Below are 51,732 nucleotides of genomic sequence, written 5' to 3'. Positions count from 1 at the left end.
CAACGGGGTGAGCTCCCGTTGCTTGGTTCCTGCTCCTGCCAACCTAGCAGTTCGAAAGCACGTCAAAAGTGCAAGTAGATGAATAGGTACCGCTCTGGCGGGAAGGTAAACGGCGTTTCCGTGTGCTGCTCTGGTTCGCCAGAAGCGGCTTAGTCATGCTGGCCACATGAACTGGAAGCTGTACGCCGGCTCCCTCGGCCAGTAAAGCGGGATGAACACCGCAACCCCAGAGTCGGTCACGACTGGACCTAATGGTCAGGGGTCCCTTTACATTATTATTAATAATAATAATAATAATAATAATAATAATAATAATAATAATAATAATAATAATAATTTACCCCCGTTTTGGGGGAGAAGGAAAGCTCTGGGGTTTTTTGGGTGAAAACAGCAGCACAGAGAAAGCTCTGCCTTCCCTTCCAGAGATCAAACAACAATGGAGGGGGGGCAAGGGGGTGGTGCAGGAGTCACTTTTAGCGATACTAAGGAAAGGGAGCCAGAGATCAACCGTGATCTACCAAAACCTCGCAGGGATCTACCAGTAGATCACGATCGACCTGTTGGACATCCCTGCCATAGCCAAATGAATTAAGCTAGGGTTGTTGTGGAGATTAAACGGGGGGGGGGGGGGAACCACTCATCCTACCCTGAGCTCCTCAGAGGAAAAAGGTGGGGTGTAGATTGAGTAAGTCGCTAAATGCATCGCTGAAGGCAGCAATTTCACCCCGAGAGAAAGGAGAGTTGTCGTGGATTGGCCACACCGGTGATCCCAGCCTATCAGGGATCACGCAGTGAAGGGGATCATGCCACCCTGCTAAGTAGCCAGTCTTCTTTGTGATGACAATCATTATAATTTACTATCTGCCCTTCACAGTAAGGTCGCAGGGCATTTTACAACAACTGAAACACAAACAGTTAAACAACTTGCAATCGGGGTAAATAATAATAACAGTAATAATAGCAATAAAGCAGTGCATCTTCAGAATTCTCCAAAAGCTGGGTAATAAAGTTGTCTGACGCACCTCTGTGGAGAGGAAGGCCCATAGCCTAGGGGCTGCCTCAGAGAAGGCCCTGTCCTGCCACCCCTCAACCATCTAAGGCAGGGGTCAGCAAACTTTTTCAGCAGGGGGCCAGTCTACTGTCCCTCAGACCTTGTGGTGGGCCAGACTATTTTTGGGGGGTGGGGTGGGGGGTGAAATGAACAAATTCCTATGCCCCACAAATAACCCAGAGATGCATTTTAAAGAAAAGCACACGTTCTACTCATGTAAAAACACGCTGATTCCTGGACTGTCCGCGGGCCGGATTGAGAAGGCGATTGGGCTGGATCTGGCCCCCGGGCCTTAGGTTGCCTACCCATGATCTAAGGGCAATGAAATAACTAGGAGGGCCTGGTTTTCAGCTATTTGGGTGCCGAGTTGATTAGGGACTTGATGTTGTTGAGGGCTGATGAAGTTGGAGGTTTGAAAATCCTACTCCTCGTCCCCCCAAAAAAGCTACTGTAAAATGTTATGGAAATGCAGAAATTCCAGCTGAGTAACTGGGTTTTGTTTTACACCAGCGGGCCTGCAGGGGGCAGCAAAGACTCCTTTTGTTCTCCTCTCCCTGGTCTCTCAATTTCTCCCTCTTATCTTTTCAAAGACTGTCTACGATCAATATTTCATCACGCTGTACAACATTGTCTACACCTCGCTGCCAGTGCTCGCCATGGGTGTCTTTGACCAGGTCAGTCATGTTAATTCCTCAGTGTGATATAGCGGTTAGAGGGCAGCAGATTGGCAAAGGCTGCTGTGAGCCAGATGGACCAGTGGCAGGGGCGGCGAACCCATGGCTGTCTCAGATGTGGGCCCCACATGTTTTCCCCACCCGTCATGTCCCAACCAATCAGGGATCCTAGAATTGTAGAGTTGGGAGGGACCACGAGGATCATCTTCTTGTCCAACATAATCTTTTGCCCATTGGTGGGCTCAAACCCACAACTCTGACATTAAAAGTCTCATGTTCTTCCTATTGAACTATCAAATTCAAATGTAATTACAGGGGGGGGGGGTAAGGTGGTGGTGGGGAACCCCATGGGCATTTAGATGTTGTCGGACTCCCAACTCCCGCCGGCCCCAATGGTCAGGGACGCTGCAAGTCCAGCAAGGGCCACAGGGTTAGATCGGTGGGTTAGATCCTTAGCTTGGGTCAGTGGTTCCCAAACTGTTCAAGCGACTGCCCCTGGTTCCATAGACCAATTCCCCAGTGCTCCCTACCCTATAAAAAGCATTACAGTGGTACCTTGGGTTACAGACGCTTCAGGTTACAGACTCCGCTAACCCAAAAAATAATACCTCGGGTTAAGAACTTTGCTTCAGGATGAGAACAGAAATCGTTCAGCGGCAGCAGGAGGCCCCATTAGCTAAAGTGGTGCTTCAGGTTAAGAACAGTTTCAGGTTAAGAACGGACCTCCGGAACGAATTAAGTTCTTAACCCGAGGTACCACTGTACTGAGAACTGCAGTTTGCATGACCTACCAGGGAAGATAAAAGTTGCATTATGGCACTTTTATTAAAAATCTAGTTAGAAGTATTTCGTTTAATTCAACACAATGAATGGGCTTGATCCAGCGATACCAGCTTTTCAAAGTCCTTTACACCTCCAACATCCCCATGCAGCCCCCTTGCCTCCTAACACCCTTCCCCAGGTAACCCCACTATCCCCCGTGTGGGGCAGTGTGGTGCAGTGGTTAAGAGCAGTGGACTCGTAATCTGGGGAACCGGGTTCGCTTCCCCGCTCCTCCACATGCAGCTGCTGGGTGACCTTGGGCCAGTCAGACTTCTCTGAAGTCTCTCAGCCCCACTCACCTCACAGAGTGTTTGTTGTGGGGGAGGAAGGGAAAGGAGAATGTTAGCCGCTTTGAGACTCCTTCGGGTAGTGATAAAGTGGGATATCAAATCCAAACTCTTCTTCTTCTTTCGGAACCCCTGGGCTAGATATTGACGGAGCAGTGCCTCCTTTGCCAGAATGGCCAACTTCTTCTTTTTTTTTAATATTTATTGCAAATTTTAAACAGAAAAAAAGAAAAAACACCAAACATATATAATACCATCACCAAAGTATAACAAACAAAGAGAAACCAAGAACAACAAAAAGTTAAACATAAAATAGAAAAAATACAACAAAAACAACTTTCCATATATCAAATTTCCATAACTTTTGGACTTCCTCACATCTCCCTTTCCTGCGTTCTTGATAATATAATTAATAACAGCAATTTATTACCTTATTTCAATTCTTATTTTGTAGTTCTCAAATATTATGTCCCAAACTTCAAATATTTTTCTAAATACTGAACTGCTTAATTTAGACATAATATTACTTCAAATTTCGTCAATTTCTAAACCATCACTTATTCTCATGTATCATTCATCTAAATTGCTGGTGCCATGTTGTTTTCTATCGTGCATTTTCTTAACATTCATACAATTTACAATGTTTTTGTAAATAGTCCTTAAACTTTTTCCAGTCCTCTTCCGCTGCCTCTTCTCCCAGGTCTCGGATTCTGCCAGTCATTTCTGCCAGTTCCATGTAGTCTTATCAGTTCTTCCAGGGTGGGCAAATCTTGGGCTGAATGGCCAACTTCTTCTGGTTTGTCTCTCTCTGTGCGTGTGTGTCTATCCCCTCTGGCGAGTCTGCTTTGAGTGTGTGACGCCCAATTTTTGTCCCTGTCCGTCCCTGGCCTGCTTGCCCCACTCGGGGTGGTCCAGCCCTCAGGCCTAACGGCTTAGCCCTGTCCCACTCCCTTTTCCTAGGATGTGCCTGAACATCGTAGTTTGGAGTACCCCAAGCTGTACGAACCGGGGCAGCTCAACCTGCTCTTCAACAAGCGGGAGTTCTTCATCTGCATCGCTCAAGGGATCTACACCTCCGTCTTCATGTTCTTCATCCCCTACGGGGTCTTCAGCGACAACTCCCACCTGGCCGACTACCAGTCCTTTGCCGTCACCGTGGCGACCTCCCTCGTCATCGTCGTCAGCGTGCAGGTAGGACAACAAACCCACCCACCCCAACAGCAACATATATATCTAGATATCTATATATATAGATATATTTATATATATATCTCCCACAAGTCCTGGCTTTCTAGTCCTTATCTGCTGCGAATAAAACAGCTGTTCCACCCAAGGTGTGTTTGCATCTGCATGAGCCCAGGGGGCCAAGGGTGGTGCATTCTGGGATATTTTTGCTAGGGGGCTAAAGGCAGTGCATTCTGGGAGATTCTTGCTCGGTGGCCAAGGGCAGTGCATTCTTTTTTCCCCCTTCAATTTTTTTTATTAATTTTCCAAAATTTGTAAACACACAAACAAACATAAATCCTAGCTGTATTTAATCCACTCTTAGTAACATTGTTAAGTGACTTCCTCAAATCCCCCTGGCTGAATATATATATATATATATACATGTATATATATATCTATATCATTGTAACAGTTTTCCAAAACAAATTTCTCATAAAATTTACTTAATCACCATCTTTCTTTCTTTTCATCTTTACTTCAAACATATTATTCTATAACTTCACATATTTAAATCCTAAGTCTATCTGTTATTTGCAAGTATTTCTATTTAAATTATCTTAGCATATTTAACTAAATAGTCTTTGAATTTCGTCCATCCCGCAAGGGCAATGCATTCTGGGAGATTTCTACTAGCCCTTGGCATTGGTGAAAGGGTATCATTGCAACGCATCCCCAATTATAATTATTGTGTTATTATGAGTTTACTGTATAATCTTGAAAGGAGGCTTGCAAGGGGGTGTCACTGTGAAAATCAGGAAGGGACCCTGCGCTTCTGAATTTGCCGCTGCACCGCTGGTGGTGGGAAAGCACTCCACATATGCTCAGTGGAACCTTTCTCCGCTGTGGGGTGGCAGGAAGCGCCTGTGCCGTCCCTCACCCCACAGGAAGCACCTGTGCCGACCTTCTCTTCCCCCCCTCTCAACAGATTGGCCTGGATACAGGATTCTGGACGGCTATCAACCATTTCTTCATCTGGGGCAGCCTGGCTGTTTACTTCGCCATCCTCTTCGCCATGCACAGCGACGGCCTCTTCCAGCTCTTCCCCAACCAGTTCCGTTTTGTGGGTGAGTCTGGAGACTGCTTCTCTGTTTGGGTCTACAACTTCCTCTCTCTCCGCCCTGCCCTCTCTCACACATGCCTCATTTTTTTGCCTCGTTGCAGAACTATTATTGACAAAGGTGGTGCATTCTGGGAGATTTCTACTGGGGCCCAAGGGCTGTGCATTCTGGGAGATTTCTGCTGCATGGCCAGCGGCCGTGCATTAATAATAACAATAACAATTAATTTTTATTTATACCCTGCCCTTCCTGGTTCAAAAACCGGGCTCAGGGCAGCTAACAACAAATTTAAAACACTTAACTGATGCAACAAAATACAGCATAAAATACCGTATAAAACGTGAATAACGATAAATTCAGAATTCAAAAATCAATTTAGGGGGGAAATCCATCCAATAAACATTAGGTGATCACCAGGGCTAGCTGGCTAAATTAGTCCTATTTGGGCCAGCATGGAGACCAGGGGAGAATTAGCTGTGGGATCCCAGAGCGGGTAATCTTCATAAAAAGGGGAGGGGGGTGGAAGGAAGGGGAATAAAAGATCAGGCTAAGTTGAAAGCCAGGCGGAATAGCTCAGCCCTGCGGAAGGAAGTTAAATCCTGCAGGGCCCTGGTCTCATGAGACAGAGCATTCCACCAGGTCGGAGCCATCACTGAGAAGGCCCTGGCCCTGGTGGAGGATAATCGAACTTCCTTAGGGCCCGGGACCTCTAAACTATGATTATTCATGGACCTTAAGGTCCTCTGCGGAGCATACCAGGAGAGGCGGTCCCATAAATACGAGGGCCCTAAGCCACAAAGGGGACATTTCTGCGAGGTGGCCAAGGTGCGTTATGGGAAAGTTCATTTACACTTTTGTACAGGGGAGGGGATGGGAGGGGGACCTGGTGTCCAGGCTGTCGTGAGCTCCCCTGTTTCCCAGATCAGAGGTGTCTCTGAATCTCTCCCTTTCTCCCTGACCTCTTGCTTTCCTTCCTCTGCCCAGGCAATGCGCAGAACACACTAGCCCAACCTGCCGTGTGGCTGACCATTGCCCTCACCACCGTCGTCTGCATTATGCCAGTGGTCGCCTTCCGGTTCCTCAAGCTGGACCTGAAGCCTGAGCTCTCGGATACGGTGAGTTTGGGTGCAGAGGGATCCCAAATGGAAGATGGGGGAAGAGGTCCTTCCTTCCTTCCTTCCTTCCTTCCTTCCTTCCTTCCTTCCTTCCTTCCTTCCTTCCTTCCTTCCTTTCCCCCGCAAGGTAGACACCTTGTCTGTCTGCCAGCCCCCCCACTCCCTGGCAAACTCAGGTTCTAAATTTCCATCTCTTTTTAATTACCGTATTTTTTCACTCTATAAGACGCACCAGACCATAAGACGCACCTAGTTTTTGGAGGAGGAAAACAGGGGAAAAAATACTCTGAATCCCAGAAGCCAGAACAGCAAGAGGGATCACTGTGCAGTGATGAAGAGGCTTCTTGTGGCTAAGCCAGAAGCTAGAACAGCGAGAGGGAGCGCTGCGCAATGATCCCTCTCACTGTTCTGGCTTCTGGGATAGCTGTGCAGCCTGCATTCACTCCATAAGACACACACCCATTTCCTCTTACTTTTTAGGAGGGAAAAAGTGTGTCTTATAGAGCGAAAAATACGGTACAGTGGTACCTCGCAAGACGAATGCCTCGCAAGACAAAAAACTCGCTAGACGAAAGGTTTTTCCGTTTTCGATTTGCCTCGCAAGACGAAATTTCCCTATGGGCTTGCTTCGCAAGACGAAAACGTCTCGCGGCTTTGTTTCCTTTGTCTAAAAACAAAGACATGTTTTGTTTATAAAGTTAATTTATTTTCCCTTCAATTTTTGAACTGCTCTTTACAGTATGTGTGACTTTAAAGAGCAGTTAATAAACTGTTGTTGTACCAAATTTGGCTTTGTTTGGACTTTTTTTGACCATAGGAACGCATTAATTGATTTTCAATGCATTCCTATGGGATTTCGTGATTCGCAAGACGAAAAATTCGCTAGACGACAAAAATTGCGGAACGAATTAATTTCGTCTTGCGGGGCACCACTGTATTATTTTTTTAAAAAATGAATATGTTTTGATGCAAGCAAAAAAAGAGAATGAGATGGTTCAGCAGGTAGAGCATGAGACTCTTAAATCTCAGGGTTGTGGGTTCGAGTCCCACGTTGGGCAAAATATCCTGCGTTGCAGGGGGGGTGGTCTGGATGACCCTCGTGGTCCCTTCCAACTCGATGTGATTCTCAGCACCTGTCGAGCATAACCAGAGCGCAGAGAGATTGGAATAAAACAAGAAGTGCCATTCTTGCGTTCGGTTGTTATCTATTATGTCGACAGTGGCTATTCAGGGTTTGTTTCGTACATCATCTCTCTGCGTATTAACACGGGACACTGACGTAAAGCAGGGCATCTGTAAGGTTTTGGATCCAACTCTTTTTGTGACCCGCCCTTGCCACTCCATCGTGGCACATCAAGGGCTCTGACGACACTCTTGCCCAGGTAGCTACATGCAGAAAATGCCCAGAGGCTCTTCCAACCAGACCATAAAGCATTCTGTAATCCCACATCAAAGCTTCTGCTTCTAGCAGGTCTCATCTGTCTGCCCTGAGAGGTGCCGGTTCACTTAAGTCCACAGCCCAAATCCTTGGGATATTGCTGGCAGCCATATTGGGCAAGGCCAGCCTCGGCCAACCGGATGCCCTCCATAAGTTTTGGACTACATCTCCCATCAACCTCCCTGATCGGCGTGGCTATTTTGGACTACAACTCCCATCAGCCCCAGCCGGCACGATCATTTCTGGACTACAACTCCCATGAGTTTCTAGCTGGCATGCCCATAGAGTTACAGACACAATGGCCTGGGGCTGATGGGAGATGTAGTCTGAAACAGTAAGTGGGATAGCTCAATCGATGGAGCAGAGATTCTGAATCTCAATCATCTAGCACTCTTCAGATCGCTGAATCATTGAACTGCAGATTTGGAGGGGACCACAGGGGTCATCTAGTCCAACCCCTGCAATGCAGGAATCTTTTTGCCCGACGTGGGGCTCAAACTCATAACTCCTGGGCAGTTGCCTCCTACTTCTTAAAAGAGTACAGACCACCCCAGCCTAGGCCTTTAACCTGGCGTAGTGGTTAAAAGTCTCAGACTAGAACCTGGGAGATCTGGGTTTGAATCCCCACTCCTCCCCAGGTGTGATGTTGGGGCCAGTCACTTTCTCTCGACCAGACGTGCCTCACAGGGTTGTTGTGAGGAACAGTGGCGTAGCGTGGGGGGTGCCAGGGGTGCCGGCCGCACCGGGCGCAACATCTGGGGGGGGCGCGCTCGCTGCCTCCGGAGTCGCCGAAGAGCCTCGGGCGCAGGCTGTAGCGGAGCCGCATGTCTCGCGGAACCGACGAGCTGTGCGCGCATCCGGGCTGAAGGCGCCCGGCAGGCAGCGGCTCTCAGCCCTCGCCGCGGAGGACGCGCCAGGCAGCCCCTCTTCACAGCCCCGCCTCCGCCGCTGCTGCTGCAGCTGCTGGGCCGTTGAATTTTCCTCGCCTCTCTGCCCCCCTCCTCCTCCGGGCAAGCGGCGTCGTTTGGGCGGCAGCGGGGGGCGCAAATTACTTGCCTTGCCCCGGGTTAGGGGGCGCAAATTACTTGCGTTGCCCCGGGTGCTTACAACTCACGCTACGCCGCTGGTGAGGAATATGGGGACGGGGAGACTGATGGGTGCCCCCACAAAGGGGGGGGGAAACAGATTTCCTTGCTGCCTCTGACTCTCCCCTCCTCCCCGCTTTCTCATTTACCCCCTCCCTCAGGTGCGCTACACCCAGCTGGTGAGGAAGAAGCAGAAAGCCCAGCACCGCTGCATGGGGAGGGTGGGCCGGGCGGGCTCCCGCCGCTCCGGCTACGCCTTCTCCCACCAGGAAGGCTTCGGAGAGCTCATCATGTCCGGCAAGAACATGCGCCTCAGTTCCCTCGCCCTCTCCAGCTTCAGCGGCCGCCCCAGCGCTAGCTGGATCGAGACTTTGCGCAAGAAGAAGGGCAGCGGTGGCGGCGGCGGCGACAGCAGCGTGGCCAGCAGCCCTAGTGGGGGTGGGCCCGACAAGACGCTGAAGGTGTGAGGAGGAAGGTCCCGGGACAGACAGAACGGACACACGCAACGGACGGAACTCCCTGCCTCAGGAGGGGCGGGGAGGGCTGCCCCACGGGCCAGAAATGCCCCCACCACCCCCCGGTAGCCGCAGAGATGCGGATCTTACCGGATGGATCGAGGAAGCCTAGGAGGCTTGCGGCCGTATAACCAAAAAGATGATGATGATAATAATCATAAGAATAACTGACTGCTGGCTTGCAGTGGCAAACAGGTCACTGGCTGGGGTAGGGGGTGCACAGGTGTAACCCCCAAACACACACACACACACACATCCCTCAGACTGATGTTACCCTGAACTGTTGTGCAAAAGGGAGTCTTTTTTTCTTCTTCCAAGAATGAAAAACCCAGTGACGTCTCCCTGAACCGCACATGAATGTATCTGGCTTGGAGGCGCAAGAAGGTTGGGGGCGCTTAAAGGTGCGTCGGAGGCTGGAGCCTCGCGTCAAGAGGCGGCGGGCGAAAGATTGGGGGAGCGGGGGCCCTGCACCCCGCTTTCGACCTCTCCTCCATGCCTTGTCCTCCTATCATCTAATCGTGTCTTTTTAAAATATATATATATATATATACAGATCTATATGAAAGAAAACGATCCACGTTTACAAAAAAAAAGGAGGAAAAAAAAGATTATTATTTTTTTCTATTCCACATTGGCATTGGAAGTTCTCTAGGGGTGCCTCCCTCGGGCACTGGGCAGCGGTGTTTAAAGGACAAGGTTGGACTGGCACGGCTTGGGAGATCCGTGGTGCCCGCTTCCGCAGGAGCTGTGCCACCCCAAGTGCGAGGGAGAAGAATTCGGGCACAAGAGGTTGCTAGCTTCCAGCAAGATGCCTGGAGCACGGATTGCCTTTTGGGGGGGGGAGAGGTTGTGGGGAGGAAAGCTTTGAAACACATCGGCTATTTTCTCTCGGCCCCCCCCTCGAAGAACCCGCTTGGTTTGCTATTTTTTGCCCTCTTGTCTGCACCCCAGAGAGTCTACACCCTTGGGTCTGCTATTCCCAAGGCAGGAAATAGTTTAAGAAAAAGAAAAAAAATATTTTTATATAACGTAGGACCTCGGCTTGCAAGCAGCTCCCTCCTCTTAAACACCCATCCAACCAACCACCTTTGCTGGTTCTCTGGTTTCCACCAGCAGAAGCCCACCCATCACAGCAGAGCTAACTGGATGGGGCAAATATTGAGCTGAGAACGGGAAGACAAGGGACTTCACCTGTTGTGGTGCTGGCCAAGGATGAGGAATCGGCTGGGCTGTTCTGGGGCCACAGCTTCCTCCATCCTGGCGCTCGGCTCGGGGCTTTGCTACTGCAGCCCGCAAAGGATGTGAGAGGGCGTCAAGCCCTTTGCACCCAGTTTCCTCACCACCCTCCCACAAAGCAACATATATTCTGGCAAACGTCCCGACGGCTTACTTGTCCTGCAAAAGTTCATTAAAAAAAAACAACAACCAGGCACTTGTGGCGAGTCGCTATGTGAGGACGTGCCTCGTGGAACTGTTCCAGATATATACTAGGAACCGGGGCGTTGTATGTAATGATAGCCTTACTCGGAGTAGACCTACTGAAGCGAATGTTTCCTTGGGCACATTTCAGTTGGTCTGACTCTGGAGTGGATACAAAGAGGATCACCACTGGCTTGCACTTCAATCCTAAATGGCAAATTTTAAAATACATACACCTCTATCGTGTCTATATAGACGCACACATACACAGTCTTGAGTTTGACCCAAACAACAGTCCCAACAGCCTCATAGGCCAAAATGTTGGGGCCTAGGAGGCCTCAAGTTTCCTTGCCACTGTCGGGATAAGGAAAAGCCAGTAAATTTAAGATTTCTCTGTGGGTGGGTTCCTCCCTTACTCTGCTGTGTGACTTTGGGCCACCCCCTACTCGGTTTTTGAAGTTTCCTGGCATATCCCCCAAATTTTATTCCCCCCCCCCATCTTAGAGGCACAGGCAGGGGCCTCTTTTTTGCAGCAGCAACATTTTAGCTCTGCCTCTCACCCGTCCCCCTTCTTGCCTAAAACCCGACTTCGATACCAAAGAGAAAAGTTCGTTAGGAACCGAGGGGGGGGGGGCGCGGATTGCCATGGACTACCTTATTTTTATTGTGTGTGGGTTTTTTTGGGGGGGGTGCAGGGTGAGAGGGGCTTTATAAGCAGGGCAGCCGTGCCATGCAAGGACCGAGGGACATTCCATATAATTTATTACATATTTCTATACTTGGCAGAATTGTATCATTTTATGGGTATAAAGAGAAATTGCATTTTCTTAAAAAAGACCAAAAAAAGCTATCGTCGTGTCTTTTTGTGTTTGTTGCTTAAAGGACAGGAAGTCCGGAAAAGGGGGCGAAAGGCACATCCGCCCTAAATCCCATGCGGTCACTCCTTCGACTGGCTGTTGGCATAAACTGGTGGGGGGTTAAGTCATTTGGCAGCCATTGGTTTTTGCTTAATGCTGTCAAGGGCACATTTCAGCCAGAAACCCAGAAGGAGAGTGAGATCAGTGGCGTAGCGTGGGGGGTGCAGGGGGGGCCGGCCGTACCGGGCACAACATCTGGGGGTTAGGGTTAGGGGGCGCAAATCCACGGGTTAGGGGGCGCAAATTACTTGCCTTGCCCCGGGTCTGACAACCCACGCTACGCCACTGAGTGAGATACTGGGTGGTGGAGGCCTCAGGAGAGTCCTGAGGGCCTGGTGGGGAGCTTTGGAGGGCCGGAGGTTCTCCAGGCCTGCTCTGGGTGCAATGCGATGTGCATGGCCCTGGCACCAAATTTTGTGGGTGCCAGGCACCTTCGTGGGGAATTTCGTGGGTGCTTGGAGCACCCAGGGAGCTGGCACCTATGTCCCAAGCAGACCCACACACAGACGGAAACCCTGAAGAACCATTGAATCTGGACATTGCGGTTTCAAGATTTCAACTGTGGGTAGGCTTCTTTCCCGGCTCTCTCGCCCACCCTCCCATCTCGTGGCTGCAAAGTAGGTTGGAGATTTATTACCGCACTGTTCCTGCATGTTGGGCTACTCGAGAGGAGGAGGAAGAAGCGCAAGGGAAACCCCCGCCAGGATCAGGCCAAGGAAAGGAGTGATGTTTATATCTCCATCTTTCCTCCAAGGAGGTCAAGCAGGTGTAAAGTGGTACCTCAGGTTACAGACTCCGCTAACCCAGAAATAGTACCTTGGGTTAAGAACTTTGCCTCAGGATGAGAACAGAAATCGTGCAGCGGCAGCGGGAGGCCCCATTAGCTAAAGTGGTACCTCAGGTTAAGAACAGTTTCAGGTTAAGAACGGACCTCCGGAACGAATTAAGTACTTAACCCGAGGTACCACTGTACTTAGTTCTCCCTCTCCATTTTACCTGCCCTGCCCAATATTTTATTCCAAGTTGGCACCCCGGCTCGCTTTTGGGAATTGTAGCTGTGAGGGGGAATAGGAGTCTCCTAACAACTCTCAGCGCCCTTAAACTACAATTCCCAGGATTCTCTGGGGAGGGGGAGCCGTGACTCTAGCAGCATCACAGTTGCAAATACCCCTTGCACGTCCACTCCCAGCCAATAAACCTGTGTGGAGGTACACTGCCACTGCCCAAGGAGGCTTCACATAGGGCAAACCTGTGCCTTTGGAAAGCAGGCAGCTCAGTTTTATTGTATGCAGCTGCCCTCGTATAGGGGGGGTCGAGTTCAGTTAATAGAGCAGGAAGCTCTTGAAAGTCTCCGGGTTTGAGCACCCTATATTGAGTGAAAGATTCTCTGCCTTGCAGGGGTTTGGACTAAACCATGAGTAGGCAAACTAAGACCCGAGTGCCGGATCCGGCCCAATCGCCTTCTAAATATGGCCCATGGACGTTCTGGCTATTGGCGTGTTTTTGCAAGAGTAGAATATGTCCTTTTATTTAAAATGCATCTCTGGGTTATTTGTGGGGCCTGCCTGGTGTTTTCACATGAGTAGAATGTGTGCTTTTATTTAAAATGCATCTCTGGGTTATTTGTAAAGGTAAAGGGATCCCTGACCATTAGGTCCAGTCGTGGCCGACTCTGGGGTTGCAGCGCTCATCTCGCTATATTGGCCGAGGGAGCCGGCGTACAGCTTCCGGGTCATGTGGCCAGCATGACTAAGCCGCTTCTGGCGAACCAGAGCAGCGCTCGGAAACTCCGTTTACCTTCCCGCCGGAGCAGTACCTACTTATCTACTTGCACTTTGATGTGCTTTCGAACTGCTAGGTTGGCAGGAGCAGGGACCGAACAACGGGAGCTCACCCCTTTGCGGGGATTCGAACCGCCAACCTTCTGATCGATAAGTCCTAGCCTCTGTGGTTTAACCCACAGCGCCACCCTATGGGTTATTTGTGGGGCATAGGAATTCGTTCATTTATTTATTTATTTCAAAATATAGTCCGGCCCCCCACAAGGTCTGAGGGACAGTGGACCGGCTCCCTGCTGAAAAAGTTTGCTGACCCCTGGACTAGACGGCCCTTCTTTCAAACTCTGCAATTCTATGGTTCTGGGCGGCAGGGCCTTTCCCAGATTTCCTCCATGAGATCTAGCGCCTCTCCTTTCAAATTTAAAAACAGAAGTTAAAAAGAAAACGCTGAGCCAAGGGCTTTGGGGCGGCCTCTCTTGCGGAGGGTTCTTCCCCACCCCATCGCTGTCACTCTGCCCCCCAGCCCTGCTTCCCCTTTCAGCTCCACCCCATTGCACAACCCACCTCCCCGCCCCGGCTTGCACAACCAACCAGAGCAACCCTGCCAGGCAAGGCAGCAGCAGCAGCAGCAGCCTCCCCTCGGGACAGTTCCTCAAACGCTTCGCTGCTTGAGCGAGGATGGTGCCAAGGCGAAGGTGGCACGGCAGCCCGGGGGGTCTGGCTAGAAGAAGCCTGGGGGGCGGCGGCCGCAGCTGGCACCTGCCTGGCACCATGTGGCTGCTCGGGGTCTCCTGGGTGGCGCAGCTGGTCGCGGCTGCAAGCGGCTTGGTAGACCAGGAGCAGCTGTGCCCGAAGCCGGGTGAGAAAAAGAGACTTCTTTCGCCCATTGCATGGCTGGGTTGGCACGGCTTAAATATTTGCGCGATGCTGTGGAAACGAGCCAGTCCTTTGCCCTGCAAAAATGCGCTTTTTTCAATGATTGCGCCCTGCGATCTGTCCCCTTTGAGCCTCACAACAGCCCCGTGAGGTAGGTTAGGCTGAGAGAATGAAAAATTAGGGGGGGGGTCTCCCTTTCTTATCCTGGGGGCACGTTTCAAACAACTCCTCCTGTAAGGAGGAAATGTATTAAATTTATTTATTAGATTTATTTCTCCTTTCATTTAATCCTCACAACAACCCCGTAGGTAGGTTAGGCTGAGAGAATGAAAAATTAGGGGGGGGTCTCCCTTTTTTATCCTGGGGGCACGTTTCGAACAAGAGGTGCCTGCTCTGTAAGGAGGAAATGTATTAAATTTATTTATTAGATTTATTTCTCATTTAATCCTCACAAAAGCCCTGTAGGTAGGTTAGGCTGAGAGAAAATGGCATTTTAGGGAAACGCGAACTGGGGGTATGTTTCTTCTTAAGAGCAAGAGATTGTCTGCCCTGTCAGGATGAACTTAATTAAATTTATTATGATCGATCTCTCTGTTGCTTCTCCCATCGTTTGACCCTCACAGCAAGAAAGTACGCAGGCTAAGCTGACAGAATGAATTTTTTAAGGAAGTGCCTCAGGACACTTTTACCCTGGGGTCAAGTTTCGTCTTAAGAACAGCCAGTTAAAAAGAGCCAAAAATCCAGAAATATTCAACAAATTGTTAAAACCAACGATAAGCTAAAAACAAGATTCAAACTCACGCATCAACGTTCTATGTTTCTAGACAGGCTTGACTAAAACAAAAATGTTCATAGCAGGTGCAGAAAAGAGTAAAACAAAAGGGTAACATCAATAGGCAGGGAGTTTCAAAGTTCAGATGCTGCGATGCTCAAATATTGATTTCTTACATATGAGTTGAGTTGCAGCCTGGGTATATATGGAAGGTGCCCCCAGCCCCCCCCCCCCATCGCTGCTCTAACCACTGTACCACGCTCCTTCAAAGGGCTTTCTGTCGGTGGAGATTTATTGGGATAATAAGGCAGTGAATGGAAAGGTGAAGCCTCCGCAATTTCAGTTTGGCACATTCAATCTGGCAAATTGCGCGCGCGCAAATTGTGTGTGCACCCACCCCTCAAAAGTTTGGAGAAACTGAATTGTTGGTTCTCTATTTTCTTTTTCTTCCCATAACTTGTCATTGCGCCTTGTGGAAGGGGCTGGCGTTTAGGGGTCTGGATGGAGGAGACGGCACAGATGTGGCACCTAGTGGTTAGTGCTTGAGAGCGGCAGGAAGTGGCACAGGGAGAGTGGAATGCAGTGGGTCAGGAATCCTGGCTCCCCTTCCCAGTTGTGGGAATGGAGTCTGGGTCTCACCTTTGGGAAGACCACACACCTCTGAGTTTTTGGTCTGTGAGAATAGGCTGGAGGGGAGAAGTGGTTTGAGATTCTTGAATGATCGCGCCGCCGGCTCCGAATGGTGGTTGCAGCAGGATAGAGGAAGATAAGGGCTATCTTATCTGTGGTTGCGGGCGCACCAAATATCTAAACCACATAGCATCCCCTGCAGAACCCCGGGAACCGTAGATTGCCTCTGACAATCCTACAATTCCCAGCGCCTTAAAACTACAGTTCTCCAGATTCTTTTCTTGGGGGAGATGTGTGTTGTACGCTGCCTTGCCTGCCTTATCTATAGAACAATGAAACTACATTAAGGACAGGCGGAAGCTGGCGGATCTCAGGACAATTTGCTGCAGAACCAGCAGCGGGTTTTCTGACTCCTAAGCCGTTCAGACAGCTGAACAACTTTCTCCAGCACTAATTACATTTGCCTGTTTAACTGACTCATCCATATTCCAGTCGTCAATGGAAAGTGACCTTCTCTGCTTCCAGAGATGACATGTGTTCAGACCTGCTGCTCTTGAGAATTATTTATTATTATTTATTCTCATTATTATATTGATATGAACCATTTTTTAAAAAATGATCAAATCATAGGTCCATGCAAAAAAGCCAATGCAATTCTGGGCTGCATCAATAGGAGTATAGCATCTAGATCAAGGGAAGTAATAGTGCCACTGTATTCTGCTCTGGTCAGACCTCACCTGGAGTACTGTGTCCAGTTCTGGGCACCACAGTTCAAGAAGGACACTGACAAACTGGAACGTGTCCAGAGGAGGGCAACCAAAATGGTCAAAGGCCTGGAAACGATGCCTTATGAGGAACGGCTAAGGGAGCTGGGCATGTTTAGCCTGGAGAAGAGGAGGTTAAGGGGTGATATGATAGCCATGTTCAAATATATAAAAGGATGTCACATAGAGGAGGGAGAAAGGTGGTTTTCTGCTGCTCCAGAGAAGCGGACACGGAGCAATGGATCCAAACTACAAGAAAGAAGATTCCACCTAAACATTAGGAAGAACTTCCTGACAGTAAGAGCTGTTCGTCAGTGGAATTTGCTGCCAAGGAGTGTGGTGGAGTCTCCTACTTTGGAGGTCTTTAAGCAGAGGCTTGACAACCATATGTCAGGAGTGCTCTGATGGTGTTTCCTGCTTGGCAGGGGGCTGGACTCGATGGCCCTTGTGGTCTCTTCCAACTCTATGATTCTATGATTCTATGATCTCTCTCCGTCTACATTGATTGGTAGCAGATCTCTAGGGTTTTAGAGGTATAGAATCATAGAATCATAGAATCATAGAGTTGGAAGAGACCACAAGGGCCACCGAGTCCAACCCCCTGCCAAGCAGGAAACACCATCAGAGCACTCCTGACATATGGTTGTCAAGCCTCTGCTTAAAGACCTCCAAAGTAGGAGACTCCACCACACTCCTTGGCAGCAAATTCCACTGTCGAACAGCTCTTACTGTCAGGAAGTTCTTCCTAATGTTTAGGTGGAATCTTCTTTCTTGTAGTTTGGATCCATTGCTCCGTGTCCGCTTCTCTGGAGCAGCAGAAAACAAAATGAAGGTCTTTCCCTAGTCCTACCTGGAAGTGTCAGGATTCGAACCATAGACCTCCTGCATGCAAACCAGATCTTTTAAGTTCTGAAGAAAGAAAACCAACAGCAGGAAGGAGGCAGGAGGCTCGATTTAGAAACCTTAAAAAAAAAAATCTTTCTGTGTGGCTCCTCTTCCTCCTATGTCGATAACGAAACCGCAGTTGTGTTGTCTTTCTGTAGCTAATATGCCATTCGGTATGCCAGGATCAAGCCCCAAATCATACTGTGGAAACTGTGCTGTTGTTGCTGCTTCTGCTGCTGTTATATTTATTCACATCCTTCCTTATATTATTATATATATATCCTTATATTTACTCAAGGCCGCTTACACAAATTAAAAACAACACGGATAAAAACATGTAGAAGATGTTCGTCTAAAAAGAATTAAGCCATAACAGAATTAAAACGAAATAAAACTAAATCTATTAAAATAAGAAGAGGGGTCCAAACAGTTCAGCACATCTTTAAAACCTTTTTCTTTTTTTGAAAAAAGGCTTTTGCTTTAAAAGAAGGCCAACATTGTTAATAGCAGGGGATGATGGGAGTTGTAGTTTAGGCACATCTGGAGGGGCAGAGCCTCCCCACACCTGTTTGATACTGATCATCATAGAATCATAAAGTTGGAAGGGACACTGAGGGTCATCTAGTCCAACCCCCTGCAAGGCAGTTGTCCCTTATGGGGATTGAACCTGCAACCTTGGCATTATCCGCGCCACTCTCTAGATATTTATTTATACACCGCCTTTCCCCCAGACTGGGACTCAAGGTGGCTTAGGCAAATTAAAAACAACACAGGTCAAAAACGAAAAAGCTACAAACATATAAAAGATCATCATCAAAGTGTAATAATAAAATTAAAGCAATTTTTTTTAAAAAAAACCCCCACCCAAATCTTATTAATATGTGGGCAGTGAAAACGGGACTGCACTGTTAAAAGCACATTCACGAGTCCTAGTGGAATAAAACAGCATTTGCTTGCTGGCAGGGAGACAGCAAGGAGGGAGCCAGTCTAGCTTCCTGAGGAAAGGAGTTCCACAGTTTGGGGGCAGCCACTGAGAAGGCCCTGTCCTACGTCCTCACCATTTGGGACTGTGGGGGTGATGGAACTGAGAGATCTCAGAGCCCTGGCAGATTGGTATGAGAGGATACGATCTTTCAGATAGTCTGGGCCTAAGCCTGGTTGTGGGCACCGTGTCCCTCTTCCCTGAATCCATGCGATGAAAGCTCCCGGATTAGCAGAGCGCCGTGATCTTTCCGTGGCCAAGTACCGGCTGTTCTTGGCAGAGGACCAGGAAGGGCCAAGAGGCCAGCCCAGGGAGGTGAACGGACTGTTTGCTTTGGGCTGTTGACATTTCGTTGCGTCCTGGGTTTCGGCAACGCAGCAGGGAAAGGCAGAGGGGGTGCGGGCCGTGTTGCCCACTCAGCGATAGATACACCCCCCCCAAAATGACCTTTCCCCCAAGATGCTAATCACTCCCCCCCCCCCACAGCCCAGCTGGGTTCCCAAAAGCAGATTAATTCAGCTCAAGAGCAACGGGAGGAGAGACAGCAAGAAAGGGCAAGGAACCCGCAGGCCTCCGACCGAGAGGAGAGGCCTGTCCACACTATACATTTAAAGCAGTATCATACCACTTTAAGTAGGCATGGTTCTCCACCCCCACCCCCCTGGCCGAAGAATCCTGAGAGCTGTCATTTGGTTAAGGGAGTTGTTAGGCTCCTTCCATTCCCTTCACAGAGCGGCAATTGAATGCTGGGAGGGTCAGGACAAATGGAAGTGCAACACATTGTTAAACTGTGGAACTCACTTCCACAAGGCCTCGGTCCAGTATACCTGAAGGAGCGTCTTCACCCCCATCGTTCTGCCCAGACGCTGAGGTCCAGTGCTGAAGGCCTTCTGGCGGTTCCCTCGCTGTGAGAAGCGAAGCTACAGGGAACCAGGCAGAGGGCCTTCTCGGCAGTGGCGCCCGCCCTGTGGAACGCCCTCCCATCAGATGTCAAAGAGATAAACAACTACCTGACATTTAGAAGACATCTGAAGGCAGCCCTGTTTAGGGAAGCTTTTAATGGTTAATAGGTTATTGTATTTTCAATCTTTGTTGGAAGCTGCCCAGCGTGGCTGGGGAAACCCAGCCAGATGGGCGGGGTACAAATTATTATTATTATTATTATTATTATTATTATTATTATTATTATTATTATTATTATTATTATTCCAGGCCGCTCTTTCTCTCACATAACTGCCTTTAGTGATTCAGTCACATATGGCAACAACAACAACAACAACATGAGACAATATTTCAGGTATCCTTGTTCCGAGCTTCATAGGGCTTTATCCGCCAAGACTGGCACCTACTGTAGAACTTACCTCGATAGCTGATTGGCAGCTGCTGCAATTTTTCCAGCGATAGTCTGCTGTTTGTTAATGGGCTGGGAGGTGTAGCTCTGTGCAGAGTAAACTTTGATGTTGTTTAGTCGTTTAGTGGTGTCCAACTCTTCGTGACCCCCTGGACCAGAGCACGCCAGGCACTCCTGTCTTCCACTGCCTCCCGCAGTTTGGTCAAACTCATGCTGGTAGCTTCGAGAACACTGTCCAACCATCTCGTCCTCCGTCGTCCCCTTCTCCTTGTGCCCTCCATCTTTCCCAACATCAGGGTCTTTTCCAGGGAGTCTTCTCTTCTCATGAGGTGGCCAAAGTCTGGGCACCTCAGCTTCACGATCTGTCCTTCCAGTGAGCACTCAGGGCTGATTTCCTTCAGAATGGAGAGGTTTGATCTTCTTGCAGTCCATGGGACTCTCAAGAGTCTCCTCCAGCACCATAATTCAAAAGCATCAATTCTTCGGCACAGGTAGGCAGCCGTGTTGGTCTGCCATAGTCAAAATAAAAAAATTCCTTCCAGTAGCACCTTAAAGACCAACTAAGTTAGTTCTTGGTATGAGCTTTCGTGTGCATGCACACTTCTTCAGATACACTGAAACAGAAGTTGCCAGATCCTTCTATATAGTGAGAAGGTGGGGAGGGGTATTACTCAGTAGGGTGGTGGGAATGGGAGATTGGCAGATAGCTGAGATGAGCCTGTTCTTCGGCTCATCTGTTCTTCGGCAGTCAGCCTTCTTTATGGTCCAGCTCTCACTTCCCTACAGCACTACTGGGAAAACCATAGCTTTAGCTATACGGAGTACATGCAGAGTTAACTACATTTCCCAAAATCCCTTTGGGGAAGCTATGTGCGTGAAATATGCTTGGACTGTATGCTGTGGATGAGGGCCTCTGATGTAACCTGGGTACCACTCATGCTAAGTGGTGGATTTCGCCACTGGAGGGGCTCCATAGAGCAAGGTGGGGGGGTGCTTTCCCCCTGCACAGCGTGTCCTTTCCTGTTGCTAGGATACCACTCCTGGAAAGGTGAAGGTAGCTTTTGTCAATATTTACTGGGTGGGCAAAGCAGTGCGGAGGTGACTGTGCCCCCCCTTCCCCCCCCCCGACACACAAACAGGTTACCAATCAGCCAGAATGAATTAATCTGCCTGGCTTGTTTATGTAAACTGTGTGGGAAAGTGGGGTTTGCAACAAAATGTTGCAGCATATCCTCCTGGGAGACCTTCTGCTTTCGGACGCCAGATGGCTGCTAGCCTTGCCCCTTTCTCCAGCTTAGAAATAGGAAGAAGAGCTTGCAGGATCAGGCCAGCAGCCCATCCGAGGCCCCTGTCCTGTTCTCACAGTGGCCAACCTGATGTCTACAGATGTAAACAGGAAACAAGCGCAACAACACTTTCCCTACTCGTTTTTTTTTCTAATATAATTTTTTATTAGTTTTTAACATACCATTTTCAACAGTAATTAAACATACTTTTACATCTTATTCAATTTTTTGACTTCCATCAGTCCTGTCTGAAAATTTTCCAATCTAATCTCTTAGTATGCATTTCTTATCTTCCCTATTACATTTCAAACTCATAAGCAATTATCTCTATCTTTTTCTACTTTGTAACACTTCGTATATTCCTCCTTACCAAACATCTTGTAGTCCTACTAGCGTAATTTGTTGATTACAGTTGCTCTTCAAGTAATTCATATACTTCCAATCTTCTGTAAATCTCTGGTCCGGAAGGTTTTGAATCCTTCCTCTCATTTTAGCTAATTCTGCATAGTCCATTAATTTCGTCTGCCATTCTTCTTTTGTCGGAATTTCTTCTTGCTTCCATTTCTGGGCTAACAATATTCTTGCTGCTATTGTTGCATATAAGAACAATTTAACATCTTGCCTATTAACATCTTGCCTATTAATATTAATATTAATATCAATATCAATATCATATTGCCTATTAATATCCTATTGCCTATTAATATATTGCCTATTAATATCCAGGCCTATAGCACTTTTAACGCTGTACTGTTTTTAACACTTGATTGGGAGCCACCCAGAGTGGCTGGGGAAACTTAGCCAGACGGGCAGGGTATAAGTAATAAATTGTTATTATTATATTATTATTTCCCCACTCGTGGTTCCAAGGAGCTGAGGTTCAGAGCCCTGATGGGTTGGACTTAATAAAGGCCCAATCAGTCCAGCATCTTTCTCTCACAGCGGCCAACCGGATGCCTCAACAGGGAACCTTCAAACAGGACCTGAGCACACTGGCAACTCTCCATCAGTGGCTCTTGTGGCAGAGAGTTCCATAGTTCAGCCATGCGCTGTGAGCAGTCATCCCTTCTGCCTGCCCTGACTGTCCCAACCTTCAGCTTCGCTGAATGACCCTTCTTGGTTCCACTATTCGGGGGAAATGGTCTCTCTCTGTCCACTTTCACTACACCACCCAGAATTTGATACACCTCTACTTTACTTTTTTGAAACTTATTTCTACAAAATGCAGCATGTGCTCCGTAAAGCTCAAATAATGTAGATCCAAATTGATATATAATGTTTTTAATGTTGTATTTTAAATGGTTGGGACCTGCCCTTGACCTTATGGGGAAAGGCAGGTTAAATAATAATAATACTACAGTGGAGCCTCGGTTGTCGAACATAATCCGTTCTGGAAGATGGTTCGACTTCTGAAACATTCAACAACCGAGGCGCCACGGGCAGTTGGAAAATTCAATTGAGAAAATTGAGAAACGCACCTCAGAAGCCATTCGACTTCTGAGGCATGTTTGAAAACGGAAGCGATTACATCTGGGTTTTCGACGTCCGAAAACCGAAACATTTGGCTTTTGAGAGGCTCGAAAACCAAAGTTCCGCTGTACATTTGTACACGCGTGACATCCTTAATCTCTTACTCTACTAACCATAACTACTTGCCATAATGCAAATCCTTCATCATACTAAATATCTAATATATCGTATTTTATATATATTGTATTCTTAAATTTTGTCTCTCTCCCTGTATCTTTCCTAAGATTTCGACCCTGTCCTCCAAGCTTAGAAGCCTCCAAGCCCCGCAACCCAGGAATGGAGTTGTGGCCCCCCAGACTTTTCCCTCTGGCCCTTGACACTGTCCCCAAGCCACAGCCCCTCTCCCCAAGCCTGGCCTCGCCTTGCCTGCTGAACATTTCCTTCCTGATTGGGATGGCATCCTTGAACTCTGATCGTGCCTCTGCCTTGCTCAGATGGAGGACAGACAGAAGGGGACCTGCGAGGGAGGGTGTCAAAACTAATCTACTGTACAAAGGGGAAAATGTACATTTACTGCTCCACAAACTTTCCCCTCCGGCCCTGAGCACTGCTGGCATGTGGCCCTCGGACGCTGGCTCAGAGGGGACTGAAAAAGATTCCCCACCAGGGGATTTCCTACATGCGGGAGTTGCTCCAGGGCCGTTTGATCGTTTTGTTCCCCCCCTCCCATATCATTTATTTAATTTCTGATCTACAGTGGTGCCTCGCAAGACGAAAAGAATCCGTTCCGTGAGTCTCTTCGCCTTGCGGTTTTTTCGTCTTGCGAAGCAAGCCCATTGGCGGCTTAGCGGATTAGCGCTATTGGCGGCTTAGCGGGCTTAGCGGATCAGCTGATAAGCGGTTTAGTGGCTTAGCGGATCAGCTGATTAGCGGCTTAGCGGATCAGCTGATAAGCGGCTTAGCGGCTTGGGGAAAGGGGGGGGGGAACCCCGCAGGAACTCGCAAGACATTTTCGTCTTGCGAAGCAAGCCCATAGGGAAATTCGTTTTGCGAAGCACCTCCAAAATGGAAAACCCTTTCGTCTAGCGGGTTTTCCGTCTTGCGAGGCATTTGTCTTGCGAGGCACCACTGTATCTATCTATCTAATCTATCTATCTATCTTAATGTGTTGAAGTCAGCCTGGATAGCTCAGTTGGTTACAGTGTGGTGCTGATAACACCAAGGTTGCAGGTTCATAGAATCCTAGAGTTGGGACCCCAAGGGTCATCCAGTCTAACCCCCTGCAATGCAGGAATCTCAGCTAAAGCGTCCATGACTACTGCAATGCGCTCCCACGTGGGGCTACCTTTGAAGGTGACCTGGAAACTGCAATTAATCCAGAATGCGGCAGCTAGACTGGTGACTGGGACTGGCCGCCAGGACCACATTGGCTCCCAGTACGTTTCCAAGCACAATTCAAAGTGTTGGTGCTGACCTTGAAAGCCCTAAACGGCCTTGGTCCAGTATACCTGAAGGAGCGTCTCCACCCCCATCATTCAGCCCGGGCACTGAGATCCAGCGCTGAGAGCCTTCTAGCTGTTCCCTTGCTGTGAGAAGTGAGGTTACAAGGAACCAGACATAGGGCCTTCTCGGTAGTGGCCCCCCTGTGGAACACCCTCCCTGGAGGGTGAAGGAAATAAGCAGCTATCCTATCTTTAACAGACATCTGAAGGCAGCCCTGTTCAGGGAAGTTTTTAATATTTAATGCTGTACATTTGATTGGGAGCTGCCCAGAGTGGCTGGGGAAACTCAGCCAGATGGGTGGGACATAAATAATAAATGATTATATTATTATTATTATGACAAGGAAGGAGAGTCCACCACCTCTTGTGGGAACCTGTTCCACTGCCGAAAAGCTCTTGCTGTCAGAAAGTTTTTTCAAATGTTTAGTCGGAATCTCCTTTCTTGAAACTTGAAGCCAAGGGTTCGAGTCCTACATTCCAGAGCAGGAGAAAACAAGCATGCTCCCTCCTCCATGGGAGAGCCCTTGAGATATTTGAAGATGGCTATCATATCTCCTCTCAGTCTCCTCTTTTCCAGGCTAAACATACCCAGCTTCTTCAAATGCTCCTCTTAAGGCTTAGTTTCCAGACCCTTGATCATCTTGGTCACCCTCCTTTGTGCACCTTCCAGCTTGTCAACATCCATCTTAAATTGTGGTGCCCAGAATTGGACACAGGACTCCAGGTGTGGTCTGACCAAGGCAGAATAGAGTGGTACTATGAGTCCCGTGGACTGCAAGAAGATCAAACCTCTCCATTCTGATGGAAATCAGCCCTGCGTGCTCACTGGAAGGACAGATCCTGAAGCTGAGGCTCCAAGACTTTGGCCACCTCATGAGAAGAGAAGACTCCCTGGAAAAGACCCTGATGTTGGGAAAGATGGAGGGCACAAGGAGAAGGGGACGAGAGAGGACGAGATGGTTGGACAGTGTTCTGAAAGCTACCAGCATGAGTCTGACCAAACTGTGGGAGGCGGTGGAAGACAGGAGGGCCTGGCGTTCTCTGGTCCAGGGGGTCACGAAGAGTCGAACACGACTAAACGACTAAACAACAACAACATGACTTCCCTTGATCTGGACACTTGACTTCTGTTGATGCAGCCTAGAATAGCATTAGCCTTTTTGGGGGCTGCTGTTGACTCATGCTAAGCTTGTGGCCCACCAAGAACCCAAGATCCTGTTCACATTTACGGCTAGTAATCCAGGTGTTCCCCCATCCTATATTTGTGCACATGGTTCTTCCTGCTGAAGTGCAGAATCTGAACATTTGTCCCTATTGAAATTCATTTTGCTAGCTTGCGCCCGGTTCTCCATCCCTGTGTGTGACAGCTGCATATTCATGAACTAGACCAGGGGTCTGCAACCCGCGGCTCCGGAGCCGCATGTGGCTCTTTTACACCTTTGCCATGGCTCCGGGATGGATACTAGCGAGGGGAGGAGGCGCATTGTGCGCCCCGACACTCCCCACTGTGGCGGGCGCTGTACTGGCTGTGACGTCGCATGGGGGCGGTGCATGCGTTAGTCACGCACCGTCCCGACGTCACCTTCCTGCCCGCCCGCCCGCTACATTGTAAGGGGCATGTACACTGGTCACTGCATTGAAAGGGGGCATGTGCGCTGGTCACTGTTTTGAAGGGGAGTGAAGAACACACACACCAAAAAAAGGTAACTTGTTAATTTAACGTTTATTTCTATGAGGAGGAGTAATTCTGAGGGGTCAAACAAAGAAATAATAAAAAAGTGACAAAAAAGTTATTTTTATAATGACGAGTTTTGCGGCTCCCAGTTGTTTTTTTCTTCGGAAACGGGTCCAAGTGGCTATTTTTGTCTTGAAGGTTGCAGACCCCTGAACTAGACCATCCTCAGGGTCCCTTCTAGCCCTACGATTCTATGATTTCTGTATACAGTGGACGCTTGGGTTGAGAACGTGATTCGTGTGGGATGCACATTCGCAACCCGCAGCGTTCGCAACCCACAGCAGTGCGTCTGCGCACGCGCGGCTTGCGATTCGGCACTTCTGCACATGCGCAAAGTGCGATTTAGTGCTTCTGCACATGCGCGGCTGCCGAAACCCGGAAGTAACCTGTTCCAGTACTTCCAGGTTTCGGCGGCCCGTAACCCGAAAACACGCAACCTGAAGCGTCTGTAACCCGAGGTATTACTCTATTTGGTTCAGCTTGGGGAAGAGAGGATAAACGACTCTGGGGAAATCACCTGACAACCATTTTTTTCCTCTTCTTTCCTCATTATTTCCACCCCCAGCTGTGTCTCCCAATACGATTCTGGTTCAGCCAGGGATGAACGTCACCCTGCCCTGCCTGGAGGGGGAGCTAGAGAACATCACTCAGGTGCACTGGATGTTCAATGGAAGGAACCTGAGTGCATCCACCGGCAGGCAGGTGATCCCCGGACCCAGCCTCTTCCTGCCGTCGGTGTATTTCAGTGACTCCGGCCGCTACGCTTGCTACACCGACAGCCGCCGACTCCTTTGCTCCCTGCGCCTGATGGTAGAAGGTGAGGGAGACACTTTTACTGCCCTCCCTCTTCCTTGGAATGGATTTCCCAGGGCTTGAGCCAGGACAGGGGGATCTCAGGCCCAATGTGGCCCACCAAACCTCTCCACCTGGCCCTCGGGATTCCTCGTGACCACGCCCCCTCTCTCCAGAGCACGCCCCCTCCTCCGCCCCGCCCCCCATTGCACCCTCCTCGGGCAACGGTATAATCACTTGTTATTCGTGTTCTGTTCGCCTGGGAAGGATGGGAGATGCTTCCTGGTGTGGCTCGGATGCTTTAGGGGATATATGATTTGTTAACTAATAATAACGATAATAATGATAATAATAAATAGCGCAACATAACAAAGAGAAATAAAATAAGAACCAGACATTTAAACCGTAAAACGCCACAGCCTGGAAAGAGAATTACAGAGATACAGCATAGCTCCAAAGGGATAAGAAAGAGAGTGTGTGTGTGTGTGTGTGTGTGTGTGTGTGTGTGTGTGTGTGTGTGTGTAATTTACAGATAAATTGCAAACAGAAAGAAACATTGGCAGGATTATTGCAATAACCTGCAGTTTCATAAGAGTGGATCATTTAATTCAAAGTAGGTAATTAAACGAGCAAATTAAATGAATTTGGATATGCAGAAGATAGTTTAAAAATAAATTTAAGGAACTGCAGAAAGAAGGGGAAGGAGGTCAAACACTGCAATGTTAAAATGATTGTAAAATTAATGAAATGTATAAATTTGAAAAGTATAAATAAAAGCTTGTTTTTTAAAAAAATCATGGACTCTTCCAAAGATTCCATTTCCATATAATAATTATATATTATATTATATATAAACAAATAAGAAAATATGTATTATGCTTTTATATTTGTTGGAAGCTGTCCAGAGTGGCTGGGGCAACCCAGTTGGATGGGCAGGGTAATAATAATAATAATAATAATAATAATAATAATAATAATAATAATAATAATAATAATAATTTAAAATGTGTTCTCTACCTGTGAGTTTCATCATTATAGAGAATAAAGCTTCTATATAGACAAATTGGGACCCCAGCTGCAGAGGCTGAGGCTGCTGAACACACTCTTGGGCTAGGGTATTATAGAATCGTAAAATTGCAGAATCGAAAGGGACCCTGAGGGTCATCTAGACCCACCCGGTGCGGCTAAAGCATCCCTGACGGGTGGCCATCCAACCTCTGCTTAAAAAATCTCTGATGAAGGAGAATCTGCAGCCGCTTTTGACCGTTCCCCCCCCTTTTATTGATACACTTTATTCCATGTCTTTATCTTGGATCTTACTGTAATTCATGTGCAAATTGTTGGGCTGCACACTTTTTGATGTTTGGTTTGTTCTTTAGGAATGCTTTTGTAATTTTGTAAAAATAAAAAATAAATCCCATAGGGTAAGCAGCCTTGCGCATGGTTTTAGCTTTGAGAAGATGGCACATGCAAGTGAAATGAGGAACGAAACAAGCCAGACCTTTGCATATACAGAGGGAATCTGGTGAACTTTGTTTTTTTATATAAGATATTTAAGTTTCCAATTTTATACAAACAAAAAAGAAAAAACAAACATAAAAATATGAAAAAATACATAAATTTCACAGCCTATTTTCTTATAGCTTATTTCCCCGACCTCCTCATACCTCCCCTTCTTTTATCCCCAGATTAAGTTGTTTATACAGCAAATCCTTATCTCAACATCTTAATTTATTATAACTTCAAATTCTTACTTAAAGAAAAAGAAAACCATTTTATCATAGTTACAGCTTGAAACCACTTAATTCCAATCCAACATCATTCAACATTCCTTAATTTTGCGATATTTTTGTAAATAGTCCTTAAATTTTTTCCAATCGTCTTCTGCCGACTCTTCTCCCTGGTCACGGATTCTGCCAGTCATTTCTGCCAATCCCATACAGTCAATCAGCTTTATCTGCCATTCTTCCAAAGTGGGTAGGTCTTGTGTCTTCCAGTACTTTGCGATCAGTATTCTTGCTGCTGTTGTGGCGTACATAAAAAAAGTTCTATCCTTCTTTAACACCAATTGGCCGACCATGCCCAGGAGAAAGGCCTCTGGTTTCTTCAGGAAGGTATATTTAAATACCTTTTCCAGTTCATTATATATCATCTCCCAGAAAGCCTTAATCCTTGGGCACGTCCACCAAAGGTGAAAGAATGTACCTTCAGTTTCTTTACATTTCCAACATTTATTATCGGGCAAATGGTAGATTTTTGCAAGCTTGACTGGGGTCATGTACCACCTATATATCATTTTCATAATATTTTCTCTTAAGGCATTACATGCCGTAAATTTCACTCCGGTGGTCCACAACTGTTCCCAGTCAGCAAACATAATATTATGTCCAACATCTTGTGCCCATTTAATCATGACCGATTTAACCGTTTCATCCTGAGTATTCCATTTCAACAGCAAGTTATACATTTTTGACAAGATCTTAACTTTAGGTTCTAACAGTTCTATTTCCAATTTAGATTTTTCCAATCTGGTGAACTTTGTTAAACTGAACTAACTAGCCAGCGCTGGAGTTCCTGAGCATATGCGGAAGGCTGCCTATCCTGCCCCCATGTAACAGTCTCTTCCCCCTTTTCAGAACCGCCAGAGGCGCCAAACTTCACTTGCTTCCGAAAGAGCTTAGCCAAGGACATTTTCTGTGAGTGGAAGACGCCTCGTGGGATGTCTACCCACACCAAAGCCAGGATGTGGGTGCAGAAAAAGTGAGTGGAGGCTGGGGAAACATTTAAACCGTGGGAGCGGATATGATATGAGGGATGTCGGGGTTGTTGGGTTAGCAATGGGCAACCCTGTCATTCCCATCCCGATCGTGAGTTCGCTTTTCTATATTTCCACATCGGTTTGCGCTGATAAAGTAAATCCTGATGGGAATTTTTCGGTATTCCAATGCTAATTTACCCTACTAGATATCAGCAGAGAGACTGTGTGATGTTAACATATGAGAGTGCTGGAGGTGAAATAGTTAAACAGGTTACCCAATCAGAACCCAGGGGGGTGGAGTCAGAGGGACTATAAAACCAGCTCAGGGAGGCGTTTGTTGGGAGTTGGGTGGTTGGTTGGAGTGGGAGCGAATTGGGATAGTCTGTGGGTAGGTTGAGTTAGTGTAGCGAAATAAGCTGAGTCAGGAACAGTTAGGGGCTAGGAAGACAAGCAAATATCTGAGAGGTGGTTTAGTGAGTGAGAGCAGGTAGCGGAAGTTATAGGTCTGGATAGGCACCCCATGATTGTAATGGACCGATACCGTTTATGAAACCACACGCTTGTTAAACTGCAATACATAAACAGAAGTTTATGTTCCATTTTAACCCTGACTGGACTCAGTATTGTCCCAGGTAGGGCCTGGGTGGTGGCAGCGAGAAATAAAGTGGTGGCACAGGGATCAATAGACGGTGGAACGTCCGGGGACCCTGTGTGATCGCCACAGACTGCCTCATCTATCACCTAGAAGATAGAATCATAGAATTTGTTAAAAGAAAAAACTGCTCCTTTTTCCTTATGGGCTATCCAAGAGCCCGTATAGAGTCTTTAAGTGGGTTCCCTATCGGTAGGAGAAAATAACAGAGGCTGACCAGAGAGTATTGAGAAGCAAAGCGGCTAGTAAGCCTGATCTTTATTCAACTGTTGCAACAGGGTCCCCACTCACCAAACTCAGGAGGGAGGAGAACCCTGAACAATGGTGCGCAAGCTCTTATACAGACTTATGAAATTGCCCACCCTGTAGCTGAAGACCACCCCCCCAAAAAAATCATACATACCGTATTTTGCGCCCCATAGGACGCTCCGGCCCATAGGACGCACCTAGTGTTTTGGGGGGGAAATAAAGGGGGAAAAAATTATTTCCCCCCCAGGTGCGGGGCTGGAAGAACCAGGTCGGGGAACAGTGGGAAGGCACGCTCTGCCTCCCCGCTGTCCCCCGAGCTTGTGGGGCTGGCGATGGGGAGAAGTGCGCTGTTCCCGGGACTGCAGGCAGCTCTGCACCGCCATCCAGAGCGGGGCGGGGCTTCGCCCCCGGCACCCGGTGGCCGCGCAGAGCTGCGCTGATCCCAGGACGGCAGGCAGCTCTGCGCGGCCATCTGGAGCGGGGCGGGACTTCGCGCCCGGCTCCCGGTGGCCACGTAGAGCTGCGCTGATCCCGGGACTGCAGGCAGCTCTGCGCAACCCTTGGAGCCGGTCTCCCGAGGGTTGCGCAGAGCTTCCTGAAGCCTAGAGAGCGAGAGGGGTCGGTGCGCACCGACCCCTTTCCCTCTCCAGGCTTCAGCGAAAGCCTGCATTCGCCCCGTAGGACGCACACACATTTCCCCTTCATTTTTGGAGGGGGGAAAGTGTGTCCTATAGGGCGAAAAATACAGTACATCACAGAAGGAGGTGGTCTACAGCAGAAATCCTATTTGCGAGGATATCTAATAATGGTCACTGGCTGCATTACCTGGGCAGCCTGGCCACTCTTTTATGATGGTTAATTCTTTAGTTCCTGAATCCAGGTCACAGGCTCACCCTATTCATATACAAATGTGTCCTTAACACAGGATTTGCAAGCAAAAAGACAATGGGAAGGCTTTCCCCATATGCCTCCCTTACTGCATCTGAGGTCATTGGGAGAGTTAAAATGGCTTCAGGGTTACTCTCCTATACTATTTCAGACACATGGTTAATATACTTATGTATATGTTTGCATTGTACATTTATGAACATTTAATTTATATTTGAGACCTTAGCATTCTTATAACAATTTGGAAGAGACCACAAGGATCATCTAGGCTTGAACCCACAACCCTGAAATCATGCTCTACTGACTAAGTTATTGATTGCCGTGAATCTTCGGGGAAGGAGAGTCAGAACATTTTTGTTCTGTTAGGCTTTCCCAGCTAGATCAATGAGTCTTGAATCACAAGGGCCGTTTATTAGGGTTTCCGTCTTGTTTGAAATGTATCCGTTTGAAATGCATCAGTTGTTTTGTGCTTTTAACTATTTTTAATTTATCTGATGTGTGAATCGCCTTGAGACGGTAGCTTAGAAGGCGATTAATATGCCCAGTATAGTGAAATTACACAGTTTGTAATTTTCCTTAATAGGCACATTTTATTTTATTTTTGAGCGCACAAAGGAACGATTTCGCATGACGATTTCGCCAGTGTGTGCATTTTTTTACCCACGCCTTATTGAAGTACAGTATATGTGTTTTTTTGTTCCTGTTGCAAAATTTGGAGACATGCAAGTTTCAAAAGCATGGCTGTGTTTCAATCGGCACATTGTTTTGGGAAGTGCAGATTAGGTGGGTCTGCTGTTAAGTGCAAGATGAATAGAAAACACACACACACACACATGTGCTTTAAATGCACAGTGCATACCAGCCTTGATTACCCGCAGAGAAGATCCGTTGCAATCAACCGGCCTTCCGCCAGCTGCGCCCATTAATTTCAAGGCAGGGTCTGCTGATTGGCCGCTGTCATGCGCTGTAGCTGGCGAGGCATGGCATTTCCATGCCAGCTATGCTCAATCGCGGCAAGATCCAGTGTCTTCCCTTCCTCTGGCTGAGCATTCCATGTGCTTTTGTTGTAAATAAAAATTGCCCTTTTTTCCTTATGGGGTATCCAAGAGCCCATATAGAGTCCTTACGTAGGTTCCCTATTGGTAGGAGAGAATAACAGAGGCCAACCAGAGAATATTGAGAAGCAAAGCAGCTTGTAAGCTTGATCTTTATTCATCTGTTGCAACAGGGTGCTCCGCTCACCCGCAGGAGAGAGGAGGGACCCAGAAAAATGCTGTGCAAGGCCTTATAAAGACTTTTGAAATTGCCACCTTGTAGATCAAGACCACCCCCAGTAACATCATACATACGGTACATCACAGAAGGGGTGTAACCTAAGACCACCCCTCAGATACATCACACCTACATCACAGAAAAGGCGGTCTTAAAACAAAAATTTGAATGTTGTTTTTCTCCTGTCCTTGTTTATCTCCTGTCTGGAAGGTTACTTGATTGGATTGCCTGGGGAGCCCGGCCATTCTTTTGTAGTGATAAATACTTACCATATTTTTCGCTCTATAAGACGCACCAGACCACAAGATGCACCTAGTTTTTGGAGGAGGAAAACAAGAAAAAAAATATTCTGAATCTCAGAAGCCAGAACAGCAAGAGGGATCACTGTGCAATGAAAGCAGCAACCCCTCTTGCTGTTCTGGCTTCTGGGATAGCTGTGCAGCCTGCATTCGTTCCATAAGACGCACACACATTTCCCCTTACTTTTTAGGAGGGAAAAAGTGAGTCTTATAGAGCAAAAAATACGGTAGTTCCTGGGCCAGGTCACAGGCTCACACCCTATTCAAACACAGTCATACCCTTAAGACAGGATTTGTGAAGGAAAAGACAATGGGGAGGCTTTTCCAGTTTGACCATGCATAGAAAACATTTGCTCAGTTTAGGAATCAAAATGGCTTCAGGTCGGTCTTCCTGTGCTGATCTATGTACGTGCGGTTATGAAGATTGCCATATATCTAAGACCTCAAAATTCCTATCACACTTTCCCCCCGTGTCCCCTAGTTTCGTCGGGGTGAACCGCGTCGAGCAGCCCTGCCGCTATTACACCAAGTCCCAGAAGTTCTCTTGCCGCATCGAAGGAATCGCCGACGACGTGCACATCCTGAAGTTGTCCGTCTGCATCTTCAACCTGGCGGGAGCCCTGAGCAGCCACAGTTTCATCAGCACCGAAAATCTGTGTGAGTAGCAGCACCTTTACTCTGAATGAGGGCTGGTATGCCATGTGCCAGGGCGCATGTTGTGCTGGAGCTGGAGCGAATCTGCCTGCCCCCGACTCTCCTCCCTGCACATTTTTGATGCTTGCAAATTCTCCCAAATATTCCTGGACGTATGAGACTCTTGATCTCAGGGCTGTGTTTTTGAGCCCCACATGGGGCAAAAATTGGTGCTTTCCACCAATTCCATAATTCTATAAAGTGTAGAATCAGGACTGGGGGAGCATCAGTCTGCGGCCCCCCAGATCTCTCCATTTGGCCCTCGGAATCCTTCCCGAGCCCTGGTCATTCCCCTCATGTGCCGTGAATGGTTTGACACGGCTGGGAAGCGACCGTGAACTCTTATCACCTTCCTTCCAAGGATGGTCGACAGAGAGAGGTTTTTCTCACTCTCTCATAACATCTGAATTTGTGAGCATCTAATGAAGCTGAGGGACGCGGGTGGGGCTGTGGGTTAAACCACAGAGCCTAGGGCTTGCCAATCAGAAGGTCGGCAGTTCGAATCCCCACGACGGGGTGAGCTCCCGTTGCTCGGTCCCTGCTCCTGCCAACCTAGCAGTTCGAAAGCACATCAAAGTGCAAGTAGATAAATAGGTACTGCTCCGGCGGGAAGGTAAACGGCGTTTTCGTGCACTGCTCTGGTTCTCCAGAAGCGGCTTAGTCATGCTGGCCACATGACCTGGAAGCTGTACGCCGGCTCCCTTGGCCAATAAAGCGAGATGAGCGCCACAACCCCAGAGTCGACCACGAGTGGACCTAATGGTCAGGGGTCCCTTTACCTTTTTAATGAAGCTGAAGGTCAGGAGATTCGGGAAAGGTAAAAGAGAGTCCTTCTTCACGCAGTGCATAGTTACACTGCGGAACTCCCAGCTGCAGGGGACGATAGCTACCAACCCAGATGGTTTTAAAAGAGGATGAGACAAAGTCATGCAGGAGGCGGCTGTCTTGCGCATGAGTGTGTGTAGAGTCTAGCCTATGGGACAGAAGTAAAATTTACATATCGCTCCTCCCATTTTGCTTCTGGCCCTGTGCATCACAGGCATGCGGCCCTTGGAAGCTTGCCAGGAGGGACTGTGGCCCTCAGAATTCAAAGAAACCATTGCTTAAAATGCTTGCTGAAAGATCCCTTCGGGTTGTATGTTTTGTTTTTATTTTAAACGAGAAGTTTATTTAAACAACAAGACGCTTTACTTGAAGGGAAAACTATCCAAGATCAAATTTTTGTTTTGAGTAATTTACCCCTACTTAAAGAAAGATTGCTCTGCATGTAACAGCTACATACAGAAAAGTTATAAAATCATCCTTGGTTGTGCAGCGATAAAAGAAAACCATTGAAATTATCGAATCAAATAAGGTATGCAAGGTTTTTGTTTTTCTACAATGAGAGCAAAATAACTTACTGGACTCTAAAGATAAAAGTTAGAGGAGCATGCCATGGAGGAAAGGGGCATTTTCACAGACCAGTTTGTTTTTACAACCCCATCTCCATATGATGTTGATCAAAATATACCATTGGCCATTTAGTTTAAAAAATATATGCATGTCTGTGCACATACACCAGTTATGTTATGTACAATAGAAGGAATAGGAAAAGAAATCAAAGAGAGAAAGCTATACTGCAGTAGTCAAGATGTGAATGAACCAAGTCTCGTTTTTCTAATTATGAATGTGTTGTCTGTGGGAAAGGGAGTTTGGTTCTCTTTGGATACTCTGGCCCAGCATGAATCCAGCACAAATGCTCCATTATTGCATCGATGACATGTTGCAGAAAACAGTCGAGAGAGTGAGTGTGTGTGTGTGTGTGTGTGTGTGTGAGAGAGAGAGAGAGAGAGAGAGAGAGAGAGAGACTTTCCTTTCTCCTTTTTTAAACCTGATTATCATCATCAATCTTTATTAGGGTCCAGAGACCCAACAAATCATTACAAAGCAATATACAATTCATACAGCCTACCTCCAGGTTAAACAAGCATTTTGTTCAGAATATAGGGATTATTTGTTCTTGCAACCACCGATAAAACCTTTGCTACTGCTAATGTTCTAGCATTTGTCCGGTCTTCCAATAGGAACCTGACATAGTGAGCCTCTGATTTTCCTGGGAAAGGTACCAGCAAGGGTAGTATCAGTTTTTTTAAACCTTTCTGGCTGATCTCTCCCCCCCCCCCCAGTGAAGCCAGACCCACCAGTCGACGTGGAGGTGAGGAACGTGGAGCTGCACCCCCGCAAACTGTTTGTGACCTGGCGCAAACCCCCCTCTTGGGGTTCCTCCTTCTTCCGCCTGCAGTTCGAGATCCGCTACCGGGTGGAAGCCTCAACAGCGTACAACAAGGTCTGCCCTTACTTTTGATTTTGGGATTAGGGGAGGGCAGGCATTCTCTGAACCTGTACAAGTTGCAGTCCTCGATTTCAGGATGCAGGAATAATTGGGGTCCCCACCTTACTTCCTGTATGCCTCTTGGCTGCATCTTTCGTTAGACCAGAGGCGGGGAAACCTGTGGTCCGCTGGGCGTTGTTGGGACTACAGTTCCCATCATCCCCAGCCAGCATGGCCAATGATTGGATTTGTAGTCCAGCGACATCTGGAGGGTCGCAGGCTCCCCATCCCTGTCCTGGACACATATCCCAACCAATCAGGGACCACATATTTAATGCACTTTAATGGAGCGACGCTGGGGAGCCTGTGACCCTTCAGATGTTGTCAGACTACAACTCCCATCAGCCCCAGCCAACCAGGCCACTGGTTAGAGATGATGGGAGTTGTGGCATCTGGAAGGCCACAGGTTCTCCACTAGGCTATGCTGATTTGCAGTGGCAAACCCCCGGGGTTCGAAGAACTATCCCCAGCTCTCCCTCGAGAGCCTGTTGCATGCAGCACACCTGCTGTACAACTGAGCTCTGGTCCTTCCCCTACATGTCAAGTTTCCAGTCCTCATGCTACCATATTGAAGATCTGGCTTTCGCTGACTCTGGGTCCGCCTAGCTCAGCATTGCCTACACGGACTGGCAGCAGCTCTCCAGGGTTTTGGGAAAGACGTCTCTCCCAGACTCACCTGGCGGTGCTGCCGCAGATTAAACCTGGCACTTTTTGCATGCCAGGCCACTGAGCTGTGCCCCTTTCCCTTTCTCTCGGCTACAGATTCACCTTCAGGACGAATACACTGCCTACACCATCTCTGACGTGATGCCAGGTGCCCGCCATGTCATCCAGGTGCGGGCCCGGGAAGAATTCAACCAAGGGATCTGGAGCGAATGGAGCCGGGAGAGCTTTGGGGTGCCCTGGACAGGTTGGCAGTGCCCTTTCCGTTGCCCCTCCTGTGCCCTTCCTTATATGGCAGGTTTGTGGGAATGTTGTGGATAGTAGGAGAGGATATACAGTCATACCTCATGTTACGTTTGCTTCAGGTTGCGCGTTTTCAGGTTGTGTCCCGCAGCGACCCAGAAGTACCAGAAAGGATTACTTCTGGGATTCACCGCTCGCACATGCGCAGACGCGCAAAACGACGTCACACGCATGTGCAGAAGCGGCAAATCGCCACCCGCACGTGCACAGACGCAGGTTGCATTCTTTTCAGGTTACGAACGGGCCTCCGGAACAGATCCCATTCGCAACCAGAGATACCACTGTATTGACTAAGTACAGTGGTGCCCCGCAAGACGAATGCCTTGCAAGACGGAAAACTCGCTAGACAAAAGAGTTTTCCGTTTTGGAGGTGCTTCGCAAAACGAATTTCCTATGGGCTTGCTTCACAAGATGACAATGTCTTGCGAGTTCCTGCTGGTTTTTTCCCCTTCCCCCCCTTTTTCTAAGCCGCTTATCAGCTGATCCGATCAGCAGATAAGCCGCTAAAAGCCGCTAATACCGCTAATCCGCTAATCCTTCAATGGGCTTGCTTCGCAAGACGAAAAAACCGCTAGACGAAGAGAATCACAGAACGGATTCTTTTCGTCTTGCGAGGCACCACTGTATTGTTCTTCCTCACTCACGCTAGTGAGCTGGTAGCAGAGTATATTCCCCTGTATATTGCAGGAAGCTAGTTGGTAGATTCGTTTGAATCTCTTGAGTTAAGCAATCCAGTCTGGCTTGTCCAGAATCCAGACTGGATTTGTTCCTGGTAAATCCCCTTTGTTCCCTCTTAAAAAAAATAAAGACGCAACAGTCTTCTATTAAGAAAACAGGAAGTTTACTTACATTCAGTTCACAGTATGATCCTGAAGACAGGCTTTAGCTTGTAGTTGCAGAAGAGAGTGTGGGTTCATCCCGATACGATACGATATCTTTATTGTCATCGTCCCATACAGAACAATGAAATTGAAAAATCCACATAAGACATTCAAAAACCCCTAAAAACTCTGAAACCCCATTTTAAAATACAATATACTATAGAGACTCCTTATACTGTGTTTAGAACCAGAATTGCATTGGGGTAGAAACTGTTTCTCAGGCGGCTAGTCCTGGTCTTTATAACCCTGTGCCTTCTTCCAGAAGGCAGAAGCTGAAAGAGATATTTCCGGGGTACGTACTATCCTGCGCTATCTCTGCCGCTTTCTTATGGCACCTGACAGCATAGATTTGATCCAAGGTGGGAAGAGTGCACCCAATTATTCTCTCTGCAGTCTTTACAACCCTGGACAGCATTGTTTTCCCCCTGACTGTTCAGCTCCCAAACCACACACACAGACCATAAGTTAATACACTCTCCACAGTACAATGGTAAAATGCCATCAACCATATGGGACTGAGCCCATGTGCTGCTGGCTAAGAGCTAGCAGACAGCAAAAACATCAAGATGGAACGAGGCGGAAAGGCGAAAGGAGAAGGGAAGATGGCTGCATGACTAGGCCTTTATAGGGTCTCCCAGGGTCACGCCCATCTACCTGGTCACACGCAGGGGGAGGATGCTCCAAACAGGTGTGACAGGAAGTCCTCCTGGCTGCAGTAACATCCCCCTGTGTGTCCACTCTGGGCAAACAGGAAATATTGTACTTGACTGCTTTCTGTGATGTTACATCCCACAAGGGTCGCCATTTTGCAACCTGCCAAGGAGCAGAACGAGGGGTTAGCTAGGTCAGGACTGGCTCGGCTGTAGTCTGTAGGGCTCCTAACAGTCCTCTAATTCAGCCGCAGAACATCAGCTTTGCATGCCAAAGCTCCAAAGAGCCACTGCGGGTCAGTGTAGGCAATACTAGGCTAGAAGAAACAATGGTCTAATGGAAGTTGGAGTCTGTTTGGAGGGCCACGGGCTCCCCTTCCCTGCTTTACCCCTCTGTTAAGTGCATTTAACATGTGATCCCTGATTGTTTGGGACATGCGTCTAATATCAGTTGTGTGGAAGCTGGCTGTAGTTCCTGAGGAGTTGAGGGAAATGTATTTTGGGCCTGCAAAGTGGTACTCTTGTAAAATATATATATATATGGGGTGAGCAGAACACATACACAAGCCTGAGTCACTGATGCCTAGGCTCTGAGGAGATAGACTTGTGGGTCTAGCTTCAAGATAGATTTTTGTCCCTGCAGCCGAACAAAGCAGCTCTCTCTCTCTCTCTCTCTCTCTCTCTCTCTCTCTCTCTCTCTCTCTCTCTCTCCGTGCCTCGCCCCCAGATCTATTTTTTATTCAATCCCTTCTTTTTCTCCTTGGCATTTCAGAAACCAAGGACGGCGACTCAGAAACCACGCTGGTCCCCTCAGAGGTAAATAATTCCCACGAGAAGCAGGGCCTTTTGGGTGGTGGCTCCAGAGCGCTGGAACATCCTCCCTGCAAGCGGTCCATATATACCCCGCTCCAGTCTCTGATGTAGTTTCAAAAACAAGCAAAGAGTTCCTGCGCTTCCACTGTCTGTTGGGGGCGGTTCGTAAAATCCTAACATTGGAGGGAGGGGACTTCTAGATCACTTACCATCCATGTGTTTTCCCTACAATTCAACCCAAATCTACCCACCTGTCACTGAAGTTCAGGTGTGGCCCTCCAGATGTGGGTGGACAAGGAGCTCTCACCAACCCCAGTCAGTGGGGTCAGGGTTGGGGGGAGAATGGATAATCTGTTCATTTTGGTTTCTCAGTTTTCCAAAGTTAGGCCCTGTAGCAGTACCACACCACTTGAAGCAGTTATGGCTTCCACCCAAAGAATTCTGGGAGCTGTAGTTCATTAGGGGTGCAGAGAGTTGTTAGGAAACCCCCACACTATTCCCCTCCTAGGGCTACAATTTATTTTATTTATTCTTTTATTTTAAATGGAGAGATACAGCTATTCAGAGTTGGCTGCACTCAGCCTGTTATGTACTGAGTTGAATAGGATCCAAAAGGCAGCAGTCTGATTGGTCCTAGAACAATAGGATTCAGAATGCAGCAGTATGGACCACAGGAGCCACCCAATCCCGCTCCAGGTGGAAGTGAATCCGCAATCTGATTGGCCTACAGGTGAATCCCGGAATTAGCCAATCACGTGGGGCCCATTGTGTAAATAATGTATATAAAGCAGACATTCTGGGGGAACTTCCATTCTTCCTCACCTCTATGAGCTGAAGAAAGAGCATGAAATCCACTCTCGACTCTGAGTATATTTCACAGCCCTTTTCTTTTTTGCTCTCTCTTGCAGGTTGATCCTTTTGCCACCACCGTTAAGCCCAAGTACACTTCTGAGCATCCTGTTGTCATGAGCAAGCCGACAGGTAAGTGTGCCTCCTCTTGCTTGCAGAAAGATGGCTTTTTATACATGCCAAGGGCTGCAAAAAATACGGGGACATTGCCCGGGCGAAAGGCTGGGGGTGATGGGAGCAAGGATCTTTGGCAGGTAGTCTTCCCTAGTGGTGATGGCAGGCGATAGCCGTGCTCCCTATTTGTGGGTGACCTTGGGCCAGACACTGTCTCTCAGCTTAGCCTAACTCACAGGGTCGTTGTGAGGATTAAAGGAAGAGGGGGAGAGTTATGTACGCCACCTTGAACTCCTTGGAGAAAAAGCTAGGGCACAAATGCAAATTCGATTCCATTTTGATTTCCCACAATGCCCCACGGCAGGCTCTTTTGGACTGAGGGCCGAATTCCCTGCTGGGCAACCTGGCCAAGGGCCAGATGGAGAGCCGCATTTGGACCCTGGACTTGAGGGTCCCTGCCTTTGCCCCAGAGAGGTGCAAAGCTGGAGGCATTGTGGGAAATGAAGAGGGTGGCCTGACCTAACTGTGTTCCCTGATTGTTTGTCCCTTCTAGTGGAAAATGCTGCCTCTACGCCTCTGTACTTGTTCCTCATCATGGCTGTAAGCGTGACTGGAATTGTTGGCATCTTGGTCATTGGAGTCATTCTCCGGTGAGGAAGACCACCTAATTTTCGGGAGTTGGGGGGAGGGATGTTGATTACTGGGAGCCGTGAATCCACAAAACCTTGGTCTTGGAAGATGTTTAGTAGGGCCAGTTCTGGGGTGATTTCTAATACCTGCTTAGTTATTTTACATATTTCTCGTACGGCTGTTGTCCAGAATAGTTGGATTTTGGGGCATTCCCACCACATGTGGAGGTATGTGCCTGTGGAGGTGCACCCTCTCCAGCATTTTGGTGAGGTTCCTGGGCGTATTTGCACTAATTTCCTTGGTGTTAGGTACCACCTGTAGGTGAGTTTCAGAGTGAGTTATTTCCTTTTCATTGATATGGATTTTAAAGGGGGGGTGTTAGACCACATTTTGGTCCACCGAGTGGGGTTAATCTCATAGTTTATGTGAGCCCGGTCTTGGCCGGGGAGGGCGGGGTATAAATATATTATTATTATTATTATTATTATTATTATTATTATTATTATTATTATTATTATTATTATTATTATTATATTATTATTATTATTATTATTATATTATTATTATTATTATTATTATTATTATTATTATTATTATTATTATTATTATTTATTTTATTTATTACTCCCCCCCAAAAAAACCCACCAATGTCCTTTCTGTTGGGGATAATTCAGACTGAAATTCCCAGGTGTCAAAAACGGTTGTTTATGTCTGCCACTACTGCAGCCCATATTTTGTTAGCCCCCAAATGGAAAACGAGCGAGGTCCCAACCAAAGAAGAATGGCAACTTAAACTGAAGGAATATGCGCAGCTTGCGGACTTAACATATAGAATAAGAGAACAAGAAGAACATAGGTTTAAAGAAGATTGGAAAACGTTTATTGAATATATGGGGGGAAATTGTGTAGACTTGAAAATGTTGGCAGCATTAAGATAAATTCAACAGTGTAAATGAGTTTTGATGGATGCCATAATCAATGGAATACTGAATGGTTTAGTTTATGTAAAAGATGCCGGGATTTATGATATGCAGAAATGAACCATGGAAAGAGAAGAAGGGAAGTCATTGAGGGTGTATAAATGCATTTAAATGTATAAGTCTTAAGGGTCTTAAATGTATAAGTCTTAAGGGTGTATAAATGCATTTAAAGCCATCCAGGCCTCCCATGGATGTGATGGAAAAATGTGATCTCAAAGCCTGCCATTTTTTTTTTGGTTGTTCCAGGTATGGGAAAAAATGGGGGACGTCACCTTGCGGAGAAGAGAAACCCAGCACCGCCCCACCACACTCCCTGACCCTCATGGCTCCTGAGCCTCCTCTGAGTTCATCTCCTCTCCTCTCCCCTCCCGCCTCGCCCTTCAGCGAAAGCTCTGTCGACACCCCGAGCATCCCGGAAAACAGCCCCTACGATGTTTCAAACGCGGACTATTTCCTGATGCCGTAGTAGCCGACAGATGTTGGATTTAGGGAGGTTATTGGGTGCCGCAGCGTCCCCAGATGTGGGCACCGTACGTACCTGAAGGATGTGGAGCGTCAGGAACACAGCCAAGGAACCTGGGACATCGTTGAGAGTCCCTTGGGTCATCAGGTAGCGCTGACGTCAACACCCACGCTGCTGAGATCTAGGGAAGGTGTCTGCTCTTCTGTCTGGAGTCAGGCCGCTCCGAAGATGCTCACCGAAGATTTTGTTCGCCGCTCAAGCTCATCAGGAAGAGCTCAAGTGTCCTTGAAGCCAAAGATGGTATTGCAGATATGCCAAGTCCCTGCTTGGGTTCTATGATGGGGATGCGCACGGCCGCAAGGTTTCTTCCGGCCCACTGCTGGAGAAAACAGTTGGAGGCACCGACAACAAATTGTCCCTACATTTTGGAAGTTCTTTCCAGGAAGCGTCTTTCCTCCTGGATTCATTAAGTCAGGGAGGTAACTGTCTGTTGTCGTCGGAGCTGTCAGCCCCGAAGCGGCAGATGATGGAGGAAGTGGCTTTGGGTACCACTTTGAGCAATCGTTGGCCCTTTTCTACATGCCAAGGAAGGGCATCCGGGCCAGATTCCAGGGCTGGCCCAGGACGTTTTGTGACCTGGTTCAAAGGCGAGCCAGACTGCTGCTCCATCTGGCTCAGTATTGTCTACACTGACTGGCAGCAGCTCTCCAGGGTTTCAGACAGGGAGTCTCTCCAAGCCTGGGGAAGCAAAGGACTGGGCCAGGGGGCTTTTGTACGCAAAGCTGAGCCACGGGACAGAGTGCCGTTTCGTGGTCTTCCCTGATTTCACGCAAAGGAACTGATCTGTCTGGCAACTCTTTCCTGGTTGAAGGGGGCAGAAGACAGGTAGTCCTCTGGGGATTTGGTGCTGCTTCTTGCCCACCAGGAAACTCACCCCCAAGGCAGCCACCTAACCCTACCTTATGGCTGGGCCGGTGCAGTCAGAGTCCTATGATGTATTGGAAAGAGCAGGTGCAAAACTGCCTTTTAGCTGAGCTAGACTGTCGGTCCCAGAATTGTCCTTCTCACTGCCCTACCATGGGAAAGGTTTCGGACTGAACAACAGGAGCTCCCCCAAGGCCGAGTCCAGCATCTTGTTCTGTCAAAAGCCAGCCAACTGTGCCAATGGGAAGCCTGAAAAAGGACCTGGGCACAACAGCAAACTTCCTCCATCACAGAAAGCATGTGTGCGGTCCCTGAGTCGTGGGTGCAACGCACAAGGCTGTGCCACTGGTCCTGCAGAGGAAAAAACATGGCCCCAATCTGGCTGGGGGCAACAAAGATTTGGCCTTTCGAAATCGAGGGGCTTTGTTAGCCACAGTCCCTGCCGTGCATCAAAAGAGGGAAGGGAGGACTCTTTCCGCAGTGTAAACAAGTCTCCAACTCATTGCCTCCAACGGGGAACTTTGCTGCTCTGGGATGTTACAAAACACAGCGTTACTCTGTCTTTTTTTTTCTTTTCCTGCCGCAGAACAACAGAACTGATATTTACTTTTTTCTTCTAAAGTTCACAGCGTCAGACTATTTTTTTGCTATTAGCTGCTTTCTCTGCTTGCTTGGGTGAAAGGTGTCCCTGTGTCTCAGATGTCGCCCACGTAGGAGACTGTGATGAATCTAGGGGTTATGGGGGGAGGCAAAACGCCGGAGGTGATTCTGGCCAAGGAAGGCTCTGCCAAAGAGCCGTTAAGATTCGTTCATGTTCGTTTCCCCAACATCCTGCCCCCCAGGCAGATTTTTTGGCCTGAGGAGAGAGGGAATGGTTTGCAAAACAGCAATCTTACCCCCTTCCCGCCCAGGGGAAAAAGAAAAGATATCCAGGTAGCCCCACAAGTTTAAATTTGTTGCATTTCTCCTCCGTGAGTGTATGCTGCCTGGACACATTTTCCTTACATATTTCCGCAAACGAAAGGGACTAGCAACTTTGGTTTTTTTGCTTAAATTAAAGCTGCCAATTCAGGAGAGGGCCTAATGGAGCTTAAGAGGTTGTTTTGAGTATGCCTGGCATAAGTTCTTCTTTCGCTTCTCTTTTTGGTGTACCCTGGGCAGATGGCATAGTGGCTGCTTAACTCTCCCACCCCACCCTGAAATTATGTTTTGCAATAAGGAGCAATCCCTCCCTTTCTTTTTCTGCCTGCTCCCTGCAAACAGTGCCTTGCTTGTTTTCCGAACCTGAACCTTCCCTGGGCGAACAGCCCGGAAATCACTGCTTTTTAAGCAATCGGCGTGACGTTCAGGTACCAGCTCAGCAAAGCGTCTGGTTCGATGCCACCAAGGTAAACAGATTTCTCATAACCCTGTGCCTAGCAAAAAACTTCAAAGGCCAGTGAGTGCCAGCCCTAGGAAACTGCTGCCCTCAGCAAGTTCGATGCTACTCATTTTGGACTCTGTCTGAATCAAGGTTTTCTTTCCACATAAATGCACTACATGCATTGAATCAGCAGGGGAAAGCTAGGACGATGGCACGGCTGCCAATTTGTTCCTGTCTTAACCACTCCTGTGCGTAGCTTGTGTACATTTGTGTAGACACATGGCAGTATTGTGCCACTTGAGCCTTTGAACCCCACACTTGTTTACAAATTCTCTCTACTGCTGGTGCATGAGGAGCTGTATCCAATATATGAAAATAGCAAGCTCCTTCTCTTAAGCGTGGGTCTGTAAATAGGCACTCAGAAGTGCAAAGCATTCGCAAGCTTGCAGGAGCCCCAGGGTTTGTAGAAATCTGAAAATTATTTGGGGGGATTGACCCCAAGGGGGTGAAATCCCCAAATACAACAAGGGTGTTCTCACGCTACACTGACTGATAACCGCCCTTTCTGGGCTCCACAAAGGGCTTGGTATACAGTGGTGCCCCGCAAGACGAAATTAATTCGTTCCGCAAGTTTTGTCGTCTAGCGAATTTTTCGTCTTGCGAATCACGAAATCCCATAGGAATGCATTGAAAATCAATTAATGCGTTCCTATGGTCAAAAAAAGTCCAAACAAAGCTAAATTTGGTACAACAACAGTTTATTAACTGCTCTTTAAAGTCACACATACTGTAAAGAGCAGTTCAAAAATTGAAGGGAAAATAAATTAACTTTATAAATAAAACATGTCTTTGTTTTTAGACAAAGGAAACAAAGTCGCGAGACGTTTTCGTCTTGCGAAGCAAGCCCATAGGGAAATTCGTCTTGCGAGGCAAATCGAAAACGGAAAAACCTTTCGTCTAGCGAGTTTTTTGTCTTGCGAGGCATTCGTCTTGCGAGGTACCACTGTATTCAATAGGCATGGCATGCTAACTGTTGAGAGGGTCAGGTGGAGGGGGGGGGAAAACAAGGCGAAGGAACGTAATGGAGTATTTGTAAAAGGGCATGGCCGGCACACACTGAACATGAGCCCTGCCATTTGCATCATCTGCCAATTTAGGCATCTGCTGATGTTAAGTTTTAATCCGAAAAAGCTTGTGCCACCATAAAACTGTTTATACTTTTAAAGGGCTGCAAAAGTCTCCATTTTGAAGGTTAATTTTATTCCCGTCTGCTGCTTTGGTAGCCCTTCAGGCCGCAAAGACATTTATAAATGTGTTAAATGGATTCCATGAATAAAATTAACAGGCTAGCATAACAGCCTCCCAGGGGGAAATGAAAGGAAAGACTTTTTTTTAAGGCTTAGCTTATTGATTTTCAGAATGAGTGACTTTTTGAGACACTCCAGGAATATTTGAGCTGCACCCTTGCCGTTGCATGTTGATTTCTTGATGCCCCGCTCCCTGCACAGAAGTGGTACGGTCACCCTTCTAAATCAGGACTCTGCCAATTCATCCTGTCATCGCAGGAAGAGAGTGAGGCCGCAGTGCAGAAGGAAAGGGGTGTTTGGTGACGATAACGCTTGCAGTCTAGGAGCGTTTCCGGGTAGTCTAAGAAACCAAAAACACTCTGCAGTTTTGAAACCGGCGGTGAAAATCAGGGCCATTTTGAAATTGGTGGCTAAAATCAGGATCCATTTCAATGGCTCAGTCGGCCATCAAACTGGTGTCCAGAATTCTATCCAAACATGGGGGGTTGCTCCTTGGTTTCGGGAACCGTTGTGCCAAATGCGGTTATGATATCTTGGGTGGTGTCTCATAAAGAAGCCACGTTCCAAAATTATATAGGTAAAGGTAAAGGGACCCCTGACCATTAGGTCCAGCCGCGAACAACTCTGGGGTTGTGGCGCTCATCTCGCTTTATTGGCCGAGGGAGCCGGCGTACAGCTTCCAGGTCATGCGGCCAGCATGACTAAGCCGCTTCTGGCAAACCAGAGCAGCACACGGAAATGCCGTTTACCTTCCTGCCGGAGTGGTACCTATTTATCTACTTGCACTTTGACATGCTTTCAAACTGCTAGCGGACTGATAATTGCATCCCCTGGTAAAATATGGCCTTTTCAAATGTGTGCGTTGTTTGGGGCCCAGCTTTCCTTTTGTCTCTCTCTTCCTGGGGTAGCCTGGCTGTGCTGGCCCGTGAGAAAGAAAGAAAGAGGAAGAAAAAAGTTGAGCAATCTTGAGGGAAGAGGGGGGCCTGTGGCAGGTTCGCAGCGCAGGAGAAGGAGGGCTGGTGGTGAAACCCCCGGTCCAGGCAGCTGCTTCCCTCCATCTTCCAGTTCTCCTTTTCGGTCCCTCCTCACCGATAAACAGCTCCAGAGGAAGTTCGTGCCCCGCTAAGGGACAGAGGAAGTGAAATCCCATGGGGCGTTTGAATGCCCCCTTTTCTGCTCTCGCGGCCAACTGCCTTGTCTCCTCATGTTACACCCGCCCCATGAATTTGCAGACCCTCCAAGTGTCCCTATTTTCCAGGGATGTCCCTGATTTGGAGAAGCCATCCCAGTTTCTGACTTGATCCCAGAATGTCCTGCTTTTATTATGTTTTTATAGACAGTGGTAAGGGACGCGGGTGGCGCTGTGGGTTAAACCACAGAGCCTAGGACTTGCTGATCAGAAGGTGGGCGGTTCGAATCCCCGCAATGGGGTGAGCTCCCGTTGCTCGGTCCCTGCTCCTGCCCACCTAGCAGTTTGAAAGCACGTCAAAGTGCAAGTAGATAAATAGGTACCACTCTGGCGGGAAAGTAAACGGCGTTTCCGTGTGCTGCTCTGGTTCGCAAGAAGCGGCTTAGTCATGCTGGCCACATGACCCAGAAGCTGTACGCCGGCTCCCTTGGCCTATAGAGTGAGATGAGCGCAGCAACCCCAGAGTCGGCCATGACTGACCTAATGGTCAGGAGTCCCTTTACCTTTATAGACAGTGGTACCACTGGTTGCAAATGGGATCTGTTCCGGAGCCCCGTTCGCAACCTGAGCAGAACGCAACCCGCGTCTGCGCATGCGCGGGTCGTGATTCGCCACTTCTGCGCATGTGCGTGACATCATTTTGAGTGTCTGCGCATGCACGAGTGGCGAAACCCGGAAGTAGCCTGTTCCATTAGTTCCAGGTCACCGTGGGACGCAACCTGAAAAGATTTAACCTGAAGCAAACTTAACAAGAGGTATGAGTGTACAGTGGTGCCTCGGTTTTCGAATGTAATCCATTCCAGAAGACGGTTCAACTTCCGAAACGTTTGGAAACCGAGGGGCAAAGGGCGGCCTGCAAATTCAATACATAAAATTGAACTCAGCGGAAGATGTGCGGCTTCTGAGGCGCGTTCGAAAATGGAAGCATTTACTTCCTCGTTTTTGGTGTTCGAGTTCCAAAACGTTCGTCAACAGAGACGTTCGAAAATCAAGGTACTACTGTATGTAGGAAGCCTGTGCAGAGTGGCTGGGGCGACCCAGTAAACAGTAAAATTATCATTATGGAATGAGGCGTCCCTATTTTCATCAGAGAAATGTTGGAGAGCATGGCATTTGAAGCACTCTTATACCACTCTCAACAGCCATAGTTGCTTCGCCCACAATAATCCCCCAAACTGTAGTTTCCGAAGGGTGCTGGGAACTATAGCACCACGAGGGGCTTTAATATATATATATTTCAGAAGTCATGTGCTTTAAATGTGCATCAGATGTGCTTTTAATGTATGGCATTGATAAACAGGGTTAGGAACTGAGCTTTAAAAATCACTCGGCACATGGAGGAGAGGTGTTTATACAATTTACAATGCAGATTGGTAGGCAGGAAACCCGTTTTATTGTTCGCTTTTCTCTCCTCTTTTTCTGTATTTTTGCCTTATTTTGGAAAAGTAAGTGCTTTGGACACTACACAAAAGCACACAAACCTGTTTTAAGTTATTGGTGAAAGTGCAAATCAAAACCTATCTACCTAGTCCAATGTAAGATTGCATCATTATGTATTGCTAAAACCTATTACTTGTATCATACCCACCGAAGACCCAGTTTTTTATATAAAAAAAGAATATGTATTTTGTCTAAAGCTTAAAAGTTTTGCAAATGTTTTGTGACTGATTTTGTAATAGAAAACCAATAAAAATTGAATTAAAAAAACAAAGCAAACACCTTAGCATTTTTTTTAGACCTGTGTTTTCATCTGTTTCTAGCGTATGGTTGGTTTAAATTTTTTTTTTTTATGTTCTAAATAGCTGCTTGCATTGATAATTGTTCTATTATTTTTGTAAACCGCTTTGAGGTTTGTTTCCCCCCTGTGAGAACAGGATGATGGACTTGATAAACCTTTGGCCTGATCCAGCAACCTCTTCTTGTATTATTATGATCCATAAGCATGAGCACCGGCTTCATAGCTGTCAAGCGTCCCTTATTTGGAGGGACAGTCCCTTATCCCAGCGCCGTGTCCCGCTACTGTCCCTTATTGATGGATGTCCCTTAAATTTCCTGGGTTTCAAAGGAAGCAGCTCCTCTCCCTCCCTCCCTGTCGGCCAGGGAGGAGGGAGGCTCCAACTGTGTTGCTTGGCTGCCCGGCCCGGCCCCCTCTGGCCTCCTCTCACCAGCCTCGGCCCCTGGGAGCCCCTCCCCCCAGAACTGGCGGGAGCCTCGGGCCCTTCCGCCGCCATCCTCCTCCTGAGCGTGTCTGCCTGGGGCCTCCCCTCTGCCCGTCACCGCCGCTCCCACCAGGCGGTACTGCGGCTGTGCCGCCAAAGGACCCGAATGAGATGGGCAGCCTGGCATGGTCTATGAATTGATGAGGAGCCTCGAGAGGAGAGTGAGGGCAACCATAGAGAAAGCAGTTCAGAGAGAGGAGGAAGAGGAGGAGGCGCGGGCAGGTCTTCCAAGGGCTACAAGGGAAGGACCGCAAGCACTTCTCCCATAGATTTGTTGTTGTTTTTTTGAAATGATATTTATTGAAATTTTACAGACAATAAAAGGTTTCAAAATTAAAAATAAGAAATAAGAAAGAATAGCAATAATAAAAGAAAAAGAGATACAAAAATACAAAGACAAAATGCATAAAAAGTAAAAAAAGTTGAAAAGAAATCAATGTTTTCATATCTTATATTTCATTTACTTGTTTCCTGACCTCCTCACACCCCCCTTTTTTGTATTCCAGTTCACATGGTTAATTCAGCAAATCCTTACCCTCTATCATTTATCTTTACTCAATATCTTAACCTATTATAACTATATATTTTCAACCATTGTCAATCCGTATTTACATATTCTTATTAATCTTTTTACCAATACCGCTTATTTTCAAGCCAACATCCCTTTAACATTCATTAATTTTACAGTATTTCTGCAAGTAGTCTTTAAATTTCTTCCAGTCTTCTTCCACTCCCATAGATTTGTAGTGGTAGACTACCATAGATGGTCTGATCTGCAAGTTTACTTCGGGCGCTATTTCCCACCCCCTCCTCTTCCTCTCACCCCGCCTGATGGAACTGAGAGCTGCAGATGGAGCACGAGAGAAAAGATACAGAACTGCAGCAGCATCTTCGTAGCTTGGACTTCATTTTGCGCGAAAAGTGGTTGCTGCTTGTAGTTATTTAATTGCAGTGTTTCATCAGCTGGTGTCTTGAGCGGCAACCTCTGGAAGCGAAGGGCTAAAAACCGGCGCTGCTCTCCAAAATTATCTGGTCCCTTTTAACTGGTTGACTAAAATCCCTTATTTTGGCTGCTGGTCCCTTATTTTCAAATCTGTAAGTTGACAGCTATGACCGGCTTGCGCCCGCGATTAAACAGACTGACGTCACGTGATGTCGCCACCAGATATGGAAGGGCCTCAGTCCCGGGCTTAAAAGCTTTGCGGGGGCCAGAGTGCCTCCTCCCCCATGAGCTGGTACATAAGATTATTTTGGTACATAAGATTATTTTCTTTTCTTTTTTGTTAAATATTTTTTATTAATTTTCAATCACAAAAATCCAATATTCACCATATTATCTTAACACCAAAAAGCAGTACCAATTGAAATACAAATCAATTACATAGCCAATTACAGTGGTGCCTTTGGATTAGAAACCCAATTGGATTACAAACAATTTTTTTTTTTGGAGGCCCCATTGGCAAAAGCACGCCTTGGGTTAATACCTGTTTTGGTTTACAAACGGACCTCCAGAAAGGATTATGGTTACAAACCAAGGGACCCCGACCATTACCGGTAGGTCCATTGTGGCCGACTCTGGGGTTGCCGCGCTCATCTCACTATATTGGCCGAGGGAGCCGGCGTACAGCTTCCGGGTCATGTGGCCAGCAGGACTAAGCTGTTTCTGGCGAACCAGAGCAGCGCACGGAAACGCCATTTACCTTCCTGCCAGAGTGGTACCTATTTATCTACTTGCACTTTGACGTGCTTTCGAACTGCTGGGTTGACAGGAGCAGGGACTGAGCAACGGGCGCTCACCCCATCACGGGGATTCAAACCGCCGACCTTCTGATCGGCAAGTCCTAGGCTCTGTAGTTTAACCCAGTGTTTCCCAACCGGTGTTCCGCGGCACACTACTGTGCCGTGAGACACCGGCTGGTGTGCCGTGGGAGGGAGGCGGGCGAGAGGCGGCGGCGAGAGGCGGCGGCGGCGAGGATCCGCGTCGAGCCGGGGCGGCTCCGCGGTGGTGGTGCCGAGCGGCGGGGCAGCGCGCGCAAAAGGGAGGCGCGCGAGACAGCGGAGGAGGAGGAGGCCGGCATGTCCGGGCAGCAGCAGCAACAGCAGCAGCAGCAACTCCCGGCGACGGCTCCTCCTCCGCCCGCTATCGCAGCCGCTGCCGCCTCAGCTGCCCTCGCTCTGCTGCCTCCTCCCACCCCGGCAAGGGGGAGGGAAAAAACTTTCATTTTTGTGCGCCCCTCCCGGCGTGACGCTGCGCGCTGACGTCACGGGGGCGGGGCTTTAATGGTGGTGTGCCGCGAGATTTTTTTCCGGTAAGCAGGTGTGCCGTTGCCCAAAAACGTTTGGGAAACACTGGTTTAACCCACAGCGCCACCTGCATCCCAAGGTACCACTGTATAAATTTTGTGTGGCTTCCCACGTGCTGTACTTCAGGGTCCGATTCCCTTTAATTCTGCCTCCAGACCGTTGCTGAAACCAAATACAATCCATTCTTGATAAAATCCCTTATACCACAGCTACAAAAATTAACTTCAGTTCGCATTAACGCATATCATAATCTGTAAATTCGCTGTACTTTGGCTGTGCCCCCTTCCTTTGAGGGGTTTTTTCATACAATCAAGGGGGGTGGGTGCATACTTTTAAGATGTATTTTAAGAAAGAAAGAAAGAAAGAAAGAAAGAAAGAAAGAAAGAAAGAAAGAAAGAAAGAAAGAAAGAAAGAAAGAAAGAAAGAAAGAAAGAAAGAAAGAAAGAAAACAGTTTGACAAACAACAC

General features: G+C 47.8%; 2 protein-coding genes across 3 annotated transcripts in view; both read left to right on the top strand.

The window, feature by feature from the left end:
- Positions 1–11,539, top strand: part of ATP8B2 (ATPase phospholipid transporting 8B2) — a 59,641-nt gene extending 48,102 nt beyond the window's left edge. For both annotated transcript variants that reach the window (XM_081173484.1, XM_081173483.1), the window contains 5 exons: positions 1,642–1,725; positions 3,795–4,025; positions 4,987–5,125; positions 6,104–6,234; positions 8,919–11,539. In XM_081173484.1, the coding sequence (XP_081029610.1) occupies positions 1,642–1,725; positions 3,795–4,025; positions 4,987–5,125; positions 6,104–6,234; positions 8,919–9,224 (891 nt within the window). In that variant the 3' untranslated portion in view covers positions 9,225–11,539. The remainder of the gene's footprint in view (positions 1–1,641; positions 1,726–3,794; positions 4,026–4,986; positions 5,126–6,103; positions 6,235–8,918) is intronic.
- Positions 11,540–14,049: 2,510 nt separating this feature from the next.
- On the top strand, positions 14,050–43,504 carry IL6R (interleukin 6 receptor). Its single transcript, XM_081173676.1, has 10 exons — positions 14,050–14,245; positions 26,205–26,456; positions 29,068–29,191; positions 33,031–33,206; positions 35,408–35,568; positions 36,376–36,523; positions 38,883–38,926; positions 39,832–39,904; positions 40,440–40,536; positions 41,743–43,504. The coding sequence occupies exons 1-10, from the start codon at positions 14,065–14,067 to the stop codon at positions 41,960–41,962; spliced, it is 1,476 nt and encodes a 491-aa protein (XP_081029802.1). The 5' UTR covers positions 14,050–14,064; the 3' UTR covers positions 41,963–43,504.
- The last annotated feature ends 8,228 nt before the right edge of the window (positions 43,505–51,732 follow it).

The sequence above is a fragment of the Podarcis bocagei genome (genome assembly GCF_964188305.1).
Source record: "Podarcis bocagei genome assembly, chromosome: 16".
In the NCBI taxonomy this organism is placed as follows: Eukaryota; Metazoa; Chordata; class Lepidosauria; order Squamata; family Lacertidae; genus Podarcis; species Podarcis bocagei.
Note: the sequence above shows the minus strand (reverse complement) of the source record. Positions and strands in the feature narration are given on the sequence as shown.

Excerpts from the sequence above, each read along its gene's own strand:
- IL6R (XM_081173676.1), top strand. The coding sequence starts at position 14,065 with ATGGTGCCAAGGCGAAGGTGGCACGGCAGCCCGGGGGGTCTGGCTAGA. Across the intron at positions 14,246-26,204 it reads GCAGCTGTGCCCGAAGCCGG|CTGTGTCTCCCAATACGATT; the intron begins GTGAGAAAAAGA and ends TTCCACCCCCAG. Across the intron at positions 35,569-36,375 it reads CCTCAACAGCGTACAACAAG|ATTCACCTTCAGGACGAATA; the intron begins GTCTGCCCTTAC and ends TCTCGGCTACAG.